The following is a 72,089-nucleotide window of genomic DNA, read 5'->3' as shown; positions in this document are numbered from 1 at the left end:
ATGACTCATCAGTAGCAGGATAGGGGCGGGGCCCAGAGATAGGCATTAGGACAAGATCCGTTAGTATGTGTTTAGCTTATGTGATGTGATGTGATATGTTTATGTGCTATTATATGTTAGTGGGTGAGGCCCTGTGACAGGCGAGGCCTAAGTGAAACACATCTGTATCCGAGCGGGGATCGAAGCCAGGCGGGGCCGTTGTAGTGGGAGAGGCCCGAGGTAGGGGACGAGGCCCAGAATAGTGGGTGTGGCCCAGTATGTGCAGTATGTGGTTATGCATGGTATGTGGTAGGGTGGGGAACTCACTAAGCTTCGTGCTTACGGTTTTCAGTTTTGGTTTCAGGTACTTCCGGTAGTGGAGGGAAGAGCTCGGGGTGATCGCATGGCACACACCATAGATTAGACAGCCTGGGAATGTTTACTCTGATAACGAACATGTATTTTAGAAACTAATACTCTGTTTATGTTTTGAAATGATGAATTTGCTTAAAGTAATGTTTTATTAAAAGAAATTTTTAGTCTTAAATTTTGGGACGTTACAAGTTGGTATCAGAGCCTATGTTTGAGGGATTCGGACATGCTCTCGGGTGTGTCTGAACTCAAATTGAGGGATTGGTATAGAAGTTTTCAAAATGAAAAGACAGTTTTGTAAAAGGAGAGTTTTGGGAAAGAAAACAGTTTTAGAAAAGCAAAAAAATAATGCAGAAAGAAAAGAACTCTGAAAAGAGAAAAAGGGTGTGGTGCATTTAATCAACCGAGCTCAAGTAAGTACCCCAAAATACCCATACAATTTTATGTTATGATTATCAGTTGATAGAACAGCATGCTAGATTAGGACTAAGGATCTAGGGATGATGCCTTATGTGCCTATTATATGTCTTTTGAGCTGCATGATAGGTGCTGATTAGACAGTAGTAGGATAGCCTGTTTAGGTTATGCCTGAGTTTATGAGTTTGTGTGGGTCTATGAGTTTGTGTTGCATGCTAGTTCAGTTTCTTGCTATGTGGATATGATTGTTTGAGTATGTTGCGGTTAGATTTTCCCTTGTCTGAATGTTGCTTGCTTTGTGCATTGTGGGATTCTGAGTGATGGAAGTTATCCATTAGGTGGATACGACATGTCACATGTGATCAGGGTTGAATAATCTCAGAGTGCTGGATTTGGTCCTATTGCGCAGCTCTTGTTTGAGTCCAACCGTTGTAGGGACGAGTCTTTTACTTGAAGGATTATCTGAGCCTCGTCACATGTGATGGTATCCAGGTGATGGCTAATTGGCATCACAAGGAGACCTTCAGCAGCTGAGGACTGGTTTGAGTTGAGTCAGAGGTTTCCCTAGGGTAAGCCTAGGATGAGATAGTGTTGGGAGCAGTAGTAGTGGATAAGGGACCTGGTGGAGTCAAACCAATTCCTGAGGAAAGTACGGGTATATGTGGAAGGTAGTATGGGCCCGTACTACTGAAAGCAGAGGATCCGTACTCGATTCGGGAAAGGCCAAGACAAGACCAGGAACCTAGTAGGGAGTGTGTTTGGTCTCGTAGCAGTGATGAGTATTCTGACAGTGGATGTATTATATTTTCAGTATGGTGACATTGCGAGAGAGACCAGCGGGCGGATCAGGCACCGGAGAGGGACCAGGATCGGGTTCAGGAGCCGAGCAGCTCGAGGAGTGAATGAGGGAGTTGATATCAGCGGAGGTTACGCGCAGTATTCTAGATTAGACTCCTGTGATCTTTGGCATAGTCAAGGAGGGTATATTGGAGATTTTGGATGAGAGGCTGGGAGCCTTTTGTACTGAGATGATGATATTGATGGGAGCATGTACCTTGAAATTTCGAGAGTTCAGGGCTTGCGGGGCACCAGATTATCATGGGGCTAGGGACCCCATCGCTAGCAGCAGATGGTTGGCTGATGTTGCCAACGCATTCCGTACGAGCCGGTGTCCTGAAGGGGACAAGGTCAGACTCGCTTCCTGTCTTCTGAAGGACAGAGTGAGGGATTGGTGGGAGGAGACTGGTCATGCTTTAGGGGATGATGTCGCGCTGGACGCGATGACTTTGAGCGATTTCTCGGCCAGGTTCAGGGCGGAGTTTTCGCCGATTATTAAGGTGCAGCAGTTGGCACGGGAGTTTCAGGATTTGACGCAGACCACTGAGACTGTGGCGGAGATCACCGCCAAGTTCAGGGAGAGGGCTCTTCTTGTACCGCAGTATGTCACGGATGAGGAGATGAAAAAGACCCGATACCATGAGATGTTGAGGGATGACATCAGGGAGTTCGTGAGCAGATCCAGCTGTAAGACGCTGGAAGATATGATTTCTCGGGCTAGAGAGAGGGAAATTGATTTTGAGCAGATCCGGAAGAGGAAGCTGGATGAGGTTCAGGTAGCTGCAGGTTCGGGCAAAAGGCCCAAGGGATCGGATTCGAGGTCGAGGGATTATCAGGACCGCAGTCGGTGTGGGAAGTGTGGCAGGGCGCACGGCGGCACGTGCAGGAGTGGTATTGGTGGTGAGTCTGGCTGTTTCAAGTGCGGTCGGACTGGTCATTTCAGCAGGGATTGTACTGTTACCACCTCACAGGGATCAGACTTGTTATGTTTTCACTGCAACCCGCGGGGCCACAAGAAGGCCTAGTGTCCCAATTTGTTTTCAGCAAGACAGGTGATGGCACCTGCCCCTGCAACTTTGAGGATCACAGACGGCCGTCAGGGCCGTGCAGAGGCGTCTGCGGTAGGAGGCAGAGCTCTTCAGATGACTACCTTAGATGCGCGATCAGCACCAGACGTTGCAGGTATGCAATTTCTGTTTTCAGTTCTTTTATCTGTGCATGATTATATTGTTATGGTTCTGCATCATTATCGGTATGAGTATTTTATTTTTGAGCGGTTGCTTGTGATTATGTTATATGCCATTTGCATACCTTGGATATTCGAATGGTAGTGAGGGGATGTGCCCTATTGGAGAAGGTTACATAGGATGCAGTAACTATAGCATGCTTGGGATGGACTTGGTATGTCTCGCTAGATCGGAGTTGTATAGTGTTAGAGATGGATTGGTTAGATCCCTAGCTATGGTAAGCTTGGGTTCCTCAGCAGATTGATTATGGAACGGTAGCAAGGATTGGGATTTCTTTTTGAGTATTGAGCAACAAGGGGTAAGCAGGATCGAAGTGGGGGAGAATCCTCCGAGTGTGCAAAGGTAGGAGCACGCAGACCCAGAATGAGTGTGCGACCTCTGAGAAGGAAAAGAAGTGGTTCAGCGTTTGATGGATTGAGGATTTCAAGGTTGGGAGTTTGAGAAACTCCCCATCAGCTAGTGCGTGTGATGGTAATGGTTAGTACGTGGTTGGGAATTCAGGTTGTGGATCGCCCGTAGGACTCGAGGGAGTCGAAATGAGGATCTTGAGAGCTACTGGCACATGGGTGCCTTCGTACTAGCAGTCAGTGGTGGAAAGTGTTGGAAGACTACGGGGCAGCCGTAGCATTCACTAGCAGTCAGCGATGGATGGTGATGTAAGACTACGGGTAAGCCGTAGCATTCCCTAGTAGCTTCGATAGCGGAGCTGGGGCAAGGCCCTTACCTCCTAGTGATCAGTCAGGGATCAGGAATGGGTAGTGGATGAGAATGATAGGGAGTTTGCCTATATAGCCCTAGAGAGGTGAGACCTTGGGAGAGGCCGCTCCAGGATATAGTTGGGTGAGACCCGTGGGTGAGGCCCATATGAGATTAGCAGTGTAGATGAGACCTGAGAGCAGGGTTGCTTAGTAGTATGGTTGGGTGAGACCCGTGTGCGAGGCCCGAGCGAGAGTGATTAGACTAGTGGGACTAGAAGGATAGAGGCGGGTGGGACCCGTGGGCGAGGCCCGTGAGTTTTAGCAGCGCAAGTGGGACCTGGTAGGGACCTTAGTGTCAAGTTAGGGGATCGGGGATCCCAGGTTTGTAGTGCCTGAATGGCAGAATAGATTGAGAAGTTATAGGTGGTCGAAGTTTCTTCGGAAGTCGCTGGGAGCGACTAGTGGTGGTGTTGGGACTAGCTACCGGTAGGAGCTGGTAATCCAGACATTGATAGGTTGGTAGGGACCAGGGTGGTCTCAGTTCATCCGGAAGGCAGACAAGGAATAGCAGAATTTTCAGTCAGTAGTACTGCGGGTAAGCAGTGTATGGTGGAATCCAGTTAGTTGAATCGAGGGGTGCTCGGCACCAAGTTTTGACAGAGAGGAGTGCCAGTGGTTACTGACGGTGATGACCCATACTGGAAATAGCGGGGGTGATGGAGTTGGGGAAGGATAGGACCTTCACAGTGACAGAGGAAATAGTTGGTTATGGAGCTTTGCCTTGGGAAGGCAAGGAATTTGCGCAAGGAAAGAAGGGGTGAACCCCTATAGGTTCAGTGCAGTACTCGGTGAATACCAGAAGGATTGTCGGTGAGTAAGTTGTGTTTCCAGGATATTCAGGGTCAGGGCGACCCGAGTCTATTATCCGCAAGGATTAGTGTTAGCCGCAATGACCGAGCGGAAGGCCAACGAAGGTAGGCAGCTGGTGTTGGATTAATTGGTGGGATATTGGAGGCAGATCGTTGGCGGTGAGCCATAGCAAACTTTGAGGATGAAGTTTAGTTTAAGTGGAGGAGAGTTGTAACACCCAAAGTTTTGAAAGCCAAGAAAGGAAAGAAAACCCTAACTTTAAGGGGAGACTCAGTGAGTCCAAGGAGGAACTCAGCGAGTCCGAGCAGGATCCGGGTCGAGGAGTAAGTGACCGACTCGGCGAGTCGGCCAAGGGGACTCGGCGAGTCTGGTATGTGTGAGGAAAACCCTAAATTCAGGACTTGGAGCCTATTTAAACGTCTCATTCTCACCCCTAGGGCTCCTTTACTGCCTCTTTCACCCAGAACATCAAACCCTAAGCCCCATTGTTGCCCATTCAAGCTTCCAAGCCATTTTTGAGTGATTTGAAGGAAGAAGAAAGAGGGGAATCATTGAAGCTTCAAGGATTGGCCTTAGATCTGAAGATTGGGGAAACGTTCGGAGTTATTGAAGGTATTAAGTCGTTTCCCTCCTTTAGATCTAATATGGTTGTGAGTTTTGGGGGGGCTTTTAGCCATGATTAGCTACCCTTTTTGAGTTAGAATCCAGATCTAAAGTTGCTACTTCGGATCTAAGCATATTATGGTCTTGAGAAGCATAAAGTATCTGTCCTTGAGTTGATTATGGAGCCTCTTTGCCTTAAACCCTAGTTTATGGTATATTTTGCCTAGATCTCCTTTTCTACACGTAAAGTTTGCAACTTTACGTGAGGAATAGGCTTGGGAAGGGTAGATCTATAGTTTGGAGTCCATGCATGACTCAAAAGTCCTCTGCATGTATGGAGATCTGAATGGACTCGGCGCGTAACATGAAGATTTGGAGGAACTCGACGAGTGGGATGAACAGCTCGTCGAGTCAGATGAAGTTGGGCAGGAACTCGGCGAGTTGGATGAACAACTCGACGAGTCTGTTGAATGTAGTCTTGGACTCGGCGAGTCTGTTCTTGAACTCGGCGAGTCAATAGGGTGACTCGGCGAGTAGGGTTGACCTGGAAGGTTGACTTTGACCAGGACTTTTAATTTGACCAGAGTTGACTTGGTTGTCTTTCGGGGGTCAGTTAGACTCAATGTTGCATTGATATTGGTAGCTCGGGGAGCGAGTGGAGCAGGAGTTCAGAGAGTTGTCGGGCAGCAGCTAGTGGGTTCATCAGCCAATGCAGGTGAGTTTCCCTTTGTATGAATGGGTCTACGGCCACAATGTCGGCCTATGTAGTTATGAGTAGAAGACCCGGGGGTTAGCCCGAGGCACAGTATGCTAGTATGATATTCGGGACGAGGTCCAATGATAGAGGGCGGGTGCCCAAGGAATGGTTTATGTGATAGTTTATACTTGTTGTCTGTGTGATACTCGTATGTGCCTGGTAGGGAGGTGAGTGTGGGCGAGGTCCCGTATCTCACCAATAGCAGAGTGTGGATGGTGTTCCATATCTCAGTAGCAGCAGACCAGGGGTGAGGCCCAAGTTAGGGAAGGAGTGAGGATGGGCTGGGCCCGTACCTCACTATCAGCAGGAGTATGGACGGGGTTCCATTTCTCATCAGTAGCAGGATAGGGGCGGGGCCCAGAGATAGGTGAGGCCTTAGGACAAGATCCGTTAGTATGTGTTTAGCTTATGTGATGTGATGTGATATGTTTATGTGCTATTATATGTTAGTGGGCGAGGCCCTGTGACAGGCGAGGCCTAAGTGAAACAGATCTGTATCCGAGCGGGGCTCGAAGCCAGGCGGGGCCTGGAGCGGTGGGGCCGTTGTAGCGGGCGAGGCCCGAGGTAGGGGATGTTGGATTAGTGTCTAAGTCCATAACTATTTTGGTATGTACTTGACACGATGGTGCATGGTCCTTTTGGGTTGCCTTCACCAAAGCAACTTGATAGGATGAATTATGGAGAGAAAGGATTAAATATGATTTATTAATATATTATGAGAATAATATATTAAAGGAGAAATCATATTGTTTAATTAATATTAGTCAATATTTAATTGGTAATTAGTTTTGTGACTAAAAGAGATTAATTAAACTTAAGGGACTGGAATTGTAATTATAAGATAATTGCAATTTGGGCCATAGATTGCCTTTTATTATAAGGTGGACGAATTCTATGGGGTAAGCCCATATGAAATCGTCCAAGGCCTTAAGGAAAGGGCTCCATGGGTTGCTTAGGGCTTAAGCACCCAAATTAGGGTTTCCTTGTTAGATAACCCTAATTGCCTCCTATATAAAGAGATCCCTTATGACCAAAAACGCGGCTAAGACTTCTTCTAGGGTTAGAACACGTTTTGGGTAGCCTCCATCCTCTCTCCTCTTCATCCTCTTGCTTATGGTGTTTGTCAACCATTAGAGGAGTGACACTTATGACTATAAGCCTTCCAAAGTCAATACAAGGAGATTTGGGATTGTTATTGCTACATAACAATCAAGGTAATGTATTAAACCCATTCTTATATTAATATGATTACTTGTATGCTAGAATTAGGGTTTATAGTCTTGGATAACTTGCATGTACAATAGAGAAACCTAGATCCAAGCATTAGGGTTTGTATGAGCACATATGATGTCTTATGACCAAAACCCATTAGTGGTATCAGAGCCTTGATTGGTTTCTATTGTATTGATGCTTTGTATGTTGAAAAAATTCGATTTTGTGTTTCTGGGGGCTGAACTCGCCGAGTTTTCTAGATGAACTCGCCGAGTTCATGATGAACTCGACGAGTCCATTCCTGACCCGACGAGTCGGCTGGTTAGTGAGAGGGAAAACCGGGATTTCTCGCTGTTTTTGCTTAAGGATAGTTGCCTTATCATATTAGATCAATATAAATCCGATTTTTAGATATATATGAGTATATTCTTGATCTAATTAAAGATATTTATCAATTAATAAAATATTTTTTTCCTTATGTGATAATTGATTAATTATTTTGATTAAATTGGTAAATTGTTTTGCAAGAAATCATTAAATAAATCAAATATGGATAATTATGTGATTAAATGTTAATTTAGATTATTTGTTATTTGATCCTTGTGCTTTGAAAAGTTTCATATTTTTCCCTTTAGGTTTTATAGTTTAAATTTGAACCCAAAAGTTTTGTTGTTTTGAAATTTAAATAGTTAAAACCCTAATGTTTTGAAAAAGGTTTCAAAACTTGTCCTCAAGTTTTGGAATTTAAAATTTTGGATTAATAGTTTAATTTGATGTATATTTAAACTCTAAACCCTAATGTTTTGAAAAATGTTTCAAAACTTGCCCTCAAGTTTTGGAATTTAAAAGTTGATTAAAAGTTTAATTTAGGAATGTTAAATTCTAAAACCCTAGTATTTTTTTTGAAAAAGTTCAAATTACACCCTTATGGTTTTATTAATTAATTAAGGTGTATAATTAAAAGAGGTTTAATAAATCCATAAAGTTTTTGGTTTAAAATTTAATTGAATTAAAAGTATAATTGTTAAATTTGACCTCCTAATATTTTAAAAGTGTAAAATACACCCTATATTATATATATGAGTAAAAGTCAGTCTTACCATTAGTAGGCCTCATTCACGAAGCTGATCTATAAGGGGTGTTTAAGGAAATTGCCTATAAAATGGCGATTGAATGGGTATCCACTCTTACCCACCGCACTCTTGACTAGTGGAGGGTCGTTAGCCGAACGGGTAGGATAGGATGAAACCTTCCATTATAAGTATAATGAATTATTAAAGTAACTAAATGTTTTCATAAAATTCCCAATCTTAGTTACTTAGTCAAAAGTGAATTGATGCAATTCCATGAAATTACACTTTGTGCCCTTGCAAAGACGTTAGTGGAGCGTGTGTGGTTTACCAGCACACTAAATGGTTCTAAGCAAAGGTAGCAAAGGGTGACTCAATGTTTGTCATAGTTCGGTGGAGCGTGTGTGGTTTACCGGCACATCGAATAGGTGACTGTAACATGTGAGGGCACCATGTAAGTTTGCATGGTTATTCACACCCGCTTTGTGATCCTCGGCATCCCAGTCACAAACTAGAGGGGCATATCGAGATTTAAACATGCCATTGAAATGTTCAATGAATCTCAAAGGATCTAGGAGTTTTCATAGATTTAAAACTTAAATTTTCTTTTTCGTTTTTCATGGTGGAAATTAGTGAATCGTCATTCACTTACCTTCAAATGTTCTGCAATTTGGGTTACGGCATACCTCTCCCGAGTTGTAGAATATTGTGTTGGGTCCTAGTCTTAGTATCTCATTTGGGTGATTTACTAAGGACTCAATCAATCAACTAACTTGAATTCGTTTTCTCCCGTTTTGTAGATGTCAAAGTTTGACAACTATGGTCTTCCCAAATCCCGTGGAACAAGCATTCCACATGAATATGATATTCCACGATTCGATCGAGGAACAAGAAATCATGCTTCACTTCCTCCTCCTCCTCCAATTATTCTCGCTAACCCACAAGATCGTAAAATTGAAAAGTTCAAGATCACTCAAGCCCTTTTGGCAAGTAAACATAAAGAAGGAAAGTCGGTGTGTGCACACGTCCTAGGGATGAAGTCACACATTGATAGGTTAAGAATGTTGGGATCCGTTTTCTGTGAGGAAATGGCTGTTGATTGGGTTCTTCAGTCACTTCCTAACTCATATAATGAGTTCGTAAGAGAGTGCTATATGATGAACCGCAACGTGACCCTTATAGATCTCACCTATATGCTTATTGCTGCTGAATCAAAAATGGTTTGACGCAATAGAAAAGCAAAGTTGATTGGTGAATCTGCCTTTAAGACCTCTATGGATATCGACAATTGCAACGAAAGACATGCTATGATCGAAAAGTTTGATCATAAGAGAAAGGCAATGTCTGAAGTAGTTCCATGTCATGTTCCAAAAGAGTTAATTTGCTTTTATTGCCAAGAGAAGGGGCATTGGAGACGAAGCTGCCCCATTTACCTAAGAGACCTAAGAGATGGGAGAGTCGAAATGTATGGCTCTAATATAGGTAAAATCCATTAACTAACTCTTTTAAGCTTCTATTCTAGATCCTTAATACATAATGTGATGAGATTACAATTGATGTTTTGTAGGATCGAAGAAAAGAAAGGAAGCTTAAGGGAAGAAGTGAGCAGAATCTAACCGTGAAGGAATGGATTTCGATCGCATTTCTCGAAGATTAGATTCTTGAGCTACTACTTAGAGTTAGAATTAGATTGCTAAGAAAGATGTATTAGCATAGTTTTTCAATGAATTGCATTGTAAGGACAAATTTTTCCGCAATAAAATAAATTTTGATTATTTATTTATCCTTGCAATGACGTATATGAAAAATTGATGTTTGAATATTAGCAATAATGGATTTGGTTCTTATTATGTTATTTATGGAAAGTCGAAAATTTACCAAATAGGGAGAGTTTCTCTTCGCCCAAGTTTCAATTGGACAGAAACATGGAATCATGCAACTTGGTTGCACGATGAATGAGAAATTTTATATTTGGAAATTAGACTAATTCACTGACAAAGTGTCAAGTGAAGGACTAGGAGATCGAGCCCACAAAGTTGCGTGTTGATCAAGTCCACCATAAGAGTAACAATGATATTCGTCATGATTCACTAAAGGTTTAGTAAATATGATTATACTTACAAGATTAAGTGTAATTATGAATTGATTGAAAAAGTTTAAATCAATAGCAAAACGAATAAGAAGAATCAAGTAGGCAGAAAGATAAGAGTTTCTCCATTCTAAGAAGAAGGGAGAGTAGCTTTTGTGCTTTATGATAGGTCTTAATGATTAAGAACCATATCTCAATTGATCCTCTAAGTGAGTATTAGTACAAATGTATGTCTAAAAAGAGGAATCAAGAATTGAAGAAATGGTTAAATCAAGAAGTCAATCATACTTCGTTCCAAAACAAGTCTTAGAGTTAAGATTGTGACATCGAGTGAAAAAGTATTAAGAAGGTTTATAACATTCATCAAATGTGGAAAGTTGTGATGTCTTGGATAAGACAAAGACCAACTAGGACCAATTTATGAAGTGTTTTGATAAAAACTAAACTAACTCTTGAATATTTGGTTGTCAAGAAATGTTTATTGACAAGAGAATCTTATATGTCAAGGAGTCAGTGGGAGTCTTAATGGACTTGAAAGGCTTCAAGAACAAATCAAATAAACCTTATCGATCATCACTAGCACACGAGTTGAGGTTTACAACCTATCGTGTTGACATTATTTTGTTTCTGTGCCAATCCAATCAAGTTAATTATGCATGTGAGTCCTATGAGTTCTCGTTCGAACGCATAAAAGGCAAGGCACCTTAATCAATGAAAGGTACATTGATAGGAAAGGGTGAGCTGCTTAACTACTTGGAAGACATGGTGGGCAGCTGTGCTACCATAAGGCAAGAAATCAAGATTAAGAAAGTTCGGTCCATATGAGTTTGAATTTGTCGTAAACTTTGGTTTTGACAAATTCACATAGATAGGAACAAATACACCGTTTAAATCTAAGTGTCATAAGATTTCCTCCTTCATGAAAATGACTGTGAGGAAATACTTTCACTAAGAAAGATTTTAAGAAGATGGTGATTGTAAAATTGCATTCTCGAATTCGATTATGGTTACGGTATCCTTTTCCATAATTTGAATTGTGAGGTTTGGCAATTGTTTACACACACATATAAACTATCTAAGGCAAAGATGTATAAGTTCAAGGAGCCTTGATAAAAGATTATCAAAGCACTAAGTATTAGAAACATGAACTTAAGAAATTCAATAAGTATTGATTTTCTAGAAGTAAAGCTGGTTTCTGAATACATGTCGAAGCTAGTGGGAGCATAAGTGTTATGTTTTATAATAATCATCAAGATAGTGGGAGCATAAATGTTATGATTGTATGATAATTAAGGCACGTATTGCAAGTTGGCAATATTAATTATAGAAAACAAGAGTTATACCTTGCAAAGTCGTAAGGGTTGTAAAGTTGTTTTGCTATAATTAAGGGAGAGAATATTATGCTTCATTTCAAATCTAAAGGATTAGGTTGAGAAATGTTAATAAATTTAGTCAAGGGTACATAGTGTTCTTAAAATTTCGATTATGATTACGGTATTCCTCTTCACAATTCGAATTTTGAGAACATAGCAAATAAAACATTATGCGTCGTGTCCCATACGCTTCGGGTATAGGATCGATTGCAAATGCTTTAATGTTTGACCATTCTAAAATTTTCCAAATGTCGAGCACATTTAGAGGGAAAAGGGACTAGAATTGGTTTTGACTAAAATAATTAAACAACTATCAAAGGACAATCCAAAGTTTGACGATGATTGGTTGCTTGTGAGTAATTGGAAGCATGGTATTGAATGGACCATATGGACATTATTATGAATAGAAAATATTCTATTAAGAATGAGTTGTCATATGGAAAATGTGGAAATGTTTCCATATTGGATGGACCATATCGACATCATTACGAATAGATAAGATTCTATTAAGAATGAGTTGTCATATGGAAAATATGGAAGCGTGTCCATATTGGGAATTGAATATTGAAAATCTATGACTAGATTAGAAACTTTTATGCAAAAGGATGTTCAAAGGAATGTACTTTGAGTGAGAGACATCATATCTAAGGAATTGTCTTGTAACAATCTCCGATAGAGAAAATTGTAATATCATTGGCAATAGTCTTGGTGACTTTGGTGCAGTGACATTACGAAAGGATCATTGCATAAAATGTTAGAATGTAACATATTCTATAAGTGGCAAGAATTTGATATTCTTACACTTATGAAGAAGGATTTGGAGTTGTGAAATGAGAATGATTGGAAATGTGTTCAATTTGATCTATTTCACAAAGTAAGAACCATAGGTAAACATTGTGTACATGCTAGGAGCATGGGACAAGTGTAATAATTCAAGTAAGAAGTTGATTACCCGAAACGACAAATAATGAGTAATCGATATGGTGATAAATAAAAGGAGTTTTATTTATACTCAAAGGTTTGAGGCCATATGGGATTAGTATTATTCTTGTGTTTCACATTTGCATGTTTTGACGTCCAGAATAATTGAATTTATTAAGAATAATCGAATTATTCGAACGATCCACAGTCTTTCATATATTGGAAGTAGATATGAATGAAGACTGTCGTGAATTGGTGTGTGGATTGTCTAAAAGAGTATTAGACATAAGCAAATGTTTGCTGCAACGTTCATGAGTGCTTATGAATATGATTTGAACATTGGATCAAACCCACGCTCACTTGGATCACCCCACGGATTGTATCACGAGTGATTGGTGAGACGAATACATCTTCTATTCTTGAAACCGAGATGTGTGAGTTGTATCTTGCAAATCGGTTGCACATTGATAATATGTAAACACACTAGTAACTTGGTGTTATAAAACATATTGTTGTGTGTGATTCGGTGAGTAATTGCAAGCAAGCATTGTATTAAATTTTATCCGTTCCTTTTACCCAAGGTAGGATAAAAGCGATATCTTTGGGCCCCTCGATGATTTAGTGATGACAAACGTAAATGCTAGGCCGGGCTAGGGCTAATTTGATTTGTTCAATTAGTCAGTCGTCATAAATCGGGAATTGAGATATAGTACAAAGAGAATGATTTGAAATCATATCTCATATGATATCTAGAATGGAGGAATATATGATCCCTTATCTAAGGACACGTGTATCTGATAGGATCAGAGTTGACAGTGGCTTTGGAAAGCCACGATTGCAGATCAGGATCTGAAGTCATACGCATAATAGTTATTAGACTTATCCAATTGGGAGACTATTGGATTAGTGTCTAAGTCCATAACTATTTTGGTATGTATTTGACCCAATGGTTCATGGTCCTTTTGGGTTGCCTTCACCAAAGCAACTTGATAGGATGAATTATGGAGAGAAAGGATTAAATATGATTTATTAAGATATTATGAGAATAATGTATTAAAGGAGAAATCATATTGTTTAATTAATATTAGTCAATAATTAATTGGTAATTAGTTTTGTGACTAAAAGAGATTAATTAAACTTAAGGGACTGGAATTGTAATTATAAGATAATTGCAATTTGGGACATGGATTGCCTTTTATTATAAGGTGGACGAATTCTATGGGGGAAGCCCATATGAAATCGTCCAAGGCCTTAAGGAAAGGGCTCCATGGGTTGCTTAGGGCTTAAGCATCCAAATTAGGGTTTCCTTGTTAGATAACCCTAATTGCCTCCTATATAAAGAGATCCATTATGACCAAAAACGCGGCTAAGACTTCTTCTAGGGTTAGAACACGTTTTGGGCAGCCTCCATCCTCTCTCCTCTTCATCCTCTTGCTTATGGTGTTTGTGAACCATTAGAGGAGTGACACTTGTGACTCTAAGCCTTCCAAAGTCAATACAAGGAGATTTGGGATTGTTATTGCTACATAACAATCAAGGTAATGTATTAAACCCATTCTTATATTAATATGATTACTTGTATGCTAGAATTAGGGTTTATAGTCTTGGATAACTTGCATGTACAATAGAGAAACCTAGATCCAAGCATTAGGGTTTGTATGAGCACATAGGATGTCTTATGACCAAAACCCATTAGGGGACGAGGCCCAGAATAGCGGGCGTGGCCCAGTATGTGCAGTATGTGGTTATGAATGGTATGTGGTAGGGTGGGGAACTCACTAAGCTTCGTGCTTACGGTTTCCAGTTTTGGTTTCAGGTACTTCTGGTAGCGGAGGGAAGAGCTCGGGGTGATCGCATGGCACACACCATAGATTAGACAGCCTGGGAATGTTTACTCTGATAACGAACATGTATTTTGGAAACTAATACTTTGTTTATGTTTTGAAATGATGAATTTGATTAAAGTAATGTTTTATTAAAAGAAATTTTTAGTCTTAAATTTTGGGACGTTACACAATCAACATAACAATATCAGCAATATCATATCATAACAAACTGAACAGCATGTAATGCATCCACAACTTTACAGACTGGATTACCCCTGGGCCCACAGTGTGAGTCTGGATTGCCTTCTGGGCCCACAGCTCACATCTGGATTGCTACTGAGCCCACAGTACGAGTCTGGAATGACTTACCCGACCCTCAGCTCATATCTGGAATGCTCCCGAGTCCTTAGTATGAGTCTGGCATGCCTTTCCCGACCCTCAGCTCATATCTGGAACACTCCCGAGTCCTCAGTATGAGTCTAGCATGCCTTTCCCGACCCTCAGCTCATATCTGGAACACTCCTGCGCATAAAACTCCAGCTGCTGGTTGACAAATTCCCAAACTGTCAACATCAAACAATACCCAATTAATAATTGGGTTCCAAGCCCAAGGTCCAACTCACACTAGAAAAGCCCAAAAGTCAAATAATGGGCCAAAGCCCAACATATGGCCCAATTTTCCAAATTGGCCCCAAGTCCTCATATGGGCCTTATCCTATAGCCCATCTAATTATTTTGGTCCATTAACTTGTTCTTCGATAGCCCAATAATAGTCCAATCGCCAAAGCCTAATAGGAAGGCCCAACTTAAGGCACATGTGAAATTAGGGTTTTCACATAAATGACGATTAGGGTTAAGTGCTCCTACTTAACCCATTAAGGACTTAATCCACTAAGGACTTACTCCATTAAGTCCAATATTGCTTTAGGTTAATTTGCAATTGATCATTAATTAATATTTTAAGTTTATTAAATAATTCCCTTGTGTGTCCCGATCAATTCCCACAAATTAGGGTTTTATGCCATTAGGGTTTTCCAACCCAATACTAGCCCATTAGTCCATTGGATGTGCTTTTAGGTCACTTTGGGCCTCATTGGGCCCGATAGGGTTTTATTAGGTTAATTAGGGTTTCCTTGGGCCCATTAGGGCTTCATTGGGCCCACTTTGACCAAACATCCCTCAAATGAGTCAAACACAACAAGGAAAGCACACCGCCACCCGGCAAGGCGGCTGGTGGCGGCCGGAGGTGGCAGCCACCACCCTACAATGGTGGTTTAGACTTTTCTTTCATTATTCCCACACTATTACAACTTACAACAATACTCAACACACACAATCATATCAAAAAATTAGACACACACTAATTACACACACACATAGTCGTAACGTGGCGGCGGGTGGTGGTTCATGATGGCAGCCACCACTTCACGGTGGTGGTGATGGCCCCTAGGTTTTCCCGACTGAGATTCAAATCTTACCATTTGGCTTCCCGAAACGAACACCCCACTAATTATTTAATTATTGTATTTATAACGGGATGTTACAAAACGGGTTTTATAAGTCCAAAACAGTTTAGGGTAATGATTCTAGTCCATTTCCAGCAGCAAACTCGAAAAACTTCACTCTGGGCCTCCTACTCGTCGAGTGCATGAACTTACTCGACGAGTAGGATGAATATCTGCTTGGATTCGTCGAGTCCCCCCATGGACTCGGCGAGTTCACACATCAGAATGCAGGAAAATTAAGCTTCTTCAACAATTTGCATCAAGTATCAAGAAAACAAGCCTAGGCTCTGATACCACTTACGGGTTTTGAGCATTCTAACACTCCTAAGGTGTACATGCAACCCTAGAAACATTGGATCTATGTTTTACTATGATACATGCAATTTTTTTCCAAGTTCTTAACCTAACTAGCATGGCATGGGGAACATGAAACATAAAAGCTAGTAGGAGAACATACATTTCTTGTTGCTTGGATTCCTTAAGAACTTTGTGAGCCTAGCACCACAAATGTGATGCCTCAAGTGTTTCACACAACACTACAAATCTTGGAATAACTTTGAGAGAAGTACACACACACACTCAAAAATCGGCTAGCCTTCTTGTTCTTCATTTAGTGCCGATTTTGGTAGTTCATGGGGTCCTTTTATAGTTGTGTCACAAGTAGGGTTACACCATGTAAACCCTAATTGACATGACTTTTCATTTCCTCCATGATCCATGGGTTTTAACTTCCATGGACCATCCATGGAGCATCCTATGAGTTTTAGCCCAATTCAATAAAACATGGATCATTAGGTCACTATATAAGAATGGATGATTTACACAATCAACCCCATATATTTAATTAGTCTCTTTTTGATCACAAACTTAATTCCAAATTAATTCTTGATCAATACTAATTAAATAATATTATTAATATATTAGAACTTATAATATATTAATAAAACATAAGTGTTCTTTTCTCATTTTGTCTATCCAAGTGTCATGATGCCATGCAACCGAAATGGACCATGCCAACCGGGTCAACTACATACCAGAAATAGTTATGGACTTAGACACCTTATCCAAAAAGTTTATGCATGTGTTTGACTATCATTACCTAGCATGTTAAAGTGTTTGTCTTTGTTGTTTTGATTGAAGTTAAGCAATGTTGCAGAAATTAGCCTAATCGGCCGATTAGTCAGCGATTAATCGCTAATCGGACCTCCACCGATGAGATTTATTGCTAATCGATCACTATAATCAGGTTTGGTCAATACAGGTCAAAGCCGGAATTAATCTGACCTAATCGGACTTAATTGGACCTAATCGGGTTTGTTCAACGCAGGTGAAATTTGGACCTAATCGGTCCTGATTGGACCTAATCGCCGATTAATCGTGTATTTTGTAGGATTAAAATTAGATTTATAAATTTCTGAATAATTTTCTTAATAATTAATGGTCCTCGATTAATCTTCCTATTAATCCCCGCCTAGCCTATTAATCCTTAATCGCTACTCCACCGATTAGCGGCCGATTAGTGATTTTTGCAACCATAAAGTTAAGTGTAGTTTAGTGACCATTAAATTACATGAACTTGTTTACCTAGTAGTTTAGTGACCATTAAATTGCTAAAGCTAAGATTAACCACATATTTTATTAAGTAATAAAGGTAATAACTACAACTGTGTTGGAGAATATAATTCGATCATAATTGTGTTTGATTAATTGTCTTGACCATAAATATTTATTTAGATATATCTTACATAACGCAATTATCATTATTAATCGATTATGCATTTGCTTGTATATGACCATTAAATAGTAGAACATGAATTGGTAAAAATATTAGTAGATCGTATCAAGATTGCTAATTACATATAAATTGGCAACCAACTTTATTCATCCATAAATAAGAATTAACCATAGGAAAAATGTGGATTCAAAACTAAACGAAAGCGTTGTTATTATCTTGATTTCATCCGTTTTTAGTTAAATATTTTTTTTAAGTTAATCTGAAAATGCAAAATCAGATAACACCCCCCCCCCCACACACACACACACTTTGGTTAATTGTTTTTTAGTTGTTAAATTATTAGCTAAATCTGCTTTGTGCGCTCGATACCCAACTTACTTTACTATACTATATACTGACTAGGTATACTGTTTATGGGTGTATTACTAGATAAATAGTTAAGTTTATAAATTTAAAGCTAGATAGGTATATTTTTGTACACATCAGTGACACACAACGTGCAGGCGGAAGACACATTGTTTATGTCAGTGCAATGTCATCGGTTCCAAAGCATCTGGTATTGGAGCTGACTGCAAAGCGGGTACAATAGATAAGAGTGTTTTGATTTTTTTGTATGATAAATAATAAAACATTACAACATAGTCTAACACCCATACAGTTTGAACGAGAGATATTGCCGCATTTTGAATGAGAGACGATTGCCAGACATTTAAACTAAAACTTAAAAGGCGTGAAGAAACATGGCTGGAAGGCCATCGCGAAGATGTCTGTAAACTGAGAGGTCAATGAAATATGAAAAAACACGTATGAGACATGTAGCCAACTTTTTTCCTTTCACAAAAATCTAATGTCTCGTGATTTCTGATTTGGAGTTGCATGAATTCTTTGCGAAAGCTTTTGTTACCCAATAGTGAAGATTATTTGCTACGATCCAGGAATGGTCTTTTGTGGAATTAACAATTTTAGGAAGTTATTTTTGTCTTATAAATGAAATCACAAATTTAAGTTAATTTGCAAAAAATTGATTTGGCAAAATATATGATCTTCTGAAAATGTAATTACTTTGATGATATTCAAAGTTATATTTTAAGCCCCACGATGGGAGCATAATTGTTGCAAATAAATTCCACACATGAGGTCTAAGATTGTAACATACCTAAAATATTGTTAGTGTTTTTTCGATTGACTTCCTAAATATGTCTTCAGACGGGTTGGTGTGGACTGTACATATATGTACGTGATCACCATTTTTTTAAAATCATTTTTTTTTATAGTTTTTGTTACTTGTTTTTTGGTACAATTTTTTTTAGTTTTTTTTGGTCATGGTCGTTATTGTGAGTTATATTTCTAATGTTAAAAAAAATGTATTCAAAATAACTTCTTTGCATAGTAGTCCATACGAGATGTAGGAAATGGGGTTGGTGGATATGAAAGCAATATAAGATATGAAAGGACAAATATTTAATATTTAACCAGAGAAGTTCAAATTGATCTTCTACCAATAACAATCATTTAAAATTGAATTTCCATGTTATGATGTAATTTTCTAAAGTCATATTACACTATCTTTAAATTATAACTTCTCATTATTACAATATACATAGTCAAAGTACTCCCTCTCATTCAAAAAGGGGCTTCATATTATTTTAATCTCACAAAAGTCCAAGAAAAGCAAGCTATAACCCCTCAAACCAGGGGTAACTTTTGTCATTTATCTAAACGTTAGGGGCCATATATGATTATTTTTTGTATATTATATATATAACTTCTTCTCCCTCTTCAAGTCTACATCTATCTCATTCAATGACGGAAATCAGTCAAATAAAGCTTCTGGGCAACATTGCAAGTCCATATACGAGTAGGGTTCAGTTCGTCCTAAACCTCAAATCTATCAAATACGAGCTCATTGAAGAAGATTTCGATGATAAAAGTGAGCTCTTATTGACATCAAACCCACTTTTTAAACGAGTTCCTGTTCTTCTACAATCAAACAAACCACCGATTCTTGAATCTCTTATCATAATCGATTACTTAGAACAAATCTACCCCGATGTCTACAAACTCTACCCATATGATCATGCAGATCAAGCTGTTCTCAAATTTTGGGCTTACTACATCGACACAGAGGTATGTTACAGAGTGATTTACTAATTATGTTCCTCCAGAACCCTTTTACAAACTATGAAAATAATATTATACTTTATTTAATGTCCATGATCTTAGATATTTTTAGTATACGAATGTTGAAAGTTGAGAAAGTTCCGGCATATAGTAAAAAAATAGAGTTGTAAACGACCATTCGTGAAAGTTAGTTTATTTCATAAATGAGCAAACACTAACAGAAATTCTTATTTTTTTAGTTAAACCAACCTAAACAATGGTCTTGTTTTGTTCATTTATGTTTGTAAATGTTGGTTTATTTTGTTCATTTAGGTTAATTTATATGTTCAAATGTTTTTTATTACATCACTATATTGGTGTTTGTCTAATTTTATTTGTTTAGGTTGGTTTAACATTTTAATAGACATAAATGAACGAATATAAACAATATAATTTATTAAACGAGCAGCGTAGCATGTTCGTTCGGTTCGATTCCAGTCTTAATAAAAAGATAAGAAAATGACATGCATAAATGATAAATCATTAGGTCTAAAATAGTGGGATTATGCTTATCCTTCTTTTTGCATGACTATGTTAAATGCAGTGTTTTAAAAACCGGTTCGAACCGGCCGGTTGAACCGGTCAATCCGAGAACCGGAGGTGAGGGCGGTTCGATTTGGACCAGTTTGATAATGATTTTATGACCGGATTGAACCGGCCGGTTTTGGTAAAAAACCGGTTCAACCGGCTGAATTAAACCGGAATGGACCAGGTTGAATCGAACATTCTTGGATTTTTGTGTTTGTTTTGGGCTTTTTTGTTTGTTTTTGACTTCTATAATGATTGTTTTTATATGTTGCATTCTAATTACGTTTGCAATACTAAAAAGATGACAAGTTTTGTAAACAATGTATACAAGATAATTAAAAACATATAAAAATATAGAACCGGTTTGACCATCCGATTGAACCGGTTAAACCGGAAAACGTCACCCGACCGGTTCAATTAAAAAACCGGTTTTTAAAACATCGGTTAAATGTCAAGCCAAATTTTGTGTAAGATTTCCTTTTAGATTATTATGGTATTAATTAAACTTCAAATTATTTTTATGTAAAAGAAAACAACTTTTTTACTTTACGTAAGATATTAATCCAATCAATTATGATATATGAATTTTCACATCTTATGTTCTCCTAAATTTTGGTCGCTAAAAGTTTCAATTATCTATGTATTCAATCATTGTTGAAAGAAAAGAGTAAATTACATTTTTGGTTTGTCACTGTTTTGTAGTTTTGTTATCAAAAAGTTTTGTTTTAAATCTTTAGTATTTTTCTAAGCTTTTAAAAAGTTTTTTTCTCCATATTGTACGTAATATGAGTATATGACTATTTTTTTTTGGCCAAAATTACAAAAATCAACTAACTTAAAACCAAAAATTATTTCATCATTTAGAACGACCATAAAAAATGTTAAAAAAGGTCAAATTTGCTAGAAACAAAATTTACAAAAACTAACAATACTTAATAATGTAATTTACTCAAAAATTATAATTTCTATTTGGATTTATGTGATAGTTTTAATTTTGTTATATACCTAAAGCGTCAAATTTTGCAAATTTATACACCATAATTATAACTTATTGTTGTTGTATAATCTGTTTTATTTACATATATCCATTTTGTTTGGCAGTTTTTTCCTTTATATGGAAGGTTGAGGAAAACACCCGATAAAGAGGGAAAAGAAGTCCTAAAAAGACAGATTATCGAAAAATCACATGTACTAGAAAATTTATTTGTGAAGTTTAGCAACGGGAAGCCTTATTTTGGAGGAGATGACGTGGGATATCTAGATGTTGTTCTTGGATGTTTTCTAGGTTGGACAAAATTTGTTGGAAATCATAACAATTTCAAGATATTTGATGAAGTTAGGACCCCAAATCTTATAGAATGGTCAAAACGTATGTTGTCACATGAAAGCCTTAAGGGTGTGATCCCAGACCAAGAAATACACATAGATTTCTTTAAATGGCTTACAAAAGCTAGACCACCACCAAAAGCTACTTGAAATTACATTTGTGAAACTCATGAATATATATATGATGTTTCAATCCCAATAGTTAGATCACCAAGTGTTGCATGAAATTGTTGTTATGTTTTTCTTTGCTTGTTTAAGCATTATTTAGTGTCATGGTGTTTCGGTTTAGCTTGAGCTAATGTATCTTGTTTTATTATATATAATGACTACAATCTTACTGTTTTAGCGTTTATTCTCTTTAATCAATGGGGCTAAATGAAATTCTATGTTCTAAACTTATTCGTTTTGCTATGCTTGATTATGCGTAAAACTTGATAGAATGTCCATTTACCATTTTTTTTTTTGGTTTTCTTGGTCTCTGAAACAAACAATCTGAAAATTAATATTAGGAATTAATATCGGATTGTTATTAACTAGTTGTAAGACTAATGTATTATATGGATTATTTTAAAAAAAAGTTAAATATAAATGTCAAAATATTTGACAACTTTGAATTTATAAGAAAATAAAAAAAAAATGAATTATTATAATGAAACTGTTTTTTATCTTTTAAATTTAAACAAATCTTTTCTAATAAATGAAAGTTTTTTTTGTCATTTGTCACTCTTACATTAATTTGGACACATGTCATTTTTTGGTATTTTTGAATAAATTTTTTTTTCATTTGTCATTTTCTCATTTTTTATCTTTTCTTAATTAACAATCAAATTTATATACCAATTACTAATTGCCTTAATTAAAAATAGTCAATAAATTACAATATTAGTACTTATATATATTGTATTTAATATGTTTCCTTTTAAATTCAAATTTTAAATTTCAAATCTAAAATTTCAAATTTAAATAAATTTTTGTTTAAACATTTATATATATTTTTTTGTTTTACCAAACCCGTATAACATACGGGTCTCACAACTAGTAATTTAAATAAATAAAAGAAACTAATGAGCTTTAATTTTAGGAATTTTGAAATTAAAAGGTAAGATTATTAATGAAATTGATATCCATTTATTACTTTATTTATTGCAATTATCACATTAAAATATTATGTTAAATTTAATAAAATAGAAAAATTCATAAAATGACATTTAGAAAAAAATTAATTCAAATTAAATAACCACAAAATGACATTTAACAAATTGAATGAGGATGTGACAAGTGACAAATATATATATATATATATATATATATATATATATATATATATATATATATATTAGAGAGGATATAAAAAACAAACATGCCCATAAATAATACTGAGAAATAAAACTGTCACAATTATAAATCAAAATATTATTATTAGATTACCACGTTTCATCCATAAATCAGATTAACCATTCACGGTTAGATGTGCTTATAAGAAGAAAAAAAAAATGTTATGTTATCGAACGAATTAACTCACGAAACATAAAATAAAACCAACTTGAAGATGTTAATTCTTGACTAACATAGACAACAAAGAACTATCGTCCTTAAAAGTTTTTACATCACTCAATAATTGTAAGCTTCAACATAAAACATCGGGATTTAATACAAATCGTCGTTCTTTTGACTAGTCACGGAAGAACCGATAAACGCAAAATGATATCTTAGAAATACGAAAGAACCGAAAATTTGAAACATCCTGCTATATAAATTCACAAATAAAGAAGAGAGTAGAGAAGATCTCACTATTACACTAAAAACTGTGAAAACTAAGGGCAAGAAAAGACTTATAAAACCATCAAATATTCTTCCTCCTACCTATTATTTTTATAATAATTTCCAATACCTTTAATCTCCTACCTATTATTTTTATAATAATTTCCAATACCTTTAATAATTGCAATATACTTGGTACCTACAAAATGTTTTAAATTCTTAGATAATCATATTTTATATTTTTTCGAATTTTTAATTGTATATATATTGAAGTTCCATGCTATAAAATCAATATAAATATAAATAATCATTTAAAAGTTAAATTAACATGGATTCAAATGACAAATGTGGTATGAACAAATACTACATAATTCATATGATTATATACACAATTTGGATACTTGTCAAATAAATTATTCTATACTCCATTTAATTCCACTGATTTTGTTATAAAGCAAACTAAGAACATTTAGAACATATAATATAGATGGAAATCCTTGCGAGAAAACCACAAGTCACAAATATTTAGTCTTGTAAAATTCAAAATGTGAAGATGTTCGTCCTCAACCTCAAATACATCAAATATAAGTACATGGAGGAAGATTTCAATAACAAAGTGAGCTCCTATTACCATCAACCCCAATTCTAAAAAGCTCCATGTTTTTATACAATTAGCTTTACAAATTGCTAATCACAATCGATTTTTTAGAAGAAATCCACTCCAATGTCCACAAACTGCTCCCATTCAATCCTACAGATCGAACCATTATCTGAATTTAGGCATACCACATCGACAATGAGGTATCTGATTTTTCAAAACACTTTACAACCTATAATAAAAAAAATATATTATACTTTATTTGGTTTTGGAGGTTGCTTGTGATAACCACATATTATGTTTTATTTATTTATTTATTTATTTATTATCATATGTTAAATGATGCAAATGAGTGCACTTTTAATCATTTAAATTTTCAACCAAAATTTTCATTTATATAATAAGATTTAACTAATTAAAATCTATCTATATTAAAACAATAAAGATTCATTTTGTTATATGTTGTTTTCTCATTGAATTGGACACATATTTTCTGGATTTTTGAATTATTTAATATCTACTTGTCTTTTTTAAGTTTATTTTCCATTTTATTCAGATTCCACCTAATAAATATCACATAATATTAATTAATTTTATTAGTATATCTTCCTTAATAAATAATTTTTTTTTTGTCACATGCCAATTTCTCATGGCTTTTAACACTTGTCATTTTGTGATGTTTTTGAAATAAATATTATCTACTTGTCAACTTTTGGTTTGTTTCAATTTTTAAAATTAAACTCGTATACTTATATATGTAAAGTATTAAATATCATATATATGATTTTAAATTGTAATAAATATATTTCTTTTTTTCTTATTTTAAAATTGTACATTAAAAAATACTTTTTATTTATACTTTAATATTTAATTTTTTTTTTAAATCAACTCGTATATTATACGTATTTCAATATATACAGTAACTTCTATAAATGTAAAAGGGAAAGTCCAAATTTTGAATTTAAGATTAAAACTTTATTTTATAATTTTAGGAAAATACAATACGCTACAAGATTTCTCCTTATATTTTCATTCATCGTAAAAGGAAATTTTCTATACCCGTTTAAATGAATTTTTCAAAACACTATCTCATAGACCATTAAACAATAGGGCTGAATTTGTTTTTTAATTATCATGAGTATATTATGTTATTTGGCAGGAAATTGGATTTAATCAATGTTTTAAAAACCGGTTTTTTAGTTGAACCGATATGGTGACCGGTTTCCGGTTCAACCGGTTTAACTGGTTCGACCGCTGAGTAAACCGGTTTCTATAATTTTCATCTTTTTTTGTATTTTCACACACATACCTACATACACAAATCAAGAATATGATGTCCATACGTTCAAACATTAAAATACATATGAAAACAAGTTGTAGATCATTCTAAAAACATTAAAATAACTCATAACCATAAGTTTTACATCAATTTACGTTGATTAAAAAGAAAATAAAGTCCTAGATGAATATAAATGCATCAAAAAACTTCGTAACATTTATCATATGCTTTTATTTACAAAAATTATATTAAATGTTAAAAAACAACTAAAGTTTATTATTCAAAAGGTTTTAATTCCATGTGTTTTTATTCAATTTAACCGGTTCAACCAGATTTTTGTAAAAACCGGCCGGTTCGATCCGGTTCAGAAATAGACATAAAACCGGTGATAATTGAACCGCTCTCTTCTCTGATTCCCGGTCTAACCGGTTCGACCGTCCGGTTCAAACCGGTTTTTAAAACATTGGGTTTAATAAGTGATTTTAGTTGTTTAATAACATAAAAACTAGCTTCAAAGAAGAAGAAGAATTAAGGAAGAATATTATCATATTCTATTTTATCGACTTCATTAACTTTTCAATATTATTTACAAAACTTATATTGATTCTTACATTCAAATTGATAATCTACAAAAAGATTCATGATCATCAATAACAGAATTTCATATAACGGTCGAATGCTTCTAATCAAAATATTAATAAACTAGTTTATAATCTGTGTAAACCACAGTTACAAAATTAATTAAACTTTTATAATAAAAATTTATAATTATTAATAAATTATTTTAAATAAATTATTAATTAAGAGATATATATCAAATTTTTAAAGTTATTATAACTTCAAATTTAACATATAATTTGGAAATGTAATTTTGAATTTTAAAATGAATTGCCTAATATATCTACATGACAAATCCGTATACTAATAAAAGAGTAGTCATTTTGCCATGTGTCATTATATTAGACATCTTAATTAATATGATGCCACTTGTCATTCTATTAGTTTTCCATTTAAAATTTATTAGACCTCCTAATTAATGTGATGTTATTTGTCAATCTATTTATTCTCCATTTTAAATTTTAAATTTTATATTATTATTTTCATTAATTTATAAATAAAAAGTGTCTAATATATATTAAAAATTAATTAGATATATTTGTTTGAATCAACGATTATAATTTCATAAAACTAATAAAAATATATCGTACTTAATAATTTATTTAAAATAATTAATTATTAATTTTGAAGTTTTACTATAAAATTTCAATTAATTTTATAACCATGGTTTCCACAGGTTATAAACTAGTGACATAATATTAATAAGGAGTTGTATTAGAATGACACTTGGCAAAAGGAGATTAAAAATGTTCATTTACTAGTTGTGAAACCCGTATATTATACGGGTTGATTAAAACAAAATGTTAAATAGAAACGATTAAACGAAAAGTTTATTTGAATTTGAAATTTGAAATAAATAAAAATTATGAGAAAAAAAAAACATGCAAAAAATAAATAAATTAAAATTATTATTTAGTTATCAGACCCGTATACTAAACAGGTTAATTATAACAAAATGTTAAACACAAATGTTTAAACTGTAAATTTATTTGAAATTGAAATTGAAATTTAAAATTTAAAATTTGAAATTAATATCATTATGGTAGGTTTAATTTATGGAAACTAATTAATAATATATTAGAAATGGAAAATGAAATAAATGACAAGTAGAAAATAAATATATATCTCTATATTATGACAAAATGACATGTGACAAATTGAATGAGAGGAGGACATGTGACAAAATCATTTTTATTTATTAGGATAGATTAGAAAAGAGATTAATTGATTACACCCAACAATAGTTATCAATATTTCAGTTTAGCATATATAATTTTAAAAGATACTTTCGCAAGATTTCAATGAATATGAGGAGTTTATTATGTGTTTGAATGTCGTATGGTGAAGTAGAAATATAAATTAGTTAAGTTACATATAGTAACCGTCAACGGAAATTAACATTTTAGAAATTATCATTATATCATTTCCATCAAAATATATTAAATATCACAACCATTGAATTTTTTTTTAACTAACCATACAATTATATGCAACCAAAAAAAAAAGGTGTAAAATTGCATTTCATCCTTGTCATGTAAATTACACATTTCTAACATTGAATTGATTATTATCCACATTTTACTTGTTAAAAAAAGGGAAATCTCCAATAAAATACTAAAATTTTGTCCCGGTTTACGTGTTAATCCTAAACTAATTTTTGTTTACGAAAAAGTCCTAAAAATTGGTAAAAGCTTGCATTTTGACCCATTCTGACCGGTTGGAACCGGTAACAAATTAATTTGAGACTATTTCATAAACTGACCCAAAATATTGGGACTTCTCCGCAAAAAAAAAAAAAAAAACAAAAAAAAAAAAAAAAAAAAAAACAAAAAAAAAAAAAACAAAAACAAAAAAACAAAAACAAAAAACAAAATGTTAGGACTTTCTTACAAACAAAAACTTTATTATTACAAATAAGCAACTTCTTTTAAATTGTTAAATGTTAATATTTTGAATTAAAAACAATAATAAGAAATGTGAAATGATCATATACAAAATGAGAACATAAAAGCATATATTCATGATTTCAATGCTTAAAACATTACCATCACCATCACTTTCAATTTTAAAGAATTTCTTTAATATTTTTTCAAGTGTACTTATATGTATTATTAAAAATATTAATAATAACGAATTAAAAAATTAGTACACTTGTTTGTATTTTTAATATAATAATAATAATAATAACAACAACTAGAAAGGTGACCCCCGCGTTGCGGGGGTCGGAAGGTGTCGCTTTTGTGTGGAAGTATAGTACATTGTTCTAATTGGTAGCTACAGTAAAATATGTTGTTATTGTCTACGTTTCGCCCATTTACAAATACACAAATATGTTGTAGTATGCTATAATACAATGACCCCTTTGTGTTGCAAAGTAAATAGCAAGTACGGCAGCAACACCCTGTTAAAAAAAAAGTAAAATATTACCTCCCGAATATTAAATAAACCAAGCTAAGGCTAGGTTATAGCCAATACGAAGACCCTATAAAACAAACATAAACAGTATAAAAATATGGACAATGTTTCAATACAATTTTCTAAAAATCAGTTGAGTATTAGTAATCATATACCTACAAATCAACAATACACACACTTTCGGTAATGGATCAAGTAGTATTTATGCGAAAAAAAAAAATCATCTTTTGACCAATTTACCAATCAACTTGCATCAGCTCCTTTTACCCCAGTAGAAATGTCATATGTTCTTCCTCCGTCCAGGGAACTCCTACAATTCCATAAACAACCGTCTTATACTGGTATCACTAATAATAACAATACGAATAATGTAACTGATACGACTTAAAAGAACAAAACTCTAAAATTAACAATTTTGTTTGAATTTATGGCTTGTTCTACTATGCATCCGATTTTTCTGTAAGAATTTTGTACATAAAAAGGGAAGTTTAACAACATTAATGAATGAATATAAACTTAAAAGTGTTTATATTAATTCAAATTGATACAGGGAATTCCGATAGATCAATCAAACCAAAAAATAATGGAAACATATCAAATACCAAATACAAATAGTGCTCAAAATTACTTACCTTGACTGAGCTCAATGCCAGGTTTACCAAAAGAGACTAAGCAAGGCCTTGTTCCTCATATGTCCAACGTTTTAGTAGCATGTGTGCCTAAATTCATTTCATACATATCATCATGTCATCGTATTTATAAAAAATGAAAATCATAAAATAACTGATGAAAAAATAGATAACAAATCACCTGCGGTTGTGAATGTCCAACATACTAGCATTAATCGAACTGGCATGAGTATTTCAAAATAACGGGATCCATCTAAGGATCCAACATATAACATCTTCCAAAAAACATCAGGGGTTAATTTGAGTGGTTTGAAAGATGAATGTGATTGTCACCGGAGCAAATGAAGTTGGTTTTGGAAGTGGCAATTTGGCTTTGAAGATTCGAAATTGATGTTTTCAAGTCGTCACTCCCTCTTAATCCAACAACACCACCGGTGCCCTGTAATTAGCAAGCACAAATTCAGTAAGCCCTAATATAAAATAGAATTTCAGAAACCCTCACCTTTGACTTGTGGGTATTTGAAGTTAAGTTTCCTCTCTTTCCATGGTAAAATACTATGTTTTGAATTTTGACCAATATACCCTTCCAAAACATAAGGATCCAGATCCTCTTTATGAGACATTCCAACATCAGATTTTCTATAACTATAGTAAATACTTTCTCATAAAGATACCCTCCTGTGTAATTTGCAAATGACTTCCTAAAACTAACATTGTTTTCTTTATTCTCATGTGGGATTCTTTCTCCGAAATCAGAAAGGGAATCAGAATCTGAATCAAAAGGGTAGGTGTAATCACCCTCTCATGTTACTCATTCTATTACTACCAAGCAATTAAAATTCTGATTGAAATGTGTCAATGTAAAAAAAGATTCTAAAAAAGGAAATTAACATATCTAGCAACACCAATGTAAAGATTATGATAAAAAAAAGACTTTTCCAAACTTGTTGTGTGACATCCCCAAAATCACGGCCAGAAAAGACCGATTTCATTTATGTTTTTTAAATTAATTTCAGAGTAAATCCTTTTGATTTAAAAGAGTAGCGGAATTTGTTCCCAAAAACAAAATATGATAAAATAATATTTATCAAAGCATTTCATCAAGAGATGCATTTTCATTATATAATCAAAACTCGGGATGTCATGTTCCGATACAGACCATAAAGCATAAACGATAACATTACAAGTCATTCAACAAATATATACATATACAGACTTGTAAACAAAACAACTCGATAATTCATCCATCTTATGCCCTTGCGCCACTTCCTGTAATACAAATAAACTGAGTGGGTTAGGCTTAGGAGTCTGGTGAGCATATAGGGTTTTCAACCCACAACAAATATTTATATTTAATTTCACCAACCAACAATAACCCGATTACCCATTCCCGTTATCCTCACTTTATGTCCCTAAAGCAACATCTATCTCAAGGGACCTAATCTAGGATTTTCATCGGGACGGACATTACTGCTAAGGGGTTTCCTCAACAATAGATATCCTAAAGGCAACCATGAGGGGGATAGAGTACACCGGTGAACACATCGTTCACAACACCTACAGGTTATGAACCTGCTAGCGTTCCACAAGACTGTCTAGAAAGAGTATGTGGTCGTTATCCATACTCCGCTGAATAACTAGATCAACAACAACAACATCGAGGCATCTCATCTGTTTATCACACATCAACTATCTACCCATGTTCTACCCAACATATTAGTAGATAAATATATATATTTTTATACATAGTTTAAAACCTATATAGCATTCTCATTCAATACATATTCCAAACAACAGATGAGACACACACACATAACACGTATTTCATAGAGAATAAATCATATCTATGAGGTAGAAGAAAGTGAATATACATTTACACATATAACAACAAAATATACACATAACACGCATTTCGCATAAAATACTTCATAGTTATGCGTTAGAAGAAAGTAACTAAACACTCACTTGATCAGAAGATAATCGGACAACACTACGGCTCTAAGAGTAATATTCTTCGGTAGATCTGGAAGATCTTCACAAAACCGGGCTCCTCGCGGGTAGAGCTTCGGCTTGGGAATCTTACTTCTCGGGATCTTCAGGGCTTCGGGACTTGCTTCGGGGCTCGAGATTAATACCGGGGCTTCAGGATACTTTTGGCATGCAAAACGATGCAAAACGGGAGAGAGAGAGAGAGAGAAGAGAAAATAGCAACCCTAAACGGCTGGCCTCGCTTTCTATTTATAGGAGGTTGATTTTCATTCCTCACGTCGTGAGTTTCTAAAGCTCACGTCGTGAGCCCGATAGGTCACCGCGTTCGTCATTCGTCCACTTGTGTCTGCAGCTTTGAAAGGTTAAATCGGTCTGCTCACGTCGTGAGTCCTGACACAGGCTCGGTTTTCGTGCCCTGAACTTCAGAAATTTATATCTTTCGCATACGAGCTCCGTTTTCGACGTTCTTTATATCCACGCGTAGGTGAGATTATGCTCTACAACTCTCGTTTAGACTTCGTCTACTAATTTTGAATTTGTTTTTATTATATTATTTTAGTAGGCCGGGACAGAAAAACTCCGTTATAAATTCATAACTTCTTCATCTGACGTCCGTTTTCGTCTGTCTTTTCACCAATGCACTACTATCAATGAGATCTTCGATTCTCGTTTAGATTGTTTAGACCAACAATCACTCGATCTCGAATCGAGTATTCGGGCTACATACTGCTTAGTCGAAACTTCAGAAAATCATAACTTCCTCATACGCAGTCAGATTTGGGCGTTATTTTTATGCACACTCTCGGTTTAATGAAATCTACGACATTCGTTTAGATCACTAGGGCTAAATATCGCTCTAACGTAAATTTCACTTTTTACGTCATTCAGCGTTGTCGATTCTGTCGCGAAACTTCGACAGGTCATAACTTCTTCGTTATAACTCGGATTTCGACATTCTTTATATATTCGGAAACCTCATTTCAACTACTACAACATTATACATAGATATCAGCTTTATCTAACATTTTGTTTTGATACTTATTTTTATTCTTAATTACATTAAGACACACATTTAAGCACAAAACATATAATACTCAATACATTTCTATTATCTCAAAATAGGTTACAACGGTTAACATAGACTATTACATCAATATTAATGACAAGTCCAGAAACACAGGCGTTACATGTTACCTCAAATTATATTAAAAATAAAAAGTTTTAAGCATTTAGACGGAATTGAGACTCCAATGAATAGAATCTCAATTCCAATTCCACATAATCAAACCAAATTAACTAAAAACTGAATATAAACCAAACTAAATAATCTCAATTCCATCAGTTGGTTTTGTATGTACCGTAATGCAATTTTTAGAAATCAAAGACAAATGAATAACAATTATTTATTTCTCATCAACATACTATGCTAGTGTGCTACTATTAATGTGCACCTCTTTTCTCACAATGGTCTCTTAAGTGGGCAGTTTGCTAAGAGAATATAATATTTCTTTAATGTGTTGGGTATGTATAAGATTTTGATGCTGATATCAGTTACAATTGCTTCTATAAAAAAATTGAATGGATTAGTATTTTTAGTGTAAAAAATGTCAAAGATTTAGTAAAAATGATACGACTTACCATCAGAAGTTTCTGCATCTAAGATTAGATCAAGTGCAGATCAAAATAAGGAACTTGAATGCTTAACCCACGGAGGTTGAAATCACCTTGAATGTAGTCATCATCAACTTCCATAAACCCCAACAGACTGTAAAAAAAACATCACACAATGTTTCAATCTACAATGAAAAGCATATCAATTTGGACAAACATAAACATTTTTTTTATCCTTTACCTGTAGTAAGCAGAAAAAAATATAGTAAAGGACAATCTAGTTCAAGCATTTCATCAAGCAGCTGGGATACATTGTGAAACTCAACTTCAAAACTTAATATCAACTGGGTAGGGCATAATTAAATTTCATGTGTAATTGGAGACCTGTTCTATTAAACTGTAATGAATTTCACCTTACCTGTAAGGAAATTGAGTGACCTACTATCTATTAATCTAGTCACACGCTTCAATTTTTATTAGCAAGAGCAATCCTGCCAGTATTGGGTTTCCAGGTCTTCAAAGAGACATGAACAGTAGATTAATGTCGGGAAACTGAACAGGGTAGGCCATCTGATTTCGAATGAATAAAATCGGAAGCGACCAAAAGAAGCAATGAAAATTACCTTGTTGCAAGTAGCTTTGATGGAACCGTCACCGCCAAGAACAAAAACCCACCATGAAGTCTTCAGGCTCAGCACCTAAGATTGTTAGCGGTAGTGAGGTGACGGAATTCCACCAAAAGCGATGGTAAACAAAGAGGCAAGGAGAGGGATTCGGGAATCGAAACAGGGAATCCGGCGGTGAAACCATTGCAATCGATCCTTCCCTCTGTGACGGTCGAAAATGAGGAGTGGGATGTGGAACAGTGGGAGACGACGATGGAGAGGCTAGGAATGATTTTTGAGACGAATGGGAGGCACAAAGTCGGTGGAAGGGCAGAGATTAAGGAGAAATGGGTGGAAGGTTCTCAATTGCGGTGGGAAGGATCTGGAAACACAACCATGGTATAAAGGATAGTAACCGCACGGTAGGGATTAATGAGAAATGAGTAGAAGGTTGTAAGTAGAAGGGCTGAAGTTGACAAAAAAATGGGTGTTTACTGTTAAAATTCTTCAGATCTTTAATATATGTATATATAATAATAATAATAATAATAATAATAATAATAACAATAATAAATTTTTTTTGCAGGAAAGTCCTAATATTTTTTTTGCGGAGAAGTCTCAATATTTTGGGTCAGTTTTCGAAATAGTCCCAAATTAATTTGTTACCGGTTTCAACCGGTCAAAAAGGGTAAAAATGCAAGCTTTTGCCGGTTTTTAGGACTTTTTCGTAAACAAAAATTAGTTTAGGACTAAAACGTAAACCGGGCCAAATTTTAGGAATTTATTGGAGATTTCACTTAAAAAAAAGTGAACACTTTATTCACTATAGTTTTATTATAGGAGTTATGATTGTTTTAATGCTTTAAACATGAAATGGATTCTACCGACCCAAAAGACCGACAAAAACATAGAAAATTACTTGTGGATAAAAAAAAATCCAATGTTACGTCTACCATGTTAATTGGTAATTATTTGTCTAAAATTCAATTTAATTCGATTGACAATCATTTTTTTATTTAACATATTTTTCACAAATATTTTTTTATATCTTTTGAGTTTGTATGTCACATAAACAACATAATTTTATATTAATCATTGTCACTATTATATTGTAACATCTTGATTTTTCTAGGTTTTGCCCATTGGTTTGAGTTTTGTATGCAAAATTAGCCCCAAGTGGCATTTTTGAAATTTTGGGCCATGCTTGTGTATGTTGGGCATACGTAGCCAGGGTTCCAATCCTAAATTTTAGTGTTTTTACTATATTTAAGTATCATTATAGCCCCATACCATTCTTTAACTCCAACCTCCCTCTCTATTTCGAAACCCTAAGAGTTTACTGTAGGGTTTAGAAGGTAAACCCTTGTATGATTTTAGAAGGTAGCCTGAGAGTTTACCTTGTATGATTCATTAGGAGATATGTAGCATCCTCGTTTCGACTGTGTGAGACTGTTAGCTACTGAATGCGTTCATGAGGTGAGTCTTCTTACTATACTATATAGGGTGTCAGTTATCTTTGCGAATCTTGCATGGAAGACTAGGGTTTCGCTCCTGACATTTGTATGAAAAACCAGGGTGTGGCCCTAGCATTTGCATGGGAGACCAGTGTTTGGCCCCTAGCAAATGCTTGGAAGATCAGGATATGAACCTTGACACTTATACAAGTAAGACCATGATTTGGCCCATGGCAGGAAGTAAGACTATGATTTGGCCCATAGTAATCGTTTGGGGTTGAAATAGACCTGTTATGTTTTGTATGGTATGTGCTATTTCGGGGAACTTGCTAAGATTTGTGCTTACGGTTTTATGTTTATAATGTTTTAGGTACTTCTAATTCGAAAGGGAAGGACTTAGCTTGATCGCACAATATCCCCTGAATATTTATTATGCATTACCTATTGATACACTCTAATGTTTTGAGATCTTTATATACATTGATTGGGTTTAAACAAATGGTTGTATGGTTTTGGTGGTTTAAAATCAAAGTGTTTACTTAGTATATTTGGGATGTTACATTGTGTTACATGATTCTTGTAGGAATCAAGATTGTGTATGGTTAGAGAAGATAAAGAAAAGGTTCCATGAGTGGAACAAGGCAAGAGAGTTCATTTATGAGAATAGATGTAATCCATAAGGGATTAATAGTAAAGAACCCATGAGGAGATTCAAGAGAAGAAGAAAGGTTAAGGATCTACGAGTAATCATAAGAGAGGACAGTAAGTTCGGATGAGCTTACTTGGAAATGTAATGGGATGATGTATCCCTTAGAAGGTAGATAATATTAGAGTATGAGATGTGGTCATTGGGTATAGTTGAAAGTAGAATGTTTAGGCATGAGTATGTGAGAATAAAGAGATGAAGAGGAAGAAGAGTATGAGACATGCATGCTAAGAGTAAGAGACGTGCAGAAGAGCAGAGTAAGAATATAAGAAGAGCATGCATAGAGTATGAGCATAAAAAATAAAGTACAAGAAAGAAAAGTGATATAGAAAGATGAGTTTGAAAGAGGTAAAGAAATAGAAGATAGAGTACACACAACGTATGAGATGAGTCTGGGAAGAGGCTAAGAAAGAGTATGCATAAAGAAGAAAATAGTAAAGAATAAGAGTAGAAGATAGAGTATGAGATAGATGAGAGATAGAGCAAGAGTAGAAGGTAAAGATGAGAAACAAATAGAATAGATAGATGAATGAGAAATAATACTAGTGTATGCTATTAGAGATAGATATTAGATTGCAGATTATGAGAAAGAAAGAGAAGAAGATTAGAGTATGTAAAGATGGAAAGATAAATTAGAAGAGTAAGATTAACATGAAACACATTATAATATAACTCACCAGACCTATGGTCTAATATATAGTTTTTCATGTTTTGTAGGTACTACCAACAGTTGTGATTTGTGAGAAGACGGAACACAAGGACATAGAATAGATTTTATTTCTTTGTTGTTTCAATTTGTATGTAAGATTTTCTTGTAAACCTGTTATTAACCATGTGGTGCAAAAGGGTTTAATATTCATAGAATTCCACATTTATTAGAAACCTCTGATATATCCTTGTGGATGTATTTGTAGAAAATCTGGGTCTTTGTATATATTTATAGTTTTCATGTTTTCTTTTTCTTTTCTTATTTCATAGTTTAGACTAGGTTATCAATGTATGTAACAGTTTTATTCATCTTTTTAGTTGGTTATCTATTTATTCAATTTGGTTTAATCACTTTTTTTTACTTGTAGATTGTTAACTGAAACTGAACCAAATAAGGTTTGCATAAATCGGTTTTCAGGTTATTTTGTTTGGTTCTTGGTTAAATATGAAGAAAAATTTAACATTTCAAGTGTATTAAGAAACATTGATTTGTCCAAAAATAACTTAACAAACAATGTTTATGCCAGTCGTGGGTCAAAAAAAATGAAAAAACAAAATGATAACTATAAATATGCATTGTGTATATATGCAGATTAGTGAATACTCAAATTTGCAAATATGCCAATTTGTGCATATATGCACATTACAAAAAACAATGTTTTATTATTATTATTATGGTGCAGTGGGCTTAGTGGATGTACTAGAGATTGTGTGGTGGTGTTAGTTTTGAAAAAATTTAACAAAAAAAAAAATCTCAAGTTCTCACAAAAATATTAGTTTTCTAAAAAACTTTTAATTGTGTTCACATTTAGTCCATTTTTTTTACATTGTATATCATATAACTTGTTGAAAATGTTCAGATTTTACCCTTGTAACTTGCACCAACCGGTCATAAGGATCAAATGTGAACAATTTCAACACGTTTGATGGTATATAGTGCACAAAAAGAAAATGATTAAATGTTAACAAAACCAATAGTTCGTTACTCCTATCGGTTATTTACCCTGTTCTTTTTACGGATATACCACTTAATAAAATTTGTTTCTTAATGAACATAAAAAAAAATAAAGTAAATGAACAAACTTCAAAGTCTGCCAAATAATTGCATGTTTAGCTTTCACCAGCGCTACCCTGTATTGAATATAATTTATGGATAATGACTTAATAAATTATACTTTTGTAATTTGTATTCACATTAGTTTCAAAATTTATTTATAATATATATATATATATATATATATATATATATATATATATATATATTAAAGAAGTTCACTCTTAAAAATAGTACCTGACCCAAGTACTCTTCATGGGGTTTTCCCTGGGTTACTCTACAATGGCCACCACCTCAACTATCTTTTCTTCTCTTTCATTCCATCACCTCTAGATTCTTCTTTTTAGTTAAACTCGAAAAAGGTCTCACCACCACTGCCCCGCAGGCGACTGCTCACCACCAACTCTGCCTCTTCCGTTACTCACCATCACACAACTGCCTCCATCATCCAACCAACCCCTCTAATGCCCCTGTCATCCAATAGCCTCTTGCACTGCCATAGGCTTACTCCACCGTTTGGGGTTAATCTACCGATGCAACACTCCTTATGCTTCTATGCCCTCTTGTAATCAACCATGAAAAGGGTCTCACCACCACCACCCTACACACGATCACTCACCACCAACTTATCATCTTCTGTTACTCATTGTCACACAACCGCCACCATAAACCACCCGACCCCTCTAGCTCCCGTGTCATCCAATAGCCTTCTGTACTGCCATAGGCTAGCTCCACTGTTTGGGGTTAATACACCGACACATCACCCCTTATGCTTCTATGGCCTTTGTCAATCAACCACCGACCACAACAGAATCACATCATCTTTTTTGTTGTCCATTAGTGGGAAGAGAGTACTTGAACAAACCGTGTCAACAAACATAAAGGTGTTGAATAAGATAGTTTCTCGTTCCTTTTTATTCTTTTTTAGGCATTCAAAAGCTTTATGCCATTCTTCTTGACATATCCAACATTTACAGTTTTTCTTTTTAGATGGGCAATAGCTTGCTTTAGTTTTATATTTTTGCTTATATTGTTTTCTATTACGAAAATATTTTCGTTCACCCTATTTGTAATATCGTTTATATTTGGGTTCATAGGTTTGTTTTTTCCAAATCTTCTTTTTATATCGTCATCGCTTATTAACCATATTGATTTACTTTATTAGAAAGATTTTCACAACATAAGTTAATTTTTTTCATCTTGTTTTGTTTTTTGTTTTAAACATTTCTTTTGCATCTATGCTTTTAGTATACAAATTCGTGCTCCTAAAGTATCTGTTATTTTTTTTCTTGTAAAGCTTCTTCAAAATCTTTTAGTACAGTTTGACTTACTAATGATGGTAATTTTTGATAAAACATATGTAATGCTATTTTCTGTAATAGTGTAAGTGTCAATAATGTAAAATATATGTTTGCGTGTTTTGCAATCATACGATTGCAATAATGTAAATCGGTTTGTATCGGACTCTTGAAGAGTCTATAAATAGGGCATTCCCATTATAAATAAAGCAGAGTTATTGTGTGTAAGGTGTTGTTTGTCACACACACAACACTTTTCATCTCGCAGCTGTTTGTTATTCAGAAGTCTTCATATTAAAAAACCTATGCGAGTGTTCTTCTTGGCGCAACACTTGTTTTGCCTCTTCCTACCTCTTCTTCTTCATTTTTTTTGCTAAAATTTTGATTATTTATTGCTGAAATCTTATTTCACATTTTTTGTTGTTTATTCTTATTGATTTTTTTATATTGAATAATAATAACTTGTTGATGAAATATCATTATTTTGTGCTAAAATATCTTTATGTTTTGTTAAAATATCATTATTTTTTTGCTGAAATATCATAAATTCTTGCCGAAATGTCATACATTATTAAATTTTCGATATTAAAAAACTACTTTCAGATTGTAAAATCAGTTTATTTTAATTTTTTTATATATGCAGCAACATGCAAATGTTAAAAAAACAAATACGCTTCTTATTACAGTCTGCAGTCATTTGATCCACCTCTTCTACTATAGAGGGTTGCAGAGGTGGTCCACAGACTTTATGAATTTTTTCTTCAGAAAAATAAACAACGCCTAAGACTTGAGTACTCTCAAAGTTATCTCTGTTGAAATTTATATTTATGAATAGGAGAGTTTGCATCATCAACTATAAATTTGAATTCAAAATTATATCATCAATTACAATTCAGGTTAGACATCTTATCATCATTATTAGTATCATTTTATTATCATTATTATGATTTGTATTACACATCATTTTTGTTCCATTGCTCACCACCAACTCCGTCTCTTCCATTACCCATCGTCACACAACCGCCAACATAAGCCATCCGACCCCTCGAGCACCCTTGTCATCCAATAGTCTCCTACATTGCCATAGGCTTGCTCCATCGTTTGGTGTTAATCTACCAACACAACAAGCCTTATGCTTTGGTGACCTCTTGCAATAAACCATGAAAAAGGTCTCACTACCACCACCCTACAGGCGATCGCTCACCACCAACTTTGCCTCTTTCGTTACTTACTGTCACACAACCGCCACCATAAGCCAACCGACCCCTTCAGCGCCCAAGTCATCTAATATCCTCCTGCACTGCCATAGGCTTGCTCCACCATTTGAGGTTAATCCACCGACGCAGTACCCCTTACGCTTTTTTGCCCTCTTGCAATCAACCACCGACCATAATGGATTAACATCATATTTTTTTGTCCATTATTGGAAAAAGAATACTTAAACAAACCGTGTCAACAAGCATAAGGGTCTTCAATCAGACGGGGAAGTAGATGAAGAACGGAAAATCCCCAATTTCTACATTTTCTTTTGGTTTGATTCGTGCTAGACACTTCAATGTTTAACCATATCTAGGTATGCTCCTAAATCAAGTCCGATTTCAGTTAGGACTTTCTTCAAATCGATTCTTCAAATTTCTTCTTAAGTTATCGATTGGTAGGGTATGAGATTTTTAGTTTTATGGTTGTTGTGTGTCCAGCTTAGGTTATTGTTTGATTAGTATTGTGTGTTAGTTTTTTCCCTCCATCTATTCGCTAAAATGATTGAGGTTGTTAAGGAAGATGGATAATTTCTTTTTTCATCGTATCTTTATCTATTATAAGACTTTAGAGTTATTTAAAAACTAAAAAGATACATATGCTAAAAATGTGATTTTTTTACAAAGGTCAGTGCTATTTAATGGGTTTACAATGGCAAGTACGTGGTAGCTAAATTCCAAAGAATGTAAGTGTTTTGTTATTTTTGTGATATTTAAAAAAGTGGAATGCTATTTTTGGAGTGAAAAAGGAAAAAAAGAAAATTTCAAAAAATTTTGGTATATAAGTAATCTCTAATTTCAAGCCATATGATATTTAAACAAAGTTGAAATTTTTTTTGAAAACTCTCTCAACACTGTGCTTCTCCATTTCCTACAATATTGTAGCAAATCAAACAGTAAAATCAATTTTAGTAATGGATGGATGGACGGTATTATTATTTACCCAAAACTACTTTGTTTGGAAATAACACTCCTTCACAAAGATCAATAATCACTAAGTGAAAACCAAAATTTGACTCTAAAACCAAAATAAGACGGTACTTGTGTTTCTAAAACAAGAATAACTTGCTACTTTTATATTTGTCTGCAATGAGTAAACATAATTTACCTAATTGCCCTTGTACTAACTTTTTGTCACTTTTGTTTGTTGAAGTTGCAATTACTAAAAAGGTGACCTACATAGTTAAAAGATGAAGGTATTTTTTGGATTCTTTTGTCAGTTTAAATAAAAGGTAGTTTGCTTTCAACTAATTTTTGAAAAGAAAACCTTTTCCGTTGTAAATACCAGGTCATCATATTTATATACTTTTATTGGCTGTGATGATATCTACAGAGATAAAGCAAGAGCCTAAGATTGATCAGTTGTTAAGCCTTGTGACTCTGAAAGGAAAGCTCCAAAACCACTTGGGTTGTGGTGACTTGGTAAGGCATGTGGAAGATATGGTGGATAACCTATTAACTCATGTTCAAATCCTGACACTATTTAACCCTTGTGGCCATGGAGGTTCGCCTACAGTGACTCCAGGGCATGAGGCAAAGACTCATGTTTGCAGCGGGGGATTAGTCGGTGCGTGAAAACTGGCCCGGAAACCCTCGTTAGGGAAGTTCCCTTTCCAAAAAAAAGGAAAGCTCCAATCTATCATTATAGGTAAAGTGATTGATATATGTTTGATTTCTAGGATCTGATTACAAGAAAAAAATTTCTTCATCTTTGGTTTCATGTTTGCTTCAATTGCAGTAATCGATTGGTCGGAAGTGAAGGTTTACAACATTACTGAATCGATAATTTTGAGAGTAATTAGGTATCAGTCAATTTTGCATTTTGGCTTTTATTTTGTTTTAATGTTAAGAAATGTTCTAAAATCATTCATCTTTTTCATCTTCATTATAACTTTCAGGCCGGACTTTCACCATCCTTCACCCTCTCTTTCTCGTAACTTTTTTGCATCATATGATATATACCATACTGGTGGCGGTGCAATTATGAACTATTTCAGAAAATTGACATTATGTGGTATTTTTCAGTTTATTAATTGGCTTACCTCATTTTTTGATTCATTTTGTTTTAGGGGCTACCAAAATGTTATTTTGATAAGAATAGCCTAACCTTAATGCATCTAAAGTAGGTCTTGCTTCTTGCATACTTCTATATGATTGATTATTGTTGAATTGATGGGTTGTATAGTAAAAAATGTCCTTCAAATGCCAATAACTTTAATTTAAGGGCTATCGGCTAGGGATGGGTAAAATTGTCGCTTCTGCTGTAATTGTTTTCTATGCACTTACAATTCCAAATATGGAATTTACTCGCAAGGAAGTAGACTTGAGAATGTTATCATGTCATGGGGGAATGATGATTGCATGTATTTGGTACATACTAATACTCTAAAATTCATAATTTTCATACATATTTTGTGAGGCCCTCATTATGTCATTTTTTCTAACATTTTGACTGTTTATGTTTCTTCTTATTATTTTTTTAATTGTAAAAGAGAACAAGACCACTCTTCCATCGATTGAGCTTTTCATCCATCGTAACATATCATTCATTCTATGGTAATTGTTGTTATGATACATTATGATGAAAATTCCATTACTTGAATCAATTATTTTTTTTAGCTATGCCCACAAGGTGCTCGATTTAATGCCAAGGTCAGTTGCATTTTAATTTTCTGGGTTTTGAACTTACGGATACACATCAGAATGTGTGTGATTGGGTTTAGTAAACACGTTTTGTGTCTTTATTCTAGACGAATGAATTTATAATTCGTCCATTCTCTATAAACGTTTCTTTTGTTATAGCGATTGCTATTGGAATTATGATTTTCTTTGTATACTTTTATCGATTATCTAGCCAAAATGGTCTTAATTTTGATTTTCTTTTTTCTATATCTTTCATTATTTACTTAGCAATGCTCACTAGATGCTATAAAATTAGTCTTCAAATAAAATTTGTGATGTTTTTTTTTGTTTGTGCAGGAGTATTTGGCTAACTATTGTTATTGTTACGTACTGAGAAACATACATCGTTGTATACTATATACACAGAGATGCCGAGCAGAACAAATCATTCATGCTAAAGGTAAAAAGTTTTTTTTTAATTTAAAAAAAAAATAAATACAATGATTTTTCCTTTTTTTTTAATAATTCAAAAAATGACATAATAAATAATTATATTAATTGAATCAGCTGATGTTCCAACAAAATTATTAAAATAAAACTAAGCTTGAAGTTTTATTGTTAGTAAGTTAGTTATCACTATAATGAGCACTTGCTTTATGTAAATAAACTAACTTCAATTTAATGTAAAACTGAATTAAAATATATAGCATAAGGCCATGTGTTCTATTGATTTACAAGTACTTCCAGAAAAGATGAACTCTGCTTTCATGATTAATCGACTCTCAAACGTTGTCAAATTGATGAGAGAGTGTTTGTTTGAAGACTATTCCAATATTCTGAGTGTCTATTCTGATGTGTTTTCTTCTTGGTAGTTTAATTGTAGGCTTATATCTCTTCAATTATTTGTGAAAATTAATAATCATTTGAATATCAGCAAAATTCCAGAAAAAACAATGACATTTGGATTTTTTTTTTAGTTCAACCACACAAGAATAATGATTATAACGGAGCAGTGACTAAAAATAATGTAATTAAGGAGTTATAAATTTGGAAGATTGGAAACAAATTTGTACTAAATGGACACATTGACGACTTAGGTAAGTGCGATCTCTATTTGACCAATTTTGTTTTTGGCTTTTGTTTTTTTTTTTGTTTTTTTTTTTTGCAAATATGGCAACATAATAACAGGTTCTTAGAGGAAAATTTAGGTTTAACTGAAACCTTTTAACCTGAAATTAATTTTTAACTGGAAATTATAATTCTTTTATGTTGCAAGGAGTTTGGCAACTAATAAGTTGATATACTTGAATAGGATTTCACATGCTACACTATAGTGTAAGGTTCATTTCATTCTAAATGGGTTTCATTAGCTACACATAATTGGTCAGTTAATATAAAGTCAGTTAACATAAAGTATTAAGTATTAGGCTATGGTTAAAAATACATTAGATTGTTGTTGTAAAATTGTTGTGAAAATGTATCGTTTTGTGAACAAATTGATATAAAAATGACAAAATCTGATAAAATTGCTCTTAACAAAATGTATCAAGTTTTTGCTGATATTTTTCTTGGCATAAGTTATCCTTATTAAACTGAAAAAAATTACACATAGTTCTTTAATTAGCCCATAATTGTATGTTTGTCTAAGATGAAATACATAAACAAACCTTCAAACTCTTCCCAAATTCGTGGTATATAGTGTTATGGGTGATATATGCTGCATAGTCCCAATTAAAATCCATATTTTTCTATAAACAGGATCTGAGAATTTTAAATGACCGGCTGCTGGTAAATATGATAAGCGTAAGAAAGGCAAAAGCCTATGCTAAACAGGTAATTTTAAATGACTTTTTCTACAACTTCACCATTTGTGTAACATCCAGGTTCCCAGGTATTATATTTTGTTCTTTTATTTTTGGATATTGTGGGGGGACTCGGCGAGTTGGCGTCTAAACTCGCCGAGTATGGTCGCGGATTCGTATGCGAATTCACAGCTAGACTCAGTGAGTTCTCGAGTGGACTCGGCGAGTCCACGCTGTTTAATGAAACCCTAATTTCCAGGGTTTGAGACCTATTTAAAGGGCCTTATGGCCGTCATTTGCGGCCACCAACCCCCAGAGAGAAACCCTAAAGAGATCTAGAGCGTTTGTGAGGAAGGAGAGACCAATCTTGAACTTTTGTGGGTGTTTTTGCAAGAAGGAAGTGTTCAAGGAAAGAGGAGGCTGAAGGAGGTGCGATTTTGGTGGTTTTTGAGATCATAGAGATTGTATTGAGGTATTATTCTCGTACCTTCTCCAGTTTTGATGTTGATCCTTTGTGTTAAGGTTTTCTAACCCTTTTAGAGGTGGATTAAGTAGAGCATTTGGTCCCTTCTCGAGTTTGTGTTCTGGATCTGGACCCAAAGAGGTCCACAGGCCTTAACCCTTGGAGCTTTATGAGTCCTTTTGGGAGCCATGGACTAGGAATGTCATTTTTGGGGCTAAATCACCATTTTGGACCATTTAGATGTTATATGAGTGCCAAGGTCCGAACTTTACGTGATTATCATGCTTGGGGAGGCCAGATTTATGATTGTATGGAACAGATCTGACCTCAGAAGTTGTTTTGAGTTTGTGCATGGCATGAACTCGCCGAGTCCGAAGAACAGACTCGACGAGTAGTATGAAGGTTGACCGTTAATCACTCAGTGAGTGGACTTGCCGAGTTGGGGGAATGACTCGGTGAGTCAGGGAGAGTCAGGGGTCTGAGTTCAAGTTGGAACTCGCCGAGTTGTTCTTGAGACTCAGCGAGTTGAGTCGGGGTGGCCCCGCGATTCATGCCAAGTGGAACTCGTCGAGTCCAGGGAAGTATTCGACGTGCCAAGAGAGGGTCTAAGAGAGTCAATAGACACGTGTAGACTCGCCGAGTCGGGTCAAAGTTTGACCGTTGACCTTGTTGACTTTTAGGGTTGAGTATAGTCGTATTTATGGGAGTATTTACTTTATGTGATTAGGCGGAGGCTAGATCACATTTCTTCCGAGTCAGATACTTACCGAGACATCGAGGTGAGTCTTGTCACTATACGTTACCTAGAGTGGTACTATGCGATGACGAGAGGGTCTTATGTGTTATGTATGTGATTATGTGCTATGTGATATTTGTATGTTGTATGATGATATAGACCGGACCGGAAGGTCCAACGAGCTATGACCGGACCAAAGGGTCCAACGAGCTACGTGATTGGAGGGTCCCACTAAGACACATCGACCGGAGGGTCGTATTATAGCCTCGAGTGGCGTATGTGTTGTATGTGGTATTTTGGGGAACTCACTAAGCATTTATGCTTACAGTTGTTGTGTTATGTGTTTTAGGTACTAGTGATGAGCGCGGAAGGGCGCCGGTATGATTCGTACACACACGCATTGGAGTTTTTGTAGAGATTCTGGGAAGATGTTTTGTGACAATAACATTTGATACAATATGTTTGATATTATTTTATGAATGAATGAATGTTTTAAAAATGAAAAATTATTTTGAAAATTTACGTCGTTACAAGTTGGTATCAGAGCCTTGGTTTGAGGGATTCGGATGCATCTTCGGGCGTATCTGAACTCAAACTGAGGATTTGAGAAAAAATTTGCTAATGAAGTAGAATTTTTTAAAAGAGTAAAAAGAGTTTTGAGACAAACTGAGCAGAGCCGTGTGTACGATCAGCCAGCGCTCGAACGGTGAATCCCCAAAAGTACCCTTACATTATGTGTTATGAGATATGTTATGTTATGCATGCTAGGGTAGGCTAGGTATACATATTAGGACTAGAGTGGCCTGATTTGTGATTCCTTAGCCTAGGGGATTTTTGTTGCTGAGATGCTTTGAGAGCGAGTAGATAGCAGTTAGGAGCTCATGAGAGTAGAGTATTTGTAATCCAAGATCCAACGAGGAGGACTTGGAGTGAATACTGATGCGGTGTGGTCAGTAGTATTGGGCCCATACTACTGAAGACATCGGATCAGTAGGCATTCCAAGTAAGAATCTTTTGGACAACGGAGGACAAGTAGGGTTGCGTCATCGAGTATGTGTATGCTCGATCGAGTATCTGATAATTTTTGTTGTATTTCAGAGGCATCATGGTTGGGACTCGACACACACCTGAGAGCAGTGGTGTCAACGACGAGGAGATCCGTCGATTGATTCATGAGGAGGTTGCTGCTGCCATCCGGGCTGAGATTCCCGAGATGTTTGGGGACATCAAGACCACGTTGATTGAGAACTTTGATGAGCGGTACGCCGCGCTGACTGAGGCTGCTGCAGCTGCAGCTACTACTGCTGTTGCTGCTGCCAGACCTCAGGGAGGTGACTCGTTGTTGTTCCGGGAGTTCAGCAACACGAAGCCATTAGAGTTCGACGGTACGCAGGCCCCGATTGCCGCTATGAGGTGGATCTCTGACATTGAGGGATGCTTCTATACGTGTTCTTGTCCAGGGCACTTGAGGGTTCGGTTCGCCTTGAACCAGCTCTGCCTGGGAGCGAAGGATTGGTGGAAGTTCGGGACGGAGAACTTCACTTTGGCTGAGATCTCCGAGGTAACCTGGGAGGGGTTCACCGTTATGTTCAGAGAGGAGTATGTTCCCCCGATGGAGAGGGAACGGTTGATTCAGGAGTTATTGACCCTCAAGCAGGGTACTGATTCCGTGGTAGTGATCACCAGAAAGTTTCATGAGAGGGCGATGTTTTGCCGTGAGCAGGTGTCATCTGAGCAGGCTCGTATGAGTTGTTATCTAAGCGTGTTGAGGAGAGATATTCGGGAGTTCGTGGCGAACTCGACTTACCGGACATTTTTCGAGCTTTAGGCAAATGCCCGGAAGAGGGAGATTGAGTTGGAGACTCAGGCCAGGGAGGAGGCCGAGTCACAGAGGGCGAATCGGCGGCCGGCTCAGTCTCAGCCGGCAGCCAAGCGGGCTAGACCCGCTGATTCGAGATCTGGAGGCGCGAAGGGCCGCACTTGTGGGAAGTGCGGTAAGAATCACGAGGGGTCGTGCAGGGCAAGGGTATGCTACAAGTGTGGGAAGGAGGGGCATATCGCGATAGATTTCCCCAAGGGATTCTCGGTTTGCTTTCATTGCAACCAGACTGGCCATCGGAAGGCCGAGTGCCCGCAGCTTCTTTAGGGACCAATACAGGGATCTGCGCCTACTTCTAGGACTACCGAGGTTCGGCCGGTGAAGGTCGAGGTCCCGAAGGCTCGTGGGAGAGCATTTCAGTTGACCGCGGAGGAGGTCTGCGCGGCGCCCGATGTTGTGGCTGGTATGTACTCTCTTTTCATCTTTTATTTGAGTTGAGTTTTTATGCTTATATGATGTTATGCGTAGGTACTTTTCTTGTGAATTATGTGCCTACGTTGGTATTATTTGACTCGGGTGCGAGTCGGTTGTTTGTTTCCGTAGCATTTAGTCAGCATATTAGTATCCGTCGAGAGGGGTTGGATCGGCCTCTGCGAGTTTCCATAGTTGATGAGCGAGCAGTGTATGCTTCTGATGTGATTCGAGGATGTGTCCTTGAGATCTTCGGTGTGGAGTTTCCGATAGATCTAGTTTTGATCGCGATGGGGGACGTGTGTGTTATAGTGGGTATGGATTGGTTGAGCCGATATAGAGCTGTGATAAACTGCGAGCATCAGTTGGTGACGATTCGAGACCCTAGTGGGGGAGTTCTTACAGTGCACGACGAGGGTACACGTGCGGGGTCAGCATTTTGTTCGGCCGCCAGAGCGAGACAGAGTCTACAACAGGGTTGTAGAGGATTTGTGGCATATGTGATGGATGCGAGGGTTGTTTCAGAGAGACCAAAGTCGGTTGAGGAAGTTCTGATAGTGTGCGAATTCCCGGATGTGTTTCCAGAGGAATTGCCGAGTGTGCCTCCGGAGAGGTAGGTAGAGTTCGGTATTGAGTTGGTTCCGGGAGCTGCGCCTATCGCTAAGACGCCTTATCGCCTTGCGCCTCCAGAGATGCAGGAGTTATCCTTGCAGCTCCAGGAGTTGCTGGGGAGGAGGTTTATTAGGCCGAGCAGTTCGCCATGGGGAGCGCCTATTCTTTTTGTCAAGAAGAGGGATGGTTCGCTACGGATGTGCATTGATTATCGTGAGCTGAATAAGCTAACAGTCAAGAACCGTTACCCATTGCCGAGGATCGATGATTTGTTTGATCAGTTGCAGGGAGCATCTTGGTTCTCCAAGATCGATTTGAGGTCTGGGTATCATCAGGCGAGGGTGCAAGAGGAGGACGTCCAGAAGACAACATTCTGAACTCGTTATGGGCATTACGAGTTCGTGGTGATGCCTTTCGGACTCACCAACGCACCGACGGTATTCATGGATCTCATGAACAGGGTGTGCAGACCGATGTTGGATCGCTAAGTGATCGTGTTCATCGACGACATATTGGTGTATTCGAGATCCAGAGAGCAGCATGAGGAGCATTTGAGGGAGATCCTCGGAGTTCTGAGATCGGAGAGGCTTTATGCCAAGTTCTCCAAATGTGAGTTCTGGCTACGAGAGGTTCAGTTTCTGGGACACCTCGTTAACCAGAATGGGATATTGGTCGATCCGGCCAAAATTGAGGCGGTCATGAGGTGGGAGGTGCCGAGGTCACCCACCGAGATCAGGAGTTTTCTGGGTTTGGCAGGCTATTATCGGAGATTTATTAAGGATTTCTCCAAGATCATCGTGCCACTCACCAAGTTGACCCGGAAGGGTGTTGCGTTTTGTTGGGGTCCAGAGCAGCAGACCTTGTTCGAGACACTTCGCCAGAAATTATGCGAAGCACCAATGTTAGCTCTTCCGGAAGGGATGGAAGATTTTGTGGTTTATTGTGATGCATCGATATCCGGATTGGCAGCGGTGCTTATGCAGAGGGGGCATGTGATTGCATATGCATCAAGGCAGCTTAAGCCTCATGAGTTGAGATATCCCACTCATGATTTGGAGCTGGGAGCGGTAGTGTTCGCTCTCAAGATCTGGCGACATTATCTGTATGGGGTTCGGTGTATGATATACACGGACCACAAGAGCTTGAAGTATTTGATGGATCAGCCCAACTTAACCTGAATATGCGCCAGAGGAGGTGGTTGGACGTGGTTAAGGATTATGAGATCGGAGAGGCTTTATGCCAAGTTCTCCAAATGTGAGTTCTGGCTACGAGAGGTTCAGTTTCTGGGACACCTCGTTAACCAGAATGGGATATTGGTCGATCCGGCCAAAATTGAGGCGGTCATGAGGTGGGAGGTGCCGAGGTCACCCACCGAGATCAGGAGTTTTCTGGGTTTGGCAGGCTATTATCGGAGATTTATTAAGGATTTCTCCAAGATCATCGTGCCACTCACCAAGTTGACCCGGAAGGGTGTTGCGTTTTGTTGGGGTCCAGAGCAGCAGACCTTGTTCGAGACACTTCGCCAGAAATTATGCGAAGCACCAATGTTAGCTCTTCCGGAAGGGATGGAAGATTTTGTGGTTTATTGTGATGCATCGATATCCGGATTGGCAGCGGTGCTTATGCAGAGGGGGCATGTGATTGCATATGCATCGAGGCAGCTTAAGCCTCATGAGTCGAGATATCCCACTCATGATTTGGAGCTGGGAGCGGTAGTGTTCGCTCTCAAGATCTGGCGACATTATCTGTATGGGGTTCGGTGTATGATATACACGGACCACAAGAGCTTGAAGTATTTGATGGATCAGCCCAACTTAACCTGAATATGCGCCAGAGGAGGTGGTGGGACGTGGTTAAGGATTATGATTGTGAGATCCTGTACCACCCGGGCAAGGCTGATGTGGTAGCCGATGTATTAAGCCGCAGGGCGAAGGGCGCCCCAATACGAGATGTCTGTTTGAGATTGACAGTGATGACCCCGGTGTTGGATGCTATTCGTGGGGCCCAGGCTGAGGTTGTGAAGCCAGAAAGCCAGATGAGAGAGCGAGTTGTCGGACTGGTATCGGAATTAGTTACCGATAGCCGGGGGCTTATGACATTTCAGGGTCGGATTTGGGTACAGTCCGTGGGCGGCACGCGTACTATTTTGATGGAGGAGGCCCATCGATCGAAATTCCCGATCCATCCCGGGGCCACTAAGATGTATTTAGACTTGAAAAAGGATTATTGGTGGCCTTGTATGAAGAGGGATGTCACATGGTTTGTAGAGAGATGCTTGACCTGTCGCAGGGTGAAGGCCGAGCACCAGCGTCCACATGGTAAGCTGCAGCCATTAGAGATCCCCGAATGGAAATGGGAACAGATTACCATGGATTTCATCACCAAATTGCCAAGGACCGCGAGGGGTGTCGATGCAATTTGGGTGATTGTGGACAAGTTGACGAAGAGTGCTCAGTTCCTGGCCATCAGTGAGAGCTCTTCCGCAGAGAAGTTGGCGGAGATGTATGTGAGAGAGGTAGTATCGCGACATGGAGTGCCAATCTCGATTGTCTCAGATCGAGATGTACGTTTCACTTCCAGATTCTGGAAGAAGTTTCATGAGGAATTGGGTACGAAACTGCATTTTAGTACCGCATACCACCCACAGACTGACGGGCAGAGTGAACGGACGATTCAGACGCTCGAGGACATGCTCTGGGCATGTGTGTTGGATTTCGGCGGGAGTTGGGACACGTATTTTCCCTTGGCGGAGTTTTCTTATAACAACAGCCATCATTCGAGCATTGGCATGCCGCCCTTTGAGCTGTTGTATGGGAGGAGGTGTCGAACCCCTATTTGCTGGGGAGAAGTAGGGCAACGTGTGATGGGCAGCACCGAGATTATGCTTCAGACGACAGAGCAGATCCAGCAGGTCAGACAGAGGTTGTTGACCGCTCAGAGTCGTCAAAAGAGTTATGCGGACAGACGCCGGTCCGAGCTCGAGTTTCAGGTCGGCGACTTCGTGCTCCTGAAGGTCTCTCCTTGGAAAGGAGTGATCCGATTCAAGAAGAGGGCCAAGTTGGGGCCCCGATATATTGGTCCTTTCAGGGTGATCGCGAGGGTAGGCAAGGTAGCCTATCGTTTGGAGTTGCCAGCAGAGTTGGGTCAGATTCATGACACTTTCCACGTGTCGCAGTTGCGAAAGTGTATAGCCGACGAGTCGGCAGTGGTACCATTAGAAGATATTCAAGTGGATGCCAGCCTGAATTATGCTGAGAGACCGGTGGCGATCAGGGATCGGAAGATCAAGGTTTTGAGGAACAAGGAAGTGCCTTTGGTGCAGGTCCAGTGGCAGCATCGGAAAGGGTCAGACTTAACTTGGGAACCGGAGCGTAAAATGCGGGAGCAGCATCCAGAGTTGTTTTCATAGTGAGACTTCGAGGGCGAAGTCTGATTCTAGTGGGGGAGAATTGTAACATCCGGGTTCCCAGGTATTATATTTTGTTCTTTTATTTTTGGATATTGTGGGGGGACTCGGCGAGTTGGCGTCTAAAGTCGCCGAGTATGGTTGCGGATTCGTATGCGAGTTCACAACTGGACTCGGCGAGTTCTCGAGTGGACTCGGCGAGTCCACGCTGTTTAATGAAACCCTAATTTCCAGGGTTTGAGACCTATTTAAAGGGCCTTATGGCCGTCATTTGCGGCCACCAACCCCCAGAGAGAAACCCTAAAGAGATCTAGAGCGTTTGTGAGGAAGGGGAGGCCAATCTTGAACTTTTGTGGGTGTTTTTGCAAGAAGGAAGTGTTCAAGGAAAGAGGAGGCTGAAGGAGGTGCGATTTTGGTGGTTTTTGAGCTCATAGAGATTGTATTGAGGTATTATTCTCGTACCTTCTTCAGTTTTGATGTTGATCCTTTGTGTTAAGGTTTTCCAGCCCTTTTAGAGGTGGATTAAGTAGAGCATTTGGTCCCTTCTCGAGTTTGTATTCTGGATCTGGACCCAAAGAGGTCCAAAGGCCTTAACCCTTGGAGCTTTATGAGTCCTTTTGGGAGCCATGGACTAGGAATGTCATTTTTGGGGCTAAATCACCATTTTGGACCATTTAGATGTTATATGAGTGCCAAGGTCCGAACTTTACGTGATTATCATGCTTGGGGAGGCCAGATTTATGATTGTATGGAACAGATCTGACCTTAGAAGTTGTTTTGAGTTTGTGCATGGCATGAACTCGCCGAGTCCGAAGAACAGACTCGACGAGTAGTATGAAGGTTGACCGTTAATCACTCAGTGAGTGGACTTGCCGAGTTGGGGGAATGACTCGGTGAGTCAGGGAGAGTCAGGGGTCTGAGTTCAAGTTGGAACTCGCCGAGTTGTTCTTGAGACTCAGCGAGTTGAGTCGGGGTGGCCCCGCGATTCATGCCAAGTGGAACTCGTCGAGTCCAGGGAAGTACTCGATGTACCAAGATAGGGTCTAAGAGAGTCAGTGGACACGTGTAGACTCACCGAGTCGCCCTACTGCACTCGCCGAGTCGGGTCAAAGTTTGACCGTTGACCTTGTTGACTTTTAGGGTTGAGTATAGTCGTATTTATGAGAGTATTTACTTTATGTGATTAGTTGGAGGCTAGATCACATTTCTTCCGAGTCAGATACTTACCGAGACATCGAGGTGAGTCTTCTCACTATACGTTACCTAGAGTGGTAGTATGCGATGACCAGAGGGTTTTATGTGTTATGTATATGATTATGTGCTATGTGATATTTGTATGTTGTATGATGATATAGACCGAACCGGAGGGTCCAACGAGCTATGACCGGACCAAAGTGTCCAACGAGCTACGGGACTGGAGGGTCCCGCTGAGACACATCGACCGGAGGGTCGTATTATAGCCTCGAGTGGCGTATGTGTTGTATGTGGTATTTTGGGGAACTCACTAAGCATTTATGCGTACAGTTGTTGTGTTATGTGTTTCAAGTACTAGTGATGAGCGCGGGAGGGCGCCGGTATGATTCGTACACACACGCATTGAAGTTTTTGTAGAGATTCTGGGAAGATGTTTTGTGACAATAACATTTGATACAATATGTTTGATATTATTTTATGAATGAAGAATGTTTTAAAAATGAAAAATTATTTTGAAAATTAACGTCGTTACAATTTGGTGACTTATTGCACATTTCTATTACATAAAAGCATATCTTACTGTGTGTGCAAATGGTTTTGGTCTCTAATATCTAGGTATAATACACATTTTTTATATTATGCAATTTTAAATCTTTATATCATGAAGATCTTTTCAGTTTTGATATTTGGACTGGTTTGTTATTATATAGAAGGATGGGGCTGATAAGATTAAGGAAGCAACACAAATCAAATTGAAAAACAACAACAACAATGAGTGTTTGTAGGCTGAGTTAAAGATTTTTTTTTCTTTGTTTCTAATTTTATTAGGATAATTTGTTTGCATTTGGCTTCTAATTTCTCTATTTTAATTCTTATGAGATTTTTTTTGTCATCTTTTAAATTTAGTTTCGCTTGCTACATGTTTAAGTATTTTCGTTCTGCCAAACCTTTTTGGCATAGTTTAAAAATCTACGACAAATACATTTCCCACATTATAAGCCAAACTAAAGTACATTGCTATTTATGTAATGATTTTTAAGAAAAATGTGTAACTTGGGAGATTTTCTATGGTGTTTATCATTAGTAATCCACTCAAATTTACAATTACAATTGGTGTAGAAGTTTTCAAGAAAATTATACGCAAACTGGTTTGGTAAGAGTTGGGAGTTCATAATAATTAACAAACCCAACAACGACCCTCCACTCCATACCAAGCATGTAAACCTTTCTAGTTTACCATTAAATTGAGATTTGTTATTATTCAAGAAACATTATTTTATGTTTGTTTTTTTGGCAGCCTAACATCTATCATTCGGTCATCTTTTCCAGCTGAGACATACAAGAGAAACCTACATAACTTTGACCAATAGGAGTCAAACACAAACACAAAAAAGGTCGACAACATGAAAATGCAGACACATATAATTTTTGGGTTTAATTTCGAATTCTCCATCTCAAGTACATGAACACACATAATTTGCAAATTTGGGTTTCCCTCTCCATCACACTATCAAATCTATAAAACGTTTGGTATCTCAAAAATTGTTTTGATTTCTTTTTTGTTTCATCTTATTATTATTTTTTCAGATTTAGGTTTCCTTCTCTTTCTAAAATTGTCTTTTTTTCAACTCAAAAACATAGAATAATTAGGTCAAAAACATCAAAAACATCGAATAATTAGGTATGAAATAAATAGATAGAAAGATGAGAAAATAGATAGATAATGGTGTGATAGTATATGATGCATCTAGAGGGACGGAAGGATAGAAACTAAAGCCTATATCTAGATATATATAGGAGGAAGTGGGGAATAAATTAAATTTATGAGAAATTAAATATCCTCCTACCTTTTGATCCTACCAATCCTCTTACCAATTTAAGTGAAAGTGATGACATGTATCATATTAGTATCCTAAAATAGCATTAAATCTCATTAAATGAGCATTAAATGTTACAAATGTCACCATTTCATTGGATATGAAGATATGTAGGAACAAAAAGTAGGAGAATATTTAATTTCTCTTAATTTATAATAAACCACAATCTCAATGGAATGAAATTTTCAAATCTTGGGTGAAGAGAGATTTTGTAAAATTACACAAATAAAGGAAAATTTAATAATATGAGATTTTAGAATCATTTTTTTAACAAGAAACGGGTTGAAACGAAATTTAATACCAAATACATTTAAATACATTAAAATTCTTCAAACCAAATAATCCCTAAAAAAGTAGATAACCCAAGTAAAAAACGCAGTCGTAGATAACAAGGAAATCGACGACACATACATCAACTCCTTTTTAGAGAGTGTCGTCAGAGAAACCAACACTTACAAGGTTGGATATTCGGTGCATGTTAACAACTTAATTATTATACAATATTGCCTCATCCGTCTTATATATAAACATTTATTTGATTTATTATTCCATCCCATACATATTAATTAACTATCCATTTGGCATCTCTTCATGAAGCACAACTTGGTTCCCAACTTGTCGTCTGATACTTTAATCAAATAAGTGCACATATGTAAGACAAACTTGTTTATCAAGCTACCGGTTAACACGAGACATTCAAATTGATCTTTTACCGATAATGATTGTACAATCATTTACAAATTAATTTCCATGGTATTAATTTGGTAACTTATACAATATTTTCTTTAATTTTGCGACTTATTTTCATACGAATTACATTTTTACTATTTCTTAAATTGACAAATACCTTTTGATAGTTTTTACTTTTTTTACAATACAAACTTTCTTATGCTTCACCAAGATAAACGGAGTGGTAGGTCTGCATATATGAGGTAGCTGTTGTCATTTACTTAAACATTAAAGGGCATTCATGGTTATTGTTTTGTATAAATATAGTAGCTTCTTCTACATGTATGCATCAATCTAATTCAATGGAGGAAAGTAATCAAATAATGCTTCTTGGCACAGCTGCAAGCCCATATGTCAACAGGGTTCAGTTCGTCCTCAACCTTAAATCTATCAAATACGAGTTCATTGAGGAAAATCTTGCATGCAAAAGTGATCTCCTCTTGGCATCAAACCCAGTTCTAAAAAAGGTCCCTGTTCTTTTACAAGCAAACAAACCACCACTTTGTGAATCTCTTATCATAATCGATTACTTAGAGGACATCTACCCCAATGTCCACAAACTCCTCCCATCCGATCCTTTAGATCGAGCTATTATCCGATTTTGGGCCAATTACATGGATAACGAGGTATGTTGTAGATTTGGTGATTTCATTTTCCAAAACATTCCTTAAATTATAACAAAAAAACATTGTACTTAAAAAATGTCTACAATTCTAGAAGTTTTTATAGTTATATTAACGAGTCCTTGAATATAATAAAAAAGATTTGTCCGATAAATGATAGATTTGTAGATCTAAAATAATGTGACTAAATTCTATACTTTGAACATGTTCTTGAATATACTAAAAAAGATATGTAGGATAAATGACAGTTTTGTAGATCTAAAATAATGGGATTATTCTTAGATCAACCCACATATGTTTATACCAACCTCATAAGAACATAATGTCTTACTAAAATACCATGGGCAAAACTAGTTTGTAGCGGGTAACAGTTAACGGTTAGCGGGTAGCGTTTGATTTTGGAGAGTTTTGTCGAAAGCTACTCCATGTAGCTTTTGATTTTTGAGCGTTTTGTTTAGGTTAAAAGTTAAATGCTCCTGTCGCTGAATGAAGTTTTTTTTACTAGTGTTTTCTTAAAAGCTAGAAGGCAGAAGCTCTCAAACGTTGCATGCCAAACATGCCCTATTTTCACAATGCCCCACCTACACAACTAATTTTAGCAATGGATCTCAATTTTTTTTAACCATTTATCATCAATACAACCAAATATATAATATTATTCTTTTCCATTTAATTTAATTATCTAGATTTTTATATAAAATTTGATATCTAAAAAATAATAAAATATATACTTTATATGTATATTTTAAGAAAGTAATGTTTATTTTTTCTATTTTATCGTTATAAGTGAAATAAAATGTGAATTCTATTAAAGGAAACAAATGGAAGTATAAAATAATGCAAAAATAGAAAAATTACACATATAAAAGATTCAAATTACATAACTAATTGTCATCATCAACTTTTTGGTGTCTGTCTTCAAACATAATTCTACAAATACGGTATAAGATTTACTCGTTCTGTCCCAAAATTATTATCTACAGACAAATAACATATAAATTATGGAAGCATCAATTATTATTAACTTTATACAATAAAATAACAATTTTATTCTTATTTTACATTTAATGTTCCATTAAATGCTTAGTTGGTTAAGTAATAATAAAGGGTATTTTGGTAAAAAATGTTATTTATTTTTTGGAAATAGACTATTATTTTGGGACAATCCAAAAAAAAAGATATACTATAATTTTGGGACAGAGAGAGTATTAATTAGGTTTACTAATTGGTTGAGTTTTAGAGAAAACCAAGGTTGTAAAAAACGCTCGACGTTAGCTAGTCGGTGGACTAGGGTCAAGGGATTAATCGGCTAGGCGGAGATTTATCGGGGGATTAATCGGGGACCATTAATTGCTAATTTATTGAATATTAAAAAATTAAATATGACTAATATCATATCAAAGTTCGTAAAAACCACTAATATGATAACAAAATAGGTTAATATGATTAATACAACACTAATCATGCCTCAAATAGTTTCCATTGAAATAAAATTTCTTCAAAATGTTAAAATTTCATCATTTTATAATGTTTCACTCATTATGTATGTAGGGTTTAATCGGTAGGCACTCTCTAATCGGTCGAGTAGCGCCTAAAGATTAATCAGGACCTAGTCGAGATTTTTACAGCAGTGGAGAAAACTAAGAGTTTTCTTGAAAGAAGATTTTGAAAAATCGTTTGGAACTCTATATATTTATAAATCATCTTTAAGAAGTAGATGGGAGCTATAAATATGTCGAAAATTGTGGGTTGCTTTTATATTAAACATTGAATTGATGTTTGCTTATAATACGGTATCGTAAAAATATATTATATGTATAATCTGCTTGACTTACATATATATGCCCAAAACGTCTTTGAAGGTTTTACCTTTATATGAAAAGCTGAGGTGTACACCTCACAAAGAAGGAAAAGAAGCAATAATAAAGCAGATTATTGAAGAATCAAGTTTGATAGAAAAAACACATATCAAGTTTAGTAATGGGAAGTCTTATTTCGGTGGAGAAGATGTGGGCTATTTGGATGTTGTTTTTGGAAGTTTCATAGGTTGGACAAGATTTGTTGAGAACCATTACAATTTCAAGATATTCGATCGAATTAGGACACCAAATCTTGTAGAATGGGCAGAACGTATGACATCACATGAAGACATTAAAGACGTGATCCCAAGGGAGGAAACACTCATGAATTTCTATATGATGATTCAAGAACACAAAAAACCAAGAGTTGTTTGAAGCTATATTAGGGACACACTCGTGAACTTATATCTGATGCTTCAAATTCATAGATCAATAAGTGTTTGTTTGTAACTGGATTTTATGTTTATTTCTTATTTAAGTATTATACTACTATATATAAGGTCATTGTATTTCCTTTTAGTTTCACCTATGCATCACGTTATGGTACAAATGTCAACAATCTTACTTCGGTATTGTAAGTTTTGGATTATGACTATCATAAATGTTTGAATTTCGTGTTTAAATAATTATAATTCTCTAAATTCATCGGTTTTGCTTTACATAAAATATAATTAAAATGTGATAAAGTGGTGTAATCGGTAGCCACATAATTGTTTCAAATTCTTAGAAAAATCAAAATTTGGATTATCTTATTAATACATTATACTTTTGAAAATCTAACATAGATAGACATATAATTTTTTTTTTCTATTTAGATTTAATTTGAAAATCTAAACAACTACAACACTACTTTAAAAAACGAACCTATCAAGATATTTTTTTCTTATTTTTTTTTTATTAAGACATTAAATTTTGAAAATATAAAAATATTTGATTGTAGCTACCATTTATTAATTATATATTTAATTTTCTTTCCTCTATGCAAAATGTAATTAATGTATTAATAAGATAATAATCAAAAGTTAATCAAAATTTTAATTTTGATTATTATTCTATTAACACAATGTATTTTCAAATTTTAACTTATTAGAACTTTGTATTTTGAAAACATAATAATTTGATATTGGTTGTCATTTATAGTTTTTTTCTTTCGTTCTTTCTTTTTTTTTTCAAAATTAAGAGTGTTTAAACATTGTACTGTTAACTCTTTTTCTTGTTAAGAACACTTTGATTATACCTTTTATTTTATTTTAAATATTAAGGCTTTACATTTTGAAAATGTATCATGTTTAGACGTTCGTTTTTTTTTTTCAATTCCTACTTAGTGCCTTTCCAAAGTTTCATCATTGTTCCACTTTGATCCTTTTCTTATTGCATCCAAAGTTTCTTCTTTAACAAATTCTAGTATGGGTGTACTTAGAACATGCACCACTTTCAGAGGAATAAGAAGAAAGTGCATATTTTTCACTAAAATGTTGCCCTTCAAACTTGTTCAGTTTGTCAAACTTGCGTGTCATGTCCTTCACAGAATCGCCACTTACCATGATCACAAATTAATTCAATCTTAATTACAAATTTAGGGGTAAAAGCACTTGGAAATTCTAAGAATTCAGTAATCACTTTCAAATTAAAGTATTTGGGTGGTACTTCCAATCTTCAAATGGATAATGCTTAGAATCAAAGAACAAGAACAGAGAGCTAGATGTTATAAAATTTGTGAGTACTAGAAAATGAATAACATAAAACAAATTATAAACATCTTTGTCTAAAAATTGTCACAAGACAGTTTTCTTTGTCATAAAACTACCCAAACTATCATAAAAAAGTTTTCCAACAGTAAAAAAGTGCCATAAAAGTGGGTTTTAATTAGAGTGCAGATGAAGTCCAAAAACTAGGTCAAATTTCAAGAATTTGAATTTTTGATGCATTTTTATATAGCATTTTTGATGCATTTTCGACCCCAGTCAGGGGCTCTGCCCCTTGGACCCCCCCGGACCCCCGTTTATTCGGGGGTTTCGCCCCTAAATGGCAGTCTATTTTGAATATTGAATAAACTTAAACAATTCATTAGTTGTTTAATATTCATCAATAATGATTTTGTTCAACAACTTATCCCATTACACGTAAATACAATTAGAAAAACAATTCACCAACATTTTTAAATTTAACAAGTTAAGTAATTTTTTGTTATTTTTTTCTCTCTTAAAATACCGTACTTTATAAATCCAATCATGGTTATTTTGGTTATCACTTGTAACATTATACTTTCAATTTTTTTTTTTCATTTTACTTTTGTTAGAATGTATATATTTTATGGTTTTAGTCAAAAAATTGATAAACTAATTTTGTAACCAAATTAGTAAGTATGGTGAATGCTTAAGATCTTAAAATATGCTAATAATATTACTCAAAGTGAATGATCTTAGGAATAAAACAATAGTATTCAGAAAACGATTTGGGAATCTTATTTTGGGGAGTTTCTAGGGTTTTCTCCCAAATCATCTTGTTCCTTTGAGTTATTTGAACATGGTTGAGGTTAGAACCTCAGATATGGACTAGAGAAGGTCTTGAGAGTCCTAAGATTCGAGATTTATTGAGTTGGAGGCAAGCTCATGTGCATTTAACCTTTCTTGGGGCTTGTAATGGCGTTATGGAGCATATATGCCATGCATGAAAGTGAAGATTGAAGCTTTACGTGACATTCAAGCCTAGAGAGTCTAGATCTAGTGTTTGGAGTGATAAATCTACCCAAAAACGTCTGAATGGGAGTATGGACTGGATGGACTCGCCGAGTTCATGTGCAGACTCGACGATTCGATTAGGGTTTTCTCGATAAAGTCTGAATACGCTGTAACTCGACGAGTAGACGGGTCAACTCAGCGAGTAGAGTTTGTTTTCATAAGGCCTCTAAGGGAACGAGGGGACTTGACAAATGCTCCCGGTGCACTCGACGAGTTGAGCCAACATGGACTGTTGACTCAAGTTGACTTCCGTTGACTTTTGGAGTTTAGACCAACTATGAGTAATGGAGACCATGGAGGGGTAGAATAGTCTTTTACCCTTACCAAGAGTTAGAGAGGGGTTAGTAGGAGCTTATTAGAATAACTGGTCTAAAGAGAGATAATCACCATATGTATTAGGTAGAGGCTGTTTCGGTGATTCGTGTACGAGGTGTACTAGCTTGCTTACTTCGAGGTGAATCTTCTCACTATACTTTACCTAGAGTGATAACTATGTGTGACCAGAGGGTCTTATGTGCTTGTTGGAGTTATGCATGCTTGTGTGATATGTATTGTATGCTATATTATTTGTTGCTTAGACCGGACCGGAGGGTCCAACGAACTATGAGGCCGGAGGGTTCTCAATCAGACCGGACCAGAGGGTCCAACGAGCTGTGGGACTGGAGGGTCCCACTGAGACACATCGACCAGAGGGTCTTCCAGAGCTATAGCCTCGAGTGGCTAATTATTTGTACGTGGTATTTTGGGGAACTCACTAAGCTTTATGATTACCGTGTTATGTGTTATGTGTTTCAAGTACATCTGAGGATCGCGGGAGCGCACCGGCTTGATTGTACACACACCCACCGAGTCGAAGTTATATGTTTTATGGATCCTGGATTGTGATAAATACTTTTTAAAACTATATTGTCGATGGATAATTGGTGTTTTGAGACATGTGATATTTGTTTTTATAATAATTAAAAAGGAAAATTTTGTTTGAAAATTTACGTTGTTACAGTGTTAGTTTTTGAATGATTCTTCTATCAACATTCTTCCGAGAGGATCTCTGTGATATTTCAGCTTCACCATCATAAAAATACAACTGTAAATACCTCAATTTTCCATCCCTTGAAATTAACTGATCGATATTATGATAGAGTATTCCGTGCGCACAAAAAGTGTAAACTCCAGAAGTCATATTGTCCAATTCTTCATCCACCTTTACACCCATTGATGCGAAAGAAAAGTTTGAGTTATACGCCCTTATATTGTACCTGAAGCTTTCTTCTAGCTTCTCTTGCCTTATGAAGAGTTGGTGCAATTCTGTGGGAATAGGGAGGTATGCCAGTTTTGTCTTCTCACTCATGCAACAAAAGGTAGGGAATTCATATTGTAGTCGCTTTGCTCCACAATAAACACAAGGGTTTTGAGACTTTAATATACGATGTTCTATTCAGATGTTTTCGTAAAAAAAATTATATGGATCCTCCTGAAAGGTGTATACTCTTCTTTTTTTCATCATAGTTCGTTCCTTTCTTCGTTGATAATATTCTTTATTATTAGTACTCGTCCCTGAGCTGCACTTATAACACTCACCGAGGAATCTTCGTTGATATTTGTTTCGTTTGTCTCCATTGTAGTGCAACTTGTGAGTGTTGTAGGTTGACTACATCCTTCACCGTTAGATATTCTTCTCATTTTGTTTTTCGCCTTTTTTCATAATAGTTTCTATTGTATCTTTTTCGATTTTCTACAAATATGTTATTTTGATAAATAGTCATATATTATAAATGCAAATATATACTCATATAAACTACCAACCTTTTTCTATATCTATCGGGTTTTGGGAATCATCATAGTTTTTGTTTCCCTTATCTACGGTCCACATTGCACACTATAATGGAAATGTTAAGAATAAGCACATATTATATCATCAAGAATGTAACATTTTGTAATGTAGACCATGTGATTTAGTAGTCATGTATGTGTGTCTTTCACACGAATAAAAATGCAATAAATAATATATACAATGTCACAAAAAATACATACACACACACACACACACACACACACACATATATATATATATATATATATATATATATATATATATATATATATATATATATATATATATATAATAGACATGTATTATTTGAGAAAGAAAAAGAAGAAGATTATCACTTTAGACAAAAAACATAATAAGATTATCATTTGAAACAAAAGAAGTCTATCACTTCAAATAGAAGAAGTAAGAAATAAAATATTATAGACACACTTTATGTTACAAAAGATAGAAGAAGTAAATAAAACCTGAATTCGTGTCACAAAATGCAATGCAATGAAACAATCTTTCCGATTCCAAATGCATGATCCAATCGTCCCAAAACTCTAACTGTCGAATTGTGCTATGAGAGTTAGAAATGAAGAACATATATTGAATTTATAGGTGGAATAAACTATTATAGAATTGAAAATGATGTATTTTTGGATATTGATAATCATTCCAAAATTAATCAAATTAAAATCTAACCATGAATACTAACATTGACAAATATACTTGAAAATTTAAAAATGAATATAATAACTGTCAAAATTCATACCAAAAATATTTAAAATCATACAAAACTTAACAAATATACTCAAAAATTTAAAAATAAATATAATTACCAAAAATATTTCAAATCATATAAACAAATACAAATACAAATATTTTCAAGAAACAAATTAAGATGGTGCAACATCTTGTCAAGTGGTTTCACTTTATGTGTAAAGGAATAATATATATTTTTATTCCACTAATTTTTTTTAAAATAAATACTTAACCAAAATATATGCTTACCTGTTCAACATGCTGAGCAAGCTTGTCACTTAGGATCTCTTTTGTTATCACACGATCTGAGGCCTTCTGAAGTAGTTCAGCATCTTCATCCTTTATCTCCATGTGTTTCATATTATTTGCATTTCCATGCAACTGTGATGCCTCCTTTAATATTCCATATATAGCACCCGTAGCATCATTAACGTACCTATAACCAATATATATATATATATATATATATATATATATATATATATATATATATATATATATATATATATATATATATATATATATATATATATATATATATATAAACCAACACTATAATTTAATAATTAAAAAAACCAAAAGTACTTTTCAGGCATATATATATATATATATATATATATATATATATATATATATATATATATATATATATATATATATAAACCAACACTATAATTTAATAATTAAAAAAACCAAAAGTACTTTTCAGGCATAAACGATTACCTGCTCAAATTTCTTTTTCTCTCTTGCTGCTCACGAGCCTGAATTTTCTTCACTATTTTTGACTTTAGCTAGACGCAACATTGTTTAAGAGAAGTCTGAAAAGCATAAGAGTTACGACATTGTTAGCCTCAAAAAATAGAACATATTGAGAATTGAGGTGATAAACTGTATACCTACCTTTACAGCATTAGCAATCTCGCTTATGTCATCTCCAATATATTCCTTTCCAATCCCTTTGAATGTAATTTTTGTGCTTACAATGCTAACAAAAACTCCGATTTTATCCTGTGTCTGATTAATTTTGTAACTATTCCAACTGAAAAATGACAATATAAATTAGGAAAACTGCTTCAAAGTAAAGTGAAAAAAATATACAAAGTCATACTTGATTCTCTTCATGGCAGTTCTTGTGACAACATCAGCACCTTGCTCAAACAGCAGTCAGGGGCGGAGCCAGGATTATAAAATAACGGGGGCTTATATTTAAGAATATGAAAACACAATCTTTACCATTTTTTTTTCATTTATTTAACCATGCTACGATAATTGTATATGACCTAACTTGATGTTTAGCTGGATAACTTAAAACTGAATGTTGATTTCTAAGATAACGATCAAAGTATCTAACTTTAAAGCATTTAAATATAAAATATCATTTTTTTTTCGGATTCAATATTAGTAATTCGATATTACTATTATTTTTAGGTTCTAAGGGTGTATTATGATCATCTTCCTTAATTAATATTATTAGTAACAAAATTCATTTATTGATAATGAATACGTTCTTTTGGTTTTAAAAAGTAATCTTTGTTTTTTTTCGACTAGGAATGTAACGACCCGTCTCCGGTATGATGATTCCATGGTATTTACTTTGAAGTTTGCAAGAGGGACTCGGCGAGTTCATAGCCTGACTCGCCGAGTAGGGACGGGATTTTCGTGCACGTGTTAGCTGGCGACTCGGCGAGTCCATATTCTGGACTCGGCGAGTCTGCCTGCCTGTGAGAAACCCTAAATCCCCGGGTTGCCCACTATTTAAGCCACCTTATAGCCCCCAATCTCGCCTCCTTCACCCTCAGAGAGCTGTGAGAAAACCCTATTTCGTTCTTGAGTGATTTATGTGATCTTGTGTGCTTCTGTGAAGGCTTGAAGAAGGAGAAGAAGAAAGGAGCAAGGAGAAGAACTGTAGAGCAAAGATTCAGGGGAAAACCAGAGTTCTTTGAGGTATTCTTCGGATTTCCTTCCCTTTTATGCTTTAAAAAAACCCCTCTAGATCTAGTTGATGCTATTCTCAAGCCTTATGTTGATATGGAAGCCCTATTATGTCGAGATATCCTTAGATCTGCTCATTTAGGAGTTGTAGAGCCCAGATCTATTGCCTTTATGGAGCTATTTTGCATCATAACCCTAGATCTACCCTTTTAAGTGCCTTTTTAGCCTTTATCCCCTTTTTCATGTGTTTGTACACGTAAAGTTGGAAACTTTACGTGGTAAATCAGCTTATTGGACTCAGATCTATCATTTGTATGTAATGGATTCAAGCAGAATCGAGTGTAGAATAGTTGCATGGTTGTGACTCGGCGAGTCGGAAGAACAACTCGGCGAGTCGAGTCGTGAGTCCCCGATTTCTTCCTTTTGAGCGGTGTCGAGTGGGACCAGTGAGTAGTGGAGTGGACTCAGCGAGTTTGAGGGTAGACTCAATAATGGAGGGACTCGGCGAGTTGTTCATAAAACTCGGCGAGTCCAAGGCAATCTTCTTGAGCTCAAGAACAACTCGTCGAGTTGTTCATATGACTCGGCGATTCGGATGAAGATTGTCTGAGTTCGTGGATAGAAAGAGTACTCGTCGAGTCGATGCCATACTCGACGAGTAGCCACGAGTGGGGTTGTGAAATGAGATTAGAGACTCGGCGAGTTGGTGGCCCAACTCGGCGAGTCAGGTCAACTGTGGGTTGACTTTGACCGGGAGAGTTGACTTTGACCAAGGGTAAAAGAGTCATTTTACCCCAGTGCAGTGTTTAGTATTTGATTGAGTGTGTTTATGGCCTTGTAGCCGGGGAGATACCGGAGCAGCAGCAGTTAGCTTCCAGAGCCATTCACACAGCAGCCAGTTCACGAGTTGAGTGTTCCTTCCAGTAGTAACGGGTCTAAGGCCACAATGCCGGCCCGTTTAGCTAGCAGTCAGCTTCGGACCTCGGTCCGATGTAGTGGTCAGTATGTTTGATGCCTTCGTGGTTCAGACAGGGTTATGTGTTTATGCTAGATGATATGTTTATGCTATGTTCAGTCAGCTTCGGACTCCGATCCGATGTAGGGGACAAGGTCCTAGTCAGCTTCGGACTCCGGTCCGATGTAGGGGACGTAGGTCCCAGTCAGCTTCGGGCTTCGGTCCGATGTCTCAGTCAGCTTCGAACTTCGGTCCGATGTCCTAGTCAGCTTCGGACTTGGTTCTATGTAGGGGATGAAGGTCCCAGTCAGCTTCGGACTACGGTCCGATGTTTCAGCCAGCTTCGGACTTCGGTCCGATGTAGGGGGCAAGGCCCCGGTTAGCCGGACTTCGGTCTGATGCAGTGGGCAAGGCCCAGTACGTGCGTTATATGTTATTGTGTGGTATGTGGTAGTTTGGGGGAGCTCACTAAGCTTCGTGCTTACAGTTTCAGTTTTGGTTTCAGGTACTTCCGCAAGCAGAGGGAAGAGCTCGGGATGATGGCATCGCACACACCACAGCTTCAGCTTTTATCCTGGGAGTTGATTCAGTTTTTGATTTTGATATGACATAGATATGATACAGTTTTCCGCACAGTGTTTTTATTATGTTTGGGATACATCACGTATGGTTTTATGATATGACACTCAGTTTATGGTTTTTGGTTATATTAAAAAAAAATGAATGAAATTTTTGGGTCGTTTCAAGTTGGTATCAGAGCCCTGGTTTGAGGGATTCGGATACACCTCCGGGTGCATCTGAACTCAAACTAAGGGAAAGATAAAAAGATTTCAAAAAGAAAAATGTTTTCGAATTAGATTCTGAAAAGCACTTAGAAAGAAAAGATTTTTTTTAAACCAAATAAGGGTGTGGTGCATGCGATCAGCCGAGCTCAAGTAAGTACTCCCAAATTACCAATACAAGTTTTATTATTATGATTAATTGTTCCAGCTTCAGTAGAACAACATGCTAGTATAGGACTAAGGATCTAGGAGGATGCCTTATGTGCCTGCTTTATGTGTTACAGCTTTATGAGAATTGCATGCTAGTATTGAGTAAACAGCAGTAGGATAGCCTGTTTTGGTTATGCCTGGTAGCGCGAGCTTAGCATTGTATGCTAGAGTAGCTTTTCGTTATGAGAATAGTTTTGCCTGAGTATGTTTCCCTTATCCGAATGCTGCTTGCTTTGTGCTTTGTGGGACTCTGAGTGGTGAGAGTTAGCCATTAGGTGAATACGCCACATCACATGTGATCAGGGTTGAATAATCTCAGAATGTTGGATTTGGCCCTATTGCGCAGCTCTTGTTTGAGTCCAACCATTATAGGGACGAGTCTTTTACTTGAAGGATTATCTGAGCCTCGTCACATGTGATGGTGTTCAGGTGGTGGCTAATTAGCATTATAAGGAGGCCTTCAGCAGCTGAGGACTAGTTGTGTTGAGTCTGAGGTTTCCCTAGGGCAAGCCTAGGATGAAAGTAGCAGAGATCAGCAGTAGTAGAAGTGACTTGGTGGAGTCAAGGCGGTTCTTGAGGAAAGTACGGATAGATGTGGAAGGTAGTATGGGCCCGTACTACTGAAAGCAGAGGATCCGTACTCGAATCAAGGAAGGACGAGACAAGGCCAGGAAGCTAGTAGTAGTATCAATGATCCCTTGAGATATTTCAGTTTTCTGATATTGCTATGATGTGTTTCAGTATGGTGGTTTTGCGTCCGAGGACAACAGCTGGCAGTGGAGGTGCCGTGGAGGGATCAGGATCAGGCTCGGGGAACGAGCACATGGATGAGCAGACCAGAGAGTTTCTTTCTTCAGAGATTACTCGTATCATTTTAGAGCAGACTCCTGTGATCTTCGGTTCGATCAAGGAGGGGATCCTAGAGCTGATGGATGAGAGATTGGGCACCTTCCGTGCCGAGGTGGCGGCCATGATGGGGTCGCGCACCCTTACATTCAGGGAGTTCAGGGCATGTGGAGCTCCAGACTATCATGGGGCGCGGGACCCCATAGCGAGTACTAGATGGTTGGCGGATGTGGCCAACGCTTTCCGCACTAGCAGGTGTCCCGAGGGGGACAAGGTTAGATTGGCATCCTGTCTTCTGAAGGACAGGGCACGGGATTGGTGGGAGGAGGTTGGACATACTATGGGAGATGATGCATCATTGGACGCCATGACCTGGGCTGATTTCTCTACCAGGTTCAGGGCGGAGTTTGCACCGATTATTGAGGTGCAGCAGTTAGCTAGGGAGTTTCAGGACCTCACCCAGACTACGGAGACCGTGGCGGAGATCACCACCAAGTTCAGGGAGAGGGCTCTTCTTGTTCCTCAGTATGCAGCCGATAAGGAGATGAAGAAGGCCCATTATCATGAGATGTTGCGGAGCGATATCCGCCAGTTTGTGAGCCGGTCCAACTGTAAAACGCTGGACGACATGATTGCTAGGGCTCGAGAGAGGGAGATTGATCTCGAGATGGAGAAGAAGAGGAAACCGAAGGCGGTTTCGGGTTCAGGAGGTTCGGGCAAAAAGCCCAAGGTTTCAGATCACAGGTCCAGGTCTCAGCCGAGCCACAGCCGATGTGGCAGGTGTGGGAAGATGCACGATGGGGTGTGCAAGGCAGGGAGTTCCGGCTGTTTCAAGTGCGGTCGGACTGGGCATTTGAGCAGGGATTGTACGGCCCCTGCTACTACTGTTGTAGCATCAGATCTGATTTGCTTTCAGTGCAATCAGAGGGGACATAAAAAGTCCCAGTGTCCGAGTTTAGCTGCAGTAGGGAAGGTGGTTGCACCTGCCCCTGCTACCTTGAGGATTACAGATGGCCGGCAGGGCCGAGCTGAGGCGCCAGTGGCGAAGAGTAGAGCGTTTCAGATGACAACAGAGGAGGCGCGAGCGACTCCTGATGTGGTGACGGGGTCGTTCTCTGTGAACGACATTTCTGCTATGGTATTATTCGATTCGGGGGCTACCCGATCATTCGTATCGCTTGCGCTTAGCAAGAGATTTAGCAGAGCTCTAGGGGAGCTGGATTGTCCATTAGAGGTTGAGATAGCAGATGACAGGACCGTGAGGGTCGGCAGAGTGCATAGAGGTTGTTCTCTCCAGTTGTTTGATGAGCAGTTCTTAGTGGACCTGGTTCCTATTCCCCTGTGAGGGAATAAGGTTATTGTGGGCATGGATTGGCTAAGCCCCAATGGGGCGGTGATTGATTGTAAGCTTCAGCTAGTGAGGGTTCGCACTCCCAGTGGGGGAGAGTTAGTGATTCAGGGCGAGAGGCCACAGCGCGGACCGACCTTTTGTTCCGCTGCAAGGGCGAGGCGCTATTTTCAGCAGGGTTGCGCTGGTTATGTAGCTTATGTCTTGGATGCCCGGGAGAAGGGCAAGACGACAGTTGATGATGTTCCGATAGTGCGAGACTTCCCGGATGTATTTCCCGAGGATTTACCGGGGATACCTCCTGAGAGGCAGGTTGAGTTTGGGATCGACCTGATTCCTGGTGCGGCTCCGATAGCCAAGGCACCGTATCGCCTAGCTCCCCCTGAGATGCAGGAGTTGTCTACGCAGCTGTAGGAGCTGCTAGACAAGGGTTTCATCCGGCCGAGCAGTTCGCCTTGGGGAGCGCCTATCCTGTTTGTGAGGAAGAAGGATGGGTCGCATCGTATGTGTATAGATTATCGGGAGTTGAATAAGGTGACGGTGAAGAACCGTTACCCACTTCCGAGGATAGATGATTTGTTTGACCAGCTTCAGGGAGCGTCTTGGTTCTCCAACATCGATCTACGCTCCGGGTATCATCAGATGCGGGTTAGGGATGAGGATGTGCAGAAGACTGCTTTCAGGACCAGGTATGGTCATTATGAGTTTGTGGTGATGCCATTTGGGCTCACCAATGCCCCAGCCGCGTTCATGGATCTCATGAATCGCGTGTGCAGGCCGATGCTGGATCGGTCAGTAATAGTATTCATAGATGATATCTTGGTATATTCCAAGACGCAGGAGCAGCACGGGGAGCACCTGAGGGAGGTGCTGGAAGTTTTGAGGAGGGAGAGACTTTTCGCAAAGTTCTCCAAGTGTGAGTTCTGGTTGCGAGAGGTGCAGTTCCTTGGTCACCTCGTCAACCAGAAGGGTATTCTGGTGGATCCGGCCAAGATAGAGGCTGTGATGCAGTGGGAGGTCCCGAAGTCTCCATCTGAGATTCGGAGCTTCCTAGGGTTGGCAGGGTATTACCGGAGATTCATTCAGGATTTCTCCAAGATAGTAGTGCCGCTCACCCGACTGACCAAGAAGTCGGTGGTATTTCGTTGGGGGCCTGAGCAGCGGGCAGCGTTCGAGACCCTCAAATAGAGGCTGTGTGAGGCTCCGATCCTTACCTTGCCAGAGGGAGTAGAGGACTTCGTAGTCTACTGTGATGCCTCAATCACAGGTATGGGAGTAGTGTTGATGCAGCGAGGCCATGTGATAGCTTACGCCTCGAGACAGTTGAAGCCTCACGAGGCTAACTATCCTACCCATGATTTAGAGCTGGGGCCGGTTGTGTTTGCCCTCAAGATTTGGAGGCATTATCTTTATGGGGTCCGTTGTACTATCTACACGGATCACAAGAGTTTGAGGTACCTTATGGATCAGCCGAGTCTGAACATGAGGCAGAGGAGGTGGTTAGATGTGCTGAAGGATTATGATTGTGAGATCCTTTACCATCCAGGGAAGGCCAACGTGGTGGCCGATGCCCTAAGCCGCAAAGTGTCGGCAGCCCCTATCAGAGATTTGTGTTTGAGGATGACAGTGATTACTCCGTTGTTGGAACGGATCAGGGAGGCTCAGGTCGAGGGCCTCAAGGAGGAGAGGCAGAAGTGTGAGAGGATAGTGGGCCGAGCATCTTCGTTTGATTATGACAGTCGGGGATTGCTGACACTTCATGGGAGAGTGTGGGTACCGTACTGGGGAGGAGTACGGCAGGTGTTGATGGATGAGGCTCATAAGTCTCGATTTTCTATCCACCCAGGGGCGACGAAGATGTATAGAGATCTTCGACCCGATTATTGGTGGCCCTGCATGAAGCGGGATGTCGCTTGGTATGTTGAGAGGTGCCTGACCTGCAGGAAGGTAAAGGCGGAGCACCAGAGGCCTCACGGCAAGATGCAGCCGTTAGACATTCCCGTGTGGAAATGGGAGGACATCATCATGGATTTTGTCACCAAGCTTCCCAGGACCGCACGAGGAGTGGATTCGATATGGGTAGTAGTGGATCGGTTGACGAAGAGTGCTCATTTTATCCCGATCCAGGAGAGTATATCGGCAGAGAAGTTGGCCGATATCTATGTGCGAGAGATTGTGGCACGTCATGGAGTGCCGGTATCGGTGGTGTCAGACCGAGATGTCCGTTTTACATCCAGATTCTGGAAGCGGTTTCACGACGAGATGGGTACTCGTCTTCATTTCAGCACCGCTTTCCACCCTCAGACGGATGGGCAGAGCGAGAGGACGATTCAGACTCTCGAGGACATGCTTAGGCATGTGTTTTAGATTTCGGTGGCAGTTGGGATATGTATCTTCCGTTAACTCTCTATCCCTATATATATATATATATATATATATATATATATATATATATATATATATATATATATATATAGGGATATAGAGTTAGGATCTTTTTCAAACTCATATTTTCCCGCGAACTCCGACAATTTTTTGTGTCAAACTATAAAAAAAAAACACTAGTTAAGTCATTAAGTCGGTCATATAGTAGAGTATTTGCAAAAAAATCTTGAAAAAAATGTGCACATAAGAAAAGTGCATATATGCACAAATGTCTAAAGTGCATATGTTCGTCAAAAATAACTTTCATGTGTACATTTTTGAAGTCACTTTTTTATAAACAAAAAAAACATACGAAAAAGTTCGCAGGAACATACGAAAAAGTTCCCAGGGGCGTTTCGGTCCTTTATGAGTCTTAGAGCGGTTATTTGAGAAGGTTTCTAGCCGGGGTGTGTTGCTAGAAGCGTGGGGCTTCTCGCCACCTTTCTGTGGATATAGAGTTCATCGGAAACGGATCTAGAATGAAGGAGTTATGACACTTTGAAGATATTGGCAATAATGGCCCTTATGGAGAAAAGTTCGCATGGAAAGCCATGCAT

The 72,089-nt window shown here is 36.9% G+C and overlaps 2 protein-coding genes and 2 long non-coding RNA genes across 4 annotated transcripts; 3 read left to right on the top strand and 1 right to left on the bottom strand.

Annotated features, from left to right (window-relative positions):
* The first annotated feature begins 19,310 nt into the window (after window positions 1-19,310).
* LOC145092536 (glutathione S-transferase U17-like) lies at window positions 19,311-21,824 on the top strand. The gene is made up of 2 exons (XM_079030483.1): window positions 19,311-19,638; window positions 21,301-21,824. The coding sequence occupies exons 1-2, from the start codon at window positions 19,315-19,317 to the stop codon at window positions 21,673-21,675; spliced, it is 699 nt and encodes a 232-aa protein (XP_078886609.1). The 5' UTR covers window positions 19,311-19,314; the 3' UTR covers window positions 21,676-21,824.
* A 6,148-nt stretch (window positions 21,825-27,972) lies between these two features.
* On the bottom strand, window positions 27,973-29,763 carry LOC145094500 (uncharacterized). Its single transcript, XR_013703385.1, has 2 exons — window positions 28,829-29,763; window positions 27,973-28,506 (listed from the first exon to the last, which is right to left on the bottom strand). It is a non-coding gene; the product is annotated as an uncharacterized LOC145094500 (long non-coding RNA).
* Window positions 29,764-41,654: 11,891 nt separating this feature from the next.
* On the top strand, window positions 41,655-44,069 carry LOC145094499 (uncharacterized). The gene is made up of 4 exons (XR_013703384.1): window positions 41,655-41,876; window positions 41,999-42,062; window positions 42,486-42,588; window positions 43,887-44,069. It is a non-coding gene; the product is annotated as an uncharacterized LOC145094499 (long non-coding RNA).
* Window positions 44,070-55,517: 11,448 nt separating this feature from the next.
* Window positions 55,518-58,345, top strand: LOC145092535 (glutathione S-transferase U17-like). Its single transcript, XM_079030482.1, has 2 exons — window positions 55,518-55,863; window positions 57,723-58,345. The coding sequence occupies exons 1-2, from the start codon at window positions 55,522-55,524 to the stop codon at window positions 58,092-58,094; spliced, it is 714 nt and encodes a 237-aa protein (XP_078886608.1). The 5' UTR covers window positions 55,518-55,521; the 3' UTR covers window positions 58,095-58,345.
* The last annotated feature ends 13,744 nt before the right edge of the window (window positions 58,346-72,089 follow it).

This window comes from Lactuca serriola, chromosome 3 (assembly GCF_051521515.1).
Source record: "Lactuca serriola cultivar US96UC23 chromosome 3, Lser_US96UC23_V15, whole genome shotgun sequence".
NCBI classification, from domain to species: Eukaryota; Viridiplantae; Streptophyta; class Magnoliopsida; order Asterales; family Asteraceae; genus Lactuca; species Lactuca serriola.
The sequence above is the reverse complement of the archived record's forward strand: the minus strand, read 5'-3'. Positions and strand labels throughout refer to the sequence as shown.

Excerpts from the sequence above, each read along its gene's own strand:
- LOC145092536 (XM_079030483.1), top strand. The coding sequence starts at position 19,315 with ATGACGGAAATCAGTCAAATAAAGCTTCTGGGCAACATTGCAAGTCCA. Across the intron at positions 19,639-21,300 it reads CTTACTACATCGACACAGAG|TTTTTTCCTTTATATGGAAG; the intron begins GTATGTTACAGA and ends TTTGTTTGGCAG.
- LOC145092535 (XM_079030482.1), top strand. The coding sequence starts at position 55,522 with ATGCATCAATCTAATTCAATGGAGGAAAGTAATCAAATAATGCTTCTT. Across the intron at positions 55,864-57,722 it reads CCAATTACATGGATAACGAG|GTTTTACCTTTATATGAAAA; the intron begins GTATGTTGTAGA and ends ACGTCTTTGAAG.